Source organism: Bactrocera tryoni, chromosome 3 (assembly GCF_016617805.1).
Source record: "Bactrocera tryoni isolate S06 chromosome 3, CSIRO_BtryS06_freeze2, whole genome shotgun sequence".
NCBI classification, from domain to species: domain Eukaryota; kingdom Metazoa; phylum Arthropoda; class Insecta; order Diptera; family Tephritidae; genus Bactrocera; species Bactrocera tryoni.
The window spans coordinates 60,326,603-60,389,501 of NC_052501.1; the positions used below are offsets into that span (position 1 = coordinate 60,326,603).

Here is a 62,899-nt window from a genome sequence, read left to right on the forward strand (position 1 = left end):
GCAAACGTCATTTTCTTTTCAAGAAGCTGCTCATTTGTCGGAACTGCCGATATCGGAGCACTATAACATATGTATAGCTGCCATATAAACTGAATGATCGGAATCAAGTTCTTGTTTGGAAAACTTTCACATTTGGCAAGATATATTCACAAAATTTGGTATAGATTATTTTCTTAGGCAACAATGTAATATCCGAAGAAATTGTTCAGATCGGTTAACTATAGCGTATAGCTGACATACAAAATGAACGATCGGAATCATGTTCTTGTATGGAAAACTTTCACATTTGACAAGATGTATTCACGAAATTTGGTATAGATTATTTTCTAAAGCAACAATGTAATCTCCGAAGAAATTGTTCAGATCGTTAACTATAGCATATAGCTGCCATACAAAATGAACGATCGGAATCAAGTTCTTGTATGGGAAACGGCCTCATTTGACGATATATCTTCACAAAATTTGTTATGAGGTATTGTTTATAGAAATAATGTAATATCAGAAGAAATTGTGCAGATCGGCTCAATATAGCATATAGCTGCCATACAAACCGAACGATCGGAATCAAGGGATTGTATGGAAAACTTTCGCATTTGACGTGGTATCTTAACGAAATTTGGCATGGATTACCGCTAAAGGTAACAATATAATCTCAAAAAAATTGTTCAGAACGGATTACTATAGCATATAGCTTCCATACAAACTGAACACATATGTAGTTACTAACAGAAATGCACCTGTGAAGGGTATTTAGCTTCGGTGCAACCGAAGTTAACGCTTTCTCTTGTCTAGTCCTTATTTAATCACAATTTATTAATGTTGCGGTTTTTGGTACTAATTTTATATTACTGCCAAAGTTCCGCTTAAACGCTGAGCGCCAAACGGTTATACGGTTGGGTCAATATCTACATATGTTTACACTGAATAACAATGACGACATCGAAAGTGGCGCGATATGCGATGACAAAGCGCGCTGAGCTGAAATACACGTCATCACTTGAGCATCTGCCACCACTATAGTTTTCATTTCAAAATAACATAAGTAGGTATGTACTTATCTATGTACATATGTATGTAGTTACAAGTACCAAGGTATAAACATACATATTTATGCGACATTTTTCCAAGTGAATAGTTGAAAAGCATAGACACTTGCGTCAGTTTGACGTGTCAAAATACGAAAAATGCATGAAACGTGTTCAAAGTTAGAAGTGGATTTTGAACATATTACAAAAGACGTTGCGATTGAATCAATGACAATTGCATTTATATTACTTATATACATACATACATATGTATGTATAAGAATATAAGTTTAAATTTACGTATTGTACCATATATGACTCATACTGTGTAGATGAACAAAAACCAATCACAAGTGTTATTATTGCGAAAAACAAAAACTCCGATTACCTTGCTTCACTCAAGCACTTTCCTTCACTTTATTATTGTTGCTTTTATTACGTTGTTATTTTCTTACGTCGTATTAAAATACTTATGTATAATGTACGTTTACTTTTATAATTATTTAAAAACTCGCTACTTTGAAATTTGTCGAATGTGTATAGACAGACAACACAAGCACAGAGAGTGCAAAATCTTACCCCTTAACCCGCTAAACCCATTGGATGACACACACACAAACAAACATCCAACAGTCTCAATCGCTGTACCAGTTGCGTTTTTCAAAAATCGTATGATTATGTGTCAAAGTCCGTGAAATGGCACATGAACAAAAAAATAATAATAGCAACACAATAAAATAAGAACAAGTATGTACATATATACTGTACACATGAATGTATGCATATACTGTTTTGTGCGCGATCGTACACAATTGTGTTTATGTATTACTGCGCGCTTATACAAATGTAATTGGGGGCGGGCGGTTGACTCTTTGAAAATCATTCATAGCCATTTTCCGTTCGCAGATTTTAACGTGCACACAATACATACACACATATGTATGTATGTACACATGTAAGTAGAGGGTTGAGGTCGTTACTTGTGGCGGCTGCTCCGAATGTGACCATGAAAGTGTAAACACAATGACTGCGACAGACTGCAGCAGCACGTCGTGAAAACGTCGTTGTTCGTCTTACTACATGTACATTTTGAGAAGCAACAACAACACAATGGCCGGCATGTACGCAAAACAACGCAGTTGTCCATTTTGTATGTACACAATTTCGTTGTGGCCATACTAATTCCTTTCACTTCAATGAAATTTTAATATTTTGTTCAAAATGAAATTTTTTATGCAAAAAATAAGTAAATAGGTAAATATTTTTGCTTTAAATTATCAATTGTTATTACAAATGATATAATAGAGCTATAATATACCTATTTTATGCTTTTTATTTGTAAAATAACGTCAAGTTTGTTAGAGCTGTGAATATATTTACATTTTACATATTAGTGGCATCACCACTCTACCTCCTCTTTCTATCTTCCATTCTACTGTCAACTCTACTGTCGTCCTACTGTCGTTGGCAAAAATAGGAAGATATTGAAGTTAGCGAGAACGACAACTGTCGGCCTGCAGTCGTGTAGTCGTGCAGCTGTCAAAATAACACTGCCCTTAAGAACGTGTGTATTTTAATATTTGACAGATGTAGTTTGCAGTCTGTCGCCGCCTATGTGTTTACACTTTGAGCAAAACTCAAACGCCATTGCAAAGGTGTATGTACATACATATGTATGTGTCTAAATTGCATTTGTCTCAAAGTTCACTGCATAGATATGGTGATAATGAAAGAATTAAAGATTTTCTTTTGAGAGATTTATCAAATATCAAGTGATCATTATGGTTTAGAGTTGTAAATGCGACACCGGTGACATTAATATTAATAAAATTGTGAAAATATCTATAAATTACATAGAATTATCAATAAAATTTTTAATCAAAAAAATTTTAACTACGGTTGCATAGAATCAATAATACCCTTCACAAATAAAGAGGGTTACATAAGGAACTTGATTTTGATCGGTCTGTGTCTGGCAATGGTCCGATATATTGGTGATTCCAACAAATAAGAAGCTTCTAAAACCGAAAAACTAGTTATCAAAACCAAAACGTGGATAATAAATATAAATTTTTTAAAATTAAAATTAACCAGTAGTATTGTGATTAAAGTAGAAAAAATATTGCAAGTGCCCATATAATAATTGAAATAAGATTTCTTTGGTAACACTGTAAATAAATTGATGTGGGGTTCGTACACATACTATACAGACATCTGTATTTATTTAAATGAATTTTAATTGTCAGTGCTTATTGAAAACTATAGATGCAAATTATACTATGCTTTAAATAGCAGTGATATAGAAATATTTTGTAGAAATGCGAGCGCAGTCAGGGGCATATAATTAAAAACAAGCAAACTGGACTGCTTCGAGAACATATTGACTGCTATGTATAGTTAATTGTAATTTACTAGCATTCCTTGTTCATTTATTCCCATTTTATGTAGTAACACAAAACCGCTAGCAAAAAAATTCACACATGGAAGTGATAATGAAAGCGGCTTGATGTTGCGAGAACACTGTCAAGAAATAAAAATCAGCCAGAAAACAAAGCTTGGAAAACGAAAACACAAAAGGGCAAACACATGAAAAATAAAGAGTGGCTTCTATATACATACAAATGTATGTATGTGTGTATGTACGGGCATATATCAGGGCATTAAAAAAGTTTATAGAAAACTTATTGCGAGAGCACGAACATTATCAAAAAAAAAAAAATAAAAAAAATAAGAGAAAACCTTAACTTTGATAGCCAAAATACCCTTGAGGAATGAAAAAGTTTCCGTAATTGGTTATACTTCATGTAATTTCGAGGTATGGTGCCGAGTTGACAGTTTATATGGCAAGTACAAGTATGTACATACATATATGCTATAGCAGTCCGGTCTGAACAATTTGTAGAGTTGTCTAAGGCAATAATCTAGGTCAAAATTTATAAAAATATCTTGTCGAATAAAAAAAAATTCACATACAACAATTTGATTTTGTGCGTTCACTTTGTTCGGCAGCTATATGCTATAGTGCTCCGATCTGAACAATTTCTTCGTATATTGTAGCGCTGACTTATCCAAATTTTGTAAAGATACATACATACATATATTTTAGAGTATAATAACAAAAATAACCAAATATATACACTCAGGACGACTTACGTGTCATTCAAATGAAAATTATCTCAGAGCAAAATGAGAACAAAATCTAAAAATAAGTTAGTTTAAATTCAACGCTAGAAAATGATAGCGCCTTACCGAAGATTTGGAGGCCTGTTCACGCTGTTGCGATCTAGCAATGACGACAGCATTATAACACTTATAATAGAATAGAAATTAGTTATTCACTACGCCAACTAGTAGTGAAAACATCAAAAACCGGCGAACAGCGTCGTCTACCTGCCTGACCGCGCGCCTGTTCGCCTAAAATACGGCAAGTAATTATTTTTTGCTCACATACTTGCAATGAAACGAAAGAAAACCCAGACTGTGTGCGCTACAAGCAACAAAACAAATTGTGTCGAATACTAGGTTCGCGATTACATGAGGCAACTTTAGTTGCTAATTCTCGGGCGATTCTCTTTTGCTGTCGCCCATTACCTTCACACGAGCAACTTGTGTTGCGCAACTCTGCTCGAGTTTTTTTTCTCATTCTATTTCATTTTATTTTAACTTATTGTCTACTCTTTACTTTAACCCATTGTCGTTTCTTTTTCCTTATAGGTATTTGGGCCACTCTATCACATATATTAATCAGCTCTGTCAATTAAGAAATACATTTTATTTATTAAAACAAAGATATATCACCCTTTTTACTATCGTCTGAATCAATTTGTATGGCTTCCTCCATACATTTCACAATATCTTTAATTAATTCGATTTTTTCATCATACTCCATTTTCTAAAATATTTATATTATATTATGTATATTTATATACATATTTGCAAATTAATTACCAAAAGATGAAATTAAATTTTTAAATATATTCAAAATATTGATTTCAAAAAAAGATACGCAAATGCAACTATGTACTACGAAAGAAAGAACACGAATGCCGAAAAACGTCGCAGCGAACTGTTACGAATAAGAACACAAAGCGAGTTGCTGAACACTGGAAACTCGGAGCGATTCCCCTCTCCTCGTCGCCCCCTCGCCTATAAACCAAGAGTTGCCGCAACAAAAGTTTGCTCGTGTAATTGGGCTCTAGGCAAACGAACAAACCAACAATTCGACATACACAAAACTCATGTATCGTCGATGGCAATGGCAGGAAAACCACGCTATTATACACGCTGAAAATCGTATGAGATTGAGGAGAAATGTTGTACAACACTGCTACGCTGCAGAATTCCCCTGCACGGTTGCAATTGTTGATGCTTCGGAGCTACTTCGCCGCAGCACACACCCCTTTAAAGACACAATGACGAATATGAAACGAATAAAAGCAAAAACAGCATTAAAAAATGTGGTAAGAGCCGAGCAGAGAGAAATATAAAATGAGAGAGCCAAAACGAATTGGGGTATATATGTATATGTAAGTATGTACATACTTATGTATTTACAGATGTGGTACATGCGTGCAAATTGTGGTACAATGCAGCATGCAACAGCGTATAGTTATATACATATAAAATTTATGTAAATATATATATGTACATACTGTAGGTATATTTATGCAGCTTTTTTTATTATATGTACATATGTTCTAGAAAGGAAAGCCGACTAACGACCGGCATGAAAAATAGATTTCTCTATAAAAAACACGAATGCATGTGTGAATACATTTAATTTTCAAACAGTTGCACTGAAATGTATGCAGCTTATGCTAATGTAATCTGAATAAGATCCAAACTGGCTTCTATATACTTACATACACTCCGAATTTTTGTGGAGTTTTCAACTAATCACAAACTATCCATCCAATGGACGACCAATCATCTGCGGCTAAAAAACCATGAATTTTGGTAGCTGGGATAAATTTTTTTTAATCCTGTATTTGGAATTTAAAATTTATTTTTAATTTTTTTCAATCCAATATTTGGGATTAGAAAAAAAATGTTGAATTTTAATAAAATGATTTTTTAATGCATTATTGGCAACCCTGAATTTATCTAATACCAATTTTTAGTGAATAGAATACAAATGTATGCTCATATAGTACATATGTACATACATCCACATACATACATATGTATATACATATGTATATTGCAGATATGTATTAAGAATTAAAAACAAGATTTATGTAAGCACATAAAAATGTATACAGTTATTAGAGAATAGAAACGGGCTGTGTTGCATTGAGGGTCGATTGTACAAATCTACATACATATCTTTGGAGCAGAAAATGATAAATTGATAGGCCTTATGTACATTTATTTCAGTAATATATAGTAAAAATAACCAGTACGACTAAAAATATTTCCAAACTTTTTAGTGCAGGCTTGTAAATTGATTAACTAATTTATTAAGCCTAATAAACTGCCAATACATTCATTGTACATACGTACATATGTAAGTGTTAAATGAATGTACCCAAAGTAAAACTTTACAAAACAGAATTTATAATAATCATTGACATAAATAATCAACAGCCGTTAGAATGCAATCATTTGCAAAAAAAAACTACTGCTTGTCTGGAATGAAAATCAAAACGCTAACTTCAGATGCACCAAAGCTATAATACCATGACATTTGAATTTCTAACAGCAAAAAAAGGGATAAAAAGTTATTCATTCACATTTTGAAAGGTTAGGGTTTGTGCCTCTTTCTTGTATATCGGGTATCTGCTGCTCCCAGTGAAGTGATCAGTTTCACAAGAGCCTTCTTTAAAGCAAAACTAGCATTTTGGCTTATTGGTGCAGTTCATAGCCTGTATATATCTGTATTCTTTCAATTTCTTGGACTGAAGCTATTTTCTGGCATCCTCAACAGGGAATTTTATAAGTGCTGTTTGGGTGTCTTCATAGAACTTTCTTAGGCTCTTAATAGCTAAGTTCGTCAGATCGTTGTTACCAAATCCTCTCTGCTGGTTGTAATATCATTCACGTCTCTACTCTCTACAAACGAATGTACAGGTCGGTCAAAATTCATTGGACTAACTCGAGTCTCACACATGTTCCGTCATGGTTTGCTTTAATGAGAACGAGTGTGTTGTGAAATATATAAACATTTTCCGTATAAAACTACTAAAAATCGTGTTAGATAAAAATGGTTGACAAAACACATTCAACTGAACTCAAATTAATAATTCTAAGCGAATTCACAAAAGGTATGCGGCAAAGGAGCTTTGCAATAAATATTCTCTGGGGAACTATTTCTGTTATTTTACACAAGAACAAAGCTGATGGAACCCTTAAAAACTTAAGATTGGAGGGTGTCCTAGAATCACTTCGGTAAAGGGTGACTTGAGAATAAGCAGGAGTTTAAAAAGGATACAAAGATGTTAGAAAACTACGTTGTAGACAGCTTAAAACTACGGGTGAGTACGCGGGACAACACAGTACAACGACGCACCTTTGATAATGGCCTATTTAGACCCCGTGCTGCGCAAAAAACATATATTTAAAAAAAAAATCAATTAGCACATTGTGAAGTGAAGTGAGTATTGTTTTCAGATCACTCCAAATTTATTTTGCAGACCTCAGATGGAATGGATTGTGTACGAAGAGCAACAGGAGAGCGTTTATACCGCCAATATCGGAAGGGTACAGTAAAGCATGATGGAGGTAATATAATGGTGTGGGGGTGCTTTTCTTGTCACAGAGTAGAACCTAATTACAGAATAGAAGGGAAAAAGGATAGGTGCCAATATAAAACGATACTGCGAACCCAAATGTTACCCCACCCTATCCAAAAAATGCCGCCTGATTGGCAGTTTCAACACGATAATGACTCCAAACACACGTTAAAGTTGTGAAAGATTGGCTTTTAGAAAAACAAGTTTATGTTATGAGAAAACTTATGGCGACAGGTAGATTAACAGGTCCACGGTAATAAAAACAAGCTATTTGATACCTTGAAACGAGCCTGTAATGGAATAAATGGCACACATATTAGTCATTTAATTTCATTTATGGCTATAAAATGTGCTGTAATCATTAAAAATAATGGGTACCCAATAATATATGAATTTAAACCAAATTTATTTTCCAGTCCAAGAGTTGGTCCAATGAGTTTTGTCCGTACCGAAAATAATCTTACTCAACAAATCTGATCTTATAAATTCAATATACATATGTATGTATGTATTCCAAAGGTAACAGAAAAAATGTTCTAGCATGTGAAATTTCAATGCTAACAGAACTGCAATCATTTTTAATAACTGATGTAGAGCTGCCTACAAACATGCAATTATATACATACATACATATACATACATACATATGTATTTATATCGCTCGCCGATTTGTTATTGCGCCATTAAAAAGTAAATTATCGTCAGTAAAATAATCGTAATTTTCAGCGAATACAAATTTTTAATAACCACTGTGATCTTACAACATCAGCAAACTTACGAAAAAAAAGTAAACAATTAAGTGCAGAGAAAGTTGAACATGTATGTAATTTGACTATATAAACATGTTTGGATTGAAAACAGAGCAGACGAATTAAACCGACTTTGACAACACAGCTGTGCTGGCACACACACATATTTATCCAAACAAATATGCATTTATAAAATAAAACCCATATTTTTATACGTAAAAAAAACGGCGATGCGATGACCTTTGATATTACCGGTTGCATATGCACACAAAATGAAAGTCGAATTCTCGTACAAAGTGTCCATTAAAATGTAAACAAACACATACATATGTATGTATGTACATAATGTACATATGTATCTATCACTTGACAGCAATTGAAGCGCTATCGATAAATGTAAACAACCTAACGCTAACAAAGCTTTATATTTAAAATGGTCAAGGTTATTTCAACGTTCCTGCAATACATTAATTGTTCCTCCATACTTTTGCCATTTTTAGATTATTTTTCTTATACTATACTTCAGCACATAATATGGAAAAATTATGATAAACAAAAAAAAGTATATATAGTATATATGTATATACAAATGTTCTCTGCAAAAAATTCGCTTGTGATGTGTACATTTTTAATCGTTTTTGAAGCTTTCGCTTCCGCACCAAACTCAAACACAACGTAAATAAATACATAGAGTGTATGCAACATACACACATACATAGATGTTTAATATTTTGTATTTGTTGAAAGCGAGGATAATTGACTTTTGACTTACGTACATACACATATTGCACATAAAGCTAAATGGGCTGCTTGTCTGCACTCTCATGCATTCACATGTACATACTTACATATGTTTGTAATCCGCAAACAAACAAAAATTCGCATTTTAAATAACCAAAATAATGAGTGAAGGAACTAAAAAGCATATGAAGGCCTGTCGCCTCACCACGATTTATTGTTTCATAAAAGCGGCGAAATAACATAAAATAAGAAAAAAGGGGGGAAAAATAGGAGTACGTTGCTCACATGCGTACCTCTGTTTATTTACTGGCATACTAGGGTATAATTTTCTATTTGAGATGGTTATTAAAACTTCGATGCAAACGAAGTTCCCCTTTTTTTCTTGTTAAGAATTTGTTTAATTAACAGAAGTGCAAATATTCCATTGTAATTTATTAGAAAACCGTACAACCCACGAAAATATAAAACGCGCTAAAAACGACTATACTACTTTTACATTCTATTAGACAACTGCAAATACAAAATTTGTCATATACTGTAGTACAATGTAAAATTTTAAATAGTAATCTATTTTGCTATTATTTATCAAGACGATTCATAAAAAAATTTGGAAATACACAAATACTATTACAAACGTTAGTTTATTTGCAAATTTACCTGTCCTAACTGGCATTAACTGCTGTAAATGCGTTGTTTTGTTAGCGTGACATTGCAGAGCAGCGTAAATTCATGCATGCGTATCGTTGTTTTTGCCGTCCCGCATTCGTTGTGTTTGTTAATTTTTATAATCAATGTGTTGTTGCGGCGAAAAAGTAATTTGTGTTGGTTTTCAGTTATTGTAGATAGAACAATGCGGCAGAAAAAATAAAGCAAAGGGGAAATTTTTAATATAGACAACAATGCATTTTACCTGAATAAAAAAAACAACTAATATAAAAGTTAAAACATATACATATGTAAAATAAAATTATTAAACCAACAATCGACTTTTCGTAACCGATTTCGTTGCGTTGTTAAAGAGCCCATCATACATAGTTTTTTTTCACACGTTCGGCGTACACACACGCTCTAACCATATTAAAAGAAAAACTGCACCATTATGTAAAATCACACATATTTCATGTAAAAATTTTCAATATTCGCTGAAATATAGAAATTTTCAAATTTGACTTGCATTTATATTATTTTAATGCACTTTTGTACACACACCTACACACAACTTTGTTTCGCAGCAATGACATTTAAACACACTATTTATTTTATTTTTAAAAATGAACACGATAGCGGTCGTGTAGACAACATTTAATTAAATATTAACAGAAAACTCGTAAAAACTCGCATTTGTCAGTTGGTCACACCACATTTCATTTTTTAATCTAAATATTTCTATAGGGCATGCTCATTTCAATGCCATTGGGCTTTTTATTACTTACTCGACAATCACACACATACACACGTTCTAATTTATTGCGTTAGATTATACTTGAATTAAACGATAAATAAAATATTTAATTTACTATATTCACAAAAATAAAAAATAGAATATTTGGTGCACACCCGTTTTATTTATTGTTTTATTTTTTTTTTCTTTAAAATCTTATTTGCAGCGATGTAAACAGTGAACACTCTCGGCCACGTTAGTTTTACTTCTGAATCAGTTTATTTGCTGTTTTCGTATGAAGTGTCGAAGACAAAGTCGCCGTCTTCGCTATTATCGCCGCACTTTCCCCTTAAAGCGTTGATTTGATTATACACTCTCTCGCTCCATGAGGACAACAACAACAAACAATGTTGTTCTTGTTATAATTCTCCCTTCTGCACGCTCACTTTCTCCTTTGATTATGTTGGCTTTGCAGTTTTTTTTTGTTGTTTACATACATTTGTTACCGGTGCTCTCGCGGGTACGTCATCATTGCGAACCAGCGCCGCAAACAAAAAAAAAACCAAAAAACCAACGTACGAACAAATACACAAGTAAATAAAATAACGCAAACGTTGTTAAAGCCCACCTATTTTAATAATGACACCTAACTGAGGATTGATTATGCGTATAGTATTAACTATATACTAATATTTAGAAAATTTAAACACTTTTAATGTGTAAACCGCAATGAAAATGCACGTACGAAATGATGGACAGCTGAATTAAGCACTTTTTAAAAGATTTAACGACTCATATTTGTTGTGTGCTGCCAGGCGACGATTTCAGATGCCAATTAACTACGAAAGATTAACACAACAAGTGCTTATTTATGACATATAGACTTTATTTCAGCGTTTACAGCAAATATATGCCAAAAATTATATTAAACAAATACAATTTATGTCGTTTCATACACCTTTACGACTATACAGTGCATAATTTAAAGCTGCAAATTATTTTTATATAGCTGGTAACTCTTGTTGACATTGTACTCAACTGAGTATGAGCGCTTCAATAAAAAAATATTTCACGTGGTGTGTGTGCAAAAACAATACAACAAATAAACTTGTATAATTTTTTATATATGTATGTAGGTTTACTGTCATTTTGGAAAGTGGCGTGATTTTCGCGTAAACAGAGCGCATGCTCGTTGGTAGGGTGAACGAGATAGCAGATAATAATAGAAAACATTTAACCGTTGCCGTATGTTATTGAAAAAAATAACGACACCAGTTGTCAGATGCTGCACGGAAAGATTAACACAAGCAAAATGATATATCTTACTTTTGCTGCAATTGGCTACTTTGCCACAAATGTGCAGGCGTTATTTTTGAAATCGCTGTTGTTGACACAAGACTCTGTACAATAATTTATCACAAAAATTGCTTGTTGGATAAAATTTATATTTATATTTCTAAGCTATCGAATTTTTCAGACGTCCTAATTTCAGAATGAAGCTGAGGTAGCAATAATATTTTTTACATACTATGTCAGCATTTATTATAATAGAGTAGCTGTGACAAGAAAATAAAACTAGTAATTTCAATAAATTACTATACATATGTACATGTATAGAAAAATATATTTATTGGTATATAAAATTTTACGTCATACATTATAGTATAGTATAGTTGTAGGCGATTTCGATGAGCATGGGTACTTGATTTAGTCCTTATTGAGAGAAATTTAGCCGCCCTTGCTAAAATACTGTAATTGTTTGCGTATATTTTATAAAGGCAAATTAAATAAGAAGTAACGAGAAAAATGTTAAATACCATTTTGCAAAAAACTCCCAACATTTATGCTAATGGGAAAAATTTATAAAGGACTCAGGTCATTATAGTAAAACTTAATCAAGCAAAACAATTTTACGCTACTCACCGTACAACATTCCAACATTCTATTGGGTAAATAGTTGTCATACTGTATTGATCTTATAAATAGCTGCTGTTTTCCATTACTTTGCTTTTATTATTTTTATTCTTACTTTGTATATATTTATTATAAAAAATTATAAATATACATATATATTATATTTAATTACTACCAACAAAGTCATCATCGACATTCTCATGTTTAATTTCAGTATTTTGTATTATCACAACCACTTCGGCCACAGAGGTAGCGCGTGTCATGCGCTTCGGTGCGGTTGAAATGGTGACAGCCGAGCGCGTTGTAATCGTTTCGGTGATGCTTATTTTAGGTGAACTGCCTGCTGTCAGATGTAGATTACGTGTCAATGTTGGCAAACGTCCCGTTGGTAGAGTTCCTGTTGCTGTTGTGGACGACACCGGGATAGAATTAAGTTTTTCTGGAACCTGTATTTTTTGTAAATGCAAAATTATAAATAAAAGTTTAGTTTGAGGATTATTATAGTACATTCTAATACTCTCAAGTGAATTTTAAGATGTCTTTTAACAGCTTTTGAATTTTTACAAAATGTTGTAGTTTTCAGAATTATATTAACAGGCTTTAAAAAGTTTGAGTTCTATCACTAAGCCTAAACTAGGCGCAATAAATAAACCACCCAATTAGGTGCATGGGTCGCTTGAGAGCCTCCCAGAAACAATGGGAAAGGATTGTCAAAAAGAAATAAAACTGAATGTATGTTTTTGTAATTAATAAAGTTTTTTTAATACACTTAACTCTGAGAAACGAAAACATAACTGGAACGTTATATTTAATATAAAAATAAATGTAACCTGTCTCTAAACTATTTTTGTTTTTGCATGACTGAGAGCAACTTATACAATATAATTAATTAGCCCTATCGGCGGATGCTTCTGTACGTGGCGTTTTTGGTGATCTTCCCCAAGTGTGACAAGAGCGCGACACGCTGCAACCGACATCTGTCAAATATTAAAATACACACGTTCTTATGGACACAGTTATTTAGACAGGTTCACTCCTACACGACTGCAGGCCGTCAGTTGTCGCTGTCGCTAACTTCAAAATATTCTTATATTTACCAACGACAGTAGAGTTGACAGTAGAGAGATGAGGTAGAGAGGTGATGCCACTAATATGTAAAATGTAAAATTATTCAAAGCTCTAACAGATGACAGATGTCGTTTGCAGTCTGTCGCGCCCAATGTGTTCAGCACTTTAATTATGAACACTTCTTACAATCAGTAAAAAACATAAAAAAAGAAAAAGGATAAAAAACTCAAAGCAATTACGCAGAATTGAAATCCACACATACAAAGAACAAGTAAGGAAGGGCTAAGTTAGGGTGTAACCGAACATTTTACACTCTTACAACTTTCCAGAAAATACCTCAAGATGTAAAACGTCAACCGGAGGATCGCAATCTAAGAAATTCCTATATAACTCATACACTGACCGACAATTCGGCATAACATTTGTCAGGAAAACGAAAAGCATTATACCTAGTATATGAAAGTTGAGGTAGTATGGACCCGATCTTATCTATTAACTATTATCATTCCACATACTGGATTTCATCAAAGTACTTCACATACATTCACCAATCATATGGAATAAAGCCAGCCGGATCTTCGAAAATACTGATATTATACTACGTTCGGACCGACAACGAAAACATGTTTTCGTGGGAAAAACTGGCGTTTTGAATTAGGTTGGTCACTTGCATAAAATGAGTACTGCTTTATTTTTTTTTTTAATTAAGTACTGAAATCCTGCCAAATTATTATATACGGGTGGTATATAGATGGTATAAGGGGCTCTATCGGAGCCGGTGTGAAAATTGGACAATGGGCGTGACACCACCCACTTTCTGGTGAAATCCCATATCTCCTAACCGGACCAACCGATTTCGACAAAATTTGGAACGTAACATTCCTTTCATATTCCTATGTTACTCTGTGAAAATGAACGAAATCGGACTACAACCACGCCTACTTCCCATATAACATAATTTAAAATTCCATTTGATTCTTTCACTTTCCAGTACACAAATAAAGAATTAGTAAATGTAACGGAATAATATTTTGTAATTCCCTTAAAGTAAGCCACCTTTTGACCAATAATTGTCCACATCCAACCAAAACTGTTATATCAATAGTTGACTTTACCCCGAAAACATCGTTCAACGTGTGTGTTCAATAGGAATTGAAATTCGCACAGAATCCTTTTCTGGCAATAGTATTTTATTCTGTCAAAAATGGGTTGAATCGGGTTAATACTTTCCTGAGCCCCCATATATCTAATATAAAGATTTTAGAACTTATAGGTCACTTTATGCTGGATATATCCGCCAATATTTGAGTCATCTCAATGAAAACTTCAGAACATATTTTTACAACAATGTATCTTTGCGGCTAAAATAGATACAATTGGGCGAAAACTTGACCCTCCCTCCATGTAACTATTACAAAGATTTTCGAACATCCACTTGGCCTTGCTTCATATTATTGGTGATTGTATGTAAGGTACTTAAATGAAGCCGAGCTAACATTTTATTGATTATGTGGCATATTAGTAGTATGTGGGATGACCAAAAATAGATAAAATCTGGTCGGCACTACCTCCTACTCAAGTATATTCAACATAAAATGTTCGGTTGCACCCGAAATTAGCCCTTCCTTACTTGTTTTATTTTAATATATTGCATTATTATATTCAATCATGCATTTTTATTCGTTTTCATTCATAAAATCGCTTTAAATAATTTTATCCGATTTTTGAGACCAAATGCTCCTACGTGCGTCGTATGGAGTCAGCGCTCTAGACAGCAGCGATATGTGCGCACGCGTCGATGTTCTGGACAGGGTTTTCATTTACTACTCGGTTGCAGCAAAATTTCTAGAATTATTGCTATGCTTCCCGTCAAATTCAGAGTGGTAGCAATAGCAAAATAAAACGATACGGGGGTAGCGTAGCCTTTCAAACGCTGGAGTGAGGAAGCTAAACACAGTAAAACATTTTTTTCTTCAACTTCAAGTGGGATATTGGAGGATGGAGACATGTGTAGAAGTTCACGCAAATGAGGAAAGTTCTCTGATCGCCCTTCACTTGAGAGTGGCCAGAAACAATTCTTTTACATATGGCTCAAGCAGCTCTAAGTAATCTAAAAACATCCGTTTGAAGACGAGCTAAAGTGAGAAGGCGAAACATCCCCTGCACAGGGTTGTGCGCTGGGTTTGGGACCTGCCACGTAAAAAAACAGTACCATCCCTTTTGATGACGACCATGGCAAACGAAATAAGGACTACGATTTGAGGGCATGCACCTCGAATGTCCGGTCCCTTAATTGGGAAGGTGCCGCTGCCCAGCTGGTTGATGTCCTCGTTAGAGTGAAGGCTGACATCACCGCCGTCTAAGAAATGCGATGGGCGGGACAAGGACTGAGACGAGTAGGTCCTTGTGGCATTTACTACAGTGGCCATATAAAGGAGCGCAAATTGGGTGTGGGATTCGTGGTGGGGGAGAGACTCCGTCGTCGAGTACTGTCATTCACCCCGGTGGATGAACATCTAACCACAATCCGCATCAAAGCGAAGTTGTTCAACATATCGCTGATTTCCGCCCACGACCCGACGGCAGAGAAGGACGATATGACCAAAGATGCCTTCTATGAGCGCTTGGAGCGCACTTTTGAGAGCTGCTCCCGCCACGATATCAAAATCGTGCTTGGCGACTTTAATGCCAGGGTGGGCAAAGAAGGTATCTTTGGCACTGCGGTCGGTAAATTCAGCCTCCACGATGAAACATTCCCAAATGAGTTGAGGCTGATCGACTTCGCCGGGGCCCGAAATATGGTTATCTGTAGTACTAGATTCCATCATATTGTGATAGACGGAACACACGTCTCCAGTGGTCGTAACATCGACTCGGACCACTATCTTGTTGCAGCCAAGATTCGCACCCGCCTCTGTGCAGCAAAAAACACACGTCAACAATCACAAGCAATCACAACAGACAGCTGAACGATTTTCTACTCGACTTGCACTCCTGCCCTCTGAGACACTCGTCAACAACTCGATATAAGGGAACTGTGGGACGGCATTTCAAGCTCCTTACGTACAGCTGCAACCGAAACTAATGGTTTTCGAAAAATGCAAAAGAACAGCGCGAGAAAAAATGCGGCAGCCAACAGAAGGTTTCAAGACCGGGGCATACTCTTGTAGAACCCCCAAGGGTGATTTTGTGACCGATGCCCAGAGCATACTAAAAGTATGGAGGGAACACTTCTCCAGCTTGCTGAATGGCAGTGAAAGTACAACGCCAAGAGAAGGCGAACTCGGTTCCACAATCGATGACGATGAAGCAGACGTTCCATTGCCCGACCATGAGGAAGTTCGAATAGCAATTACCCGCCTGAAGAACGACATAGCGACGATGGATTGCCGGACGAGCTATTCAAAGACGGTGGCGAAGAACTCATAAGGAGCATGCATCAGCTTCTTTGTAAAATATGGTCGGACGAAAGTAGTGTAGCTTTAGACCTGGCAAATCAGCAACCGACCAGATATTCACCATGCGCCAAATCTTGGAAAAGACAATTGAAATTAGAATCGACACACACCACCTCTTCGTCGATTTCAAAGCTGCTTTCGTGAGCACGAAAAAGAGCTGCATTTATACCGCGATGTCTGAATTTGGTATCCCCGCAAAACTAATACGGCTGTGCAAACTGACGTTGAGCAACACTAAAAGCTCCGCCAGGATCGGGAAGAACCTCTCCGAACCGTTCGATACGAGCTTAATCAACTTAATCAAGCAGGTACATTCTTTTATAAGAGTGTACAGCTGCTGGCGTATGCCGGTCTAGCAGTGAACGAGGGCAAGACGAAATATCTCCTGTCATCAAACAAACAGTCGTCGCACTCGCGACTTGGCTCTCACGACTGTTGACAGTAATAACTTTGTTGTAGATAATTTCGTCTATTTAGGAACCAGTATAAACACCACCAACAATGTCAGCCAGGTCAGGCCTTTACTAGAAGTAAAGTCCTCTCTCGACGAACAAAAACCAAACTCTATAAGTCACACATAATTCTCGTCCTGCTATATGGTGCAGAGGCTTGGATGATGAGAACAACTGATGAGTCGACGTTGCGAGTTTTCGATATACGACGACATTGACATAGTTCAGCGAATTAAAAGACAGCGGCTACGCTGGCTACATCATGTTGTCCGAATGGACGAAAACACTCCAGCTCTGAAAGTATTTGACGCAGTACCCGCCGGGGGAAACAGAGGAAGAGGAAGATCTCCACTACGTTGGAAGGACCAGGTAGAGAAGGACCTGGTTTCGCTTGGAATATCCAATTTGCGCCACGTAGCGAAAAGAAGAAACGACTGGCGCGCTGTTGTTAACTCGGCTATAATCTCGTAAGCGGTGTCTGCGCCAGTAAAGAAGAAGAAGACATGTGGTTATGCGCCTAATTAAGGGTTAGAACAAACATTTCTATCATTTCGCTACATACATACATATGTACGTTTTCAACTTTGACTCGCTGATAGTTAGTTACGTATTTAAGTGGTTATACGAGTATCAAATTTATTTAAAAATTTGAAGTTTATCCGGCAAAAGTTTCAAATACATATATATTATGCAATCGGCTACCAAAACTTTTAACGCGGTTTTTCGAAACGCTGTGTGGTATACCGGCCACTGCAAGTTGAATAGGCATCTATACAACATGGGCCTAACCTCCTGCGTTAACTGCCGGTTCTGCGACTTGGAGCCTGAAACCCCGGAGCACCTGCTGATCTACTGCACAGCAGTCTGTAGACGCAGGACTAAGGCCCTCGGATCAATGTTTCCAGATAGGGATCGCATAGCCTCATTAACGCCCGGAAGACTATTGAACTTCATCAATGCGCTGGGGCTAGGTGAGTCTATGTGAGTTAGGAGAGGGCACAATAGACCAAAGGTCGCGGTGCATTCCTCATATTCAATCAATCAATCAATCTGAGGCATAAAGGAAAATTTCTCGGAAAACCCTGGACTTGATATGTATATTCTTAGATATATTTTATATTTATTTTTCAGGTATTGACCGACGTATAAAACTTTTGGTAATAATTTTGAATATTTAAGAACAATGGTAAACTGCCATTTTGAAAAAAGAATTACTAGTTCTTCGTTCATTAACTCTATTCATCTATAGTATTACTACATTTGTGGTTTTTGGATTAGAGATAATTTTAAGCAGAAAAATTTTTCTCAGCGCCATATACATTTGTTCAGAAGTCTTTCTAAACCTAGAGATCGTCTACCAGACCAAGGGGTTCCAAAACTTTTCAAAATGAACAAATAAAATACCTCTTAAAAATTCACAAGCAATCATGTTATTTTTGACTTCCAAGTAGATACCCAACTCAAACATTAGAATTAGAAACGAATTGGTCCAATATTTTAAATAGAAATAATGATAAAAAAACTTAATAAAAACACTATAAAGAAAAAGTTATAAAAAAAACAATAAAAAATTAACAAAAGAAAACCCAAAAACAAAATATTATTACAAACAAAAAATATAGAAAAAAAGAGGTTACAGTTAGCCGTGAATATCCAATAGCACCCAACTTTAATAAAAAAACACAATTATCGGGGTACGGAAAAAGTTTTAATAAATTTTACTTGCTCACCTGACGCATGGCCAACTCTCGCCCCCTACGTGGTGTTCTTTTCTGCGATGTGGTTTCACCATCGTTAAGCGGTGTGCTAGCGATTTGTGTAGGCGTCTGCATTGGAGGTTTAGTGTCTTGGTATAGCTTGTGTAGCCATCATTATGGTGAAAACAACGTTCGACATAGTCGTTACATTTAGCAACGATGTACCCTGTGACTGTTGCTGTATTGTTGTAGTGGGCATCACAGTGTTGGTGGTTTGTGCTGCTATAGCTTTTGATACTGATTGTATTCCTCGTGAAGTAAATTTAGCTGTTGTAGCTACATTGGTCGCAGTACCGATTTGTGCACCATACTCGTCAATCAAATGCACAGCACATTTTGGCGACGTTGTGCTTGACGCTGAGCGGCTGCGAGTCGTCGAACATTTTTCTCATCTACTGTCTCAGAAGCACGCTTATTAGCCATTAGCTGGGCATGCTTTCGACGTCGAGAAATTGCTTCATCAGGTGTTTGAGTGGACCGCTGGATGAGCATACGCAGTGCGTTTTTTTGGCGGCGAAAATCAGCTTTTTCAGGTGTTTCTGATGCACGCTGAGAAGCAATGCGGATAGCATTTTTCTGACGCCGAGCATCAGCTTGTGCAGAAGTTTCTCTAGCTCTGACTTCTGCCTGACGTGCTGCTTGCTTACGTCTGCGCTGTTCTGCATGATAAGTAGATTCTTGCTGTCTAACAATTTTCATGGCTCGAGCTCTTACTGAGCTCCGTGAAATATTTGATTTACGTTTGCGAGCCATTATTAGTTACCGGAAAATTTCAAAAATATCCTAGTCCTAGAAATATACTTACATATATGTATGAAATATTAATCTATCAAAATAGCTCCAGAACTTGTAGCTAAATCACTACTAAGAATTCTATTTAACCGTGCGCTTCTGTAACTTGAGACAGTCTCAAGTCTCTAAATTTGAGATTTTAAGTTAGAGACAATTTTTGAGACTTGAGATGATATTGCTATTCTGTAAGTGACAGTCACAAAATCTATTACATTTCATTATTCAGAGATGTTTTTACACTTGAATGAAAATAAATATGTCGATAACAAATATTAAATTTTCTATAACATAGTCAAAAAACATAATTATCAATGAAAATAAAAATATATGTTGACTTTGTTTCATAATATTTACGAAATTTATGTACAATTGATTTATTTTTAACCTTTTCGTGTTTGAGTTGCTTACAAAATATAAAGAAACGACAATCGATTAATATCTATGATGATCTCTATTCAGTATATTCAAAATGACAAGAGTTCTTTTTAGTTTTGTGACCTGCTAACTACCAGGTCTCAATATTTTGAGACTAACGCTAGAGACTGTTTAGTGAATAGTAACTAGTCTCAAATTGAGAATTTGCCTCAAAATGTCTCAAATAGAGACTAGAGACTGGTTACAGAATCCCGCTATAAATCTAGTTGAATGACAAAAAGAGTTGCAAGCAAATAAAAGCAGAACTTGGTATATAGTAAATGTCACTAAACAACGTGTGCATCAAATAATAAGAAAAGATGTATGCCTTAAATATAAAAATATGAATGCAGAAATCTACACTGATTTGGAACAAGAACTCCTTGATTTTTCTGGTAATTTACTTGGTGATGACTGAATTTACGAGCAAGACAATGCACCGATCCATGTAGCGAAGAAGACGTTATTTCAAGAAAAATATTTGAATACAATTTTGTTGTTTAATATTTAGTTAGTATAGTAGAATTATTATTTCATTGGTTATATATACATATGTACCTACTTAAACAAATAACAAAGTACATTTAACAATAATTAGAAAACATAGAATTTATGGCAAATATGGCACATATGGTAAATAATCAACGGACATTAAAGTGCAATCATCTGCAATAACCACTGCTTGTGTGGATAAAAATCAAAACAAGTAAAAACGTTATCTTCCGTTGCATTTAAGCTATAGCAATCTTCGCAGGTGCATTTTTTACAGCAAAAGGGGATAGAAAGATCTTCATTTTCATTTTGAACGGTCAGTTAGTAATATAATATAATAATAGACTATATTTTTATTTGTAACAAGACATGTAATTAATTCATGAATGTTTTATGACGAAAGAAAAAAACATGACGGAAAAAATTATGGCTATTTAATTCTTCCCGATATATTTGGAAACTCCTGCAATAAATTTGACCTTGATAATATTAATAGCGGATATTTGAATTATTGATGAATAACTCGACTCTAGTTTCTGGACTCGTGTCGATCTTGTGAACGCACTGAGCGGCACCAAAAGAGAAATTGCCGATAATTAGCGTAGATATCAGGGATAATGGGATGCCCAACTTATTCCAGTGTGAGAGCGCCTCAAAATAAGCGTTTTTTATAACATTTTCCATTATGGCCAGACCGAATAAAATAAGAATTTTTGGGCATTTTAAATTAAAACACCCAACATTTATTACGATTGCAAATTATTATATATTGGACTTTTAATATTTTCATTGTTTTAAATTTGTATTAGCGATCTTGAACGGGGGCAACAAATTCCTCCATTCACATATATTTTTGGTATAATTTCAATCTGGCCGTTCCAGTCATTCCAATTGCAAAACGTCAAAACCTACCCAATCCAGTCAACTGTCAAAGTTCGGTAGGTGAGCGGTTCTCACATTTCCAGTGACAGGAGAGTTGGGGATCTCTTTATCTCTAGTAGAAATGGTCCCGGTTTGAACGCAATTTGTTCAACTTGAGTACTAAACCGTTACCAGGAATAAAGGGATGTTAAACTTATTCCAGTGTGAGAGCGCCTTAAAATAAGAGTTTTTTATAACATTTTCCATTATGGCCAGATTGAACAAAATAACAATTCCGATTCCTTTGGCGCCGCGATTTGAAGGTACCGTTGGTAAGAGGAAGTCCTCCTGATTAAAAAATATATAGGTACCGCAAACGCTTAGTTTACGAGATATTCGACCTTAAAGTTCAAAAATTCCCAAAATTCGAACATTTCAACAAGCTATTTTACCACATTAAACACACTTTACTCACATTTTTCATTTCAAATTAATTAAATTAAACTATAAACTTTTAAATAAATCCATATTTTACACTTTTAACAGTCTTTTTACTGAAGAAATCTTTATTTTAAAAATCACATCTTACACTCGTAGTGAACATCATGTGTGTGCTAAAAATTACGACGAAATGGAGCGCTGCCATGTGATAATAAGGAAATTCGCTGAAATGCCTTTTTTCCAGAAAAATTCCTCGATTCATTCATGTGGATATGTTCTTTATTTAATTTAATAAACAAATAAGCAATATTATATAGTAATATTATATAATAATATTATATACATATACAATATACATCACCTAATATACAAAAAAACGTATTATCAAAAATAAATGGTAAGCGCTGACAGATATAATAACCAAAATTTAACCATTTTATAACGAAAACTCAAATATTGTTTCAATATCAGTGCAAGATAACCAAAAAATATAACCACTTTATAACGAAACTCAATATATATTTTTTTATTTTAACGCAGAAAGGAGTACTATGCGAAAGTACTTTAGTCACCCCGGGTATTCGCTCGACCAGGGTTATTTTTTAAAAGCGCGGCCGAAGGCCGCCAACGCAGAAAGGAGTACCTCGCGAAAGTACTTTAGTCACCCCGGGTATTCGCTCGACCAGGGTTATTTTTTTAAAGCGCGGCCGAAGGCCGCCAACGCAGAAAGGAGTACTATGCGAAAGTACTTCAGTCACCCAGGGTATTCGCTCGACCAGGGTTATTTTTTTTAAAGCGTGGCCGAAGGCCGCCAATGCAGAAAGTACTTCAGTCACATAAATCACATATTACACATACGTATATGTGCATATGTAGAAAGAATTTTTTTATAGTTAATATAGAAAAAAGAATTACGTGAAAAAGCAAACAAAGAAAAATTGTTAAAAATCCTACATATTTGCTATTTAAGATGTGGCAAGGCTTGTTTTCCTCATAATTGTAAACAATCTAACCTTTTCAACGATGAGTGCACTAAGTGATTTTTAAATTAATAAATTTAGGTAAAATATACCAAAATAAAAGTGAAATGTGAACTTATTTCAATGTTTAGAGTGCATATTTACATATACAGATTGAAAAACGTGAAAAAATTTAGTGAAGCATAGAGAAATACCATGTGTTATTAGTGCAAATTTTTGAACTTTTTATCGTGAATATTTTAAAATATAAAAGTTATTTTTATATTATTTTTGGATATTTCTTCTCTGGAGAAGCTCCCCTATCCGCATACATATCTAAATGGGGTATATTTATACGGAAATTCGGTTTTTTTACCCCTCCGCCAAAGTAATCGGAATCGTGCCAATATTAGTAATAAAGACTCGCATTCGTTAGTTGGTCACTCAAGTTTCCATTTTGAGTCTAAATATTTCTATAAGGTGTACATATTCTAATGCCTTTGGGCCTTTTTTTATTACTTACTCGACAATCACACAAATTGTGTGTGTATTGTGCGTGTAGTAATATTTATGTAAAATATAAAATGCTTATTTTAAGCAAACATCTAAAATATTAATATTAAATAAATATGTAGAAATATTGTAGTGAATTGTAAGTGTATAAAAAGTGCATAATACGGAAGAAAAACTAACCATAAGTCGAGAAATTGCAAAATTAAATTTGCAAAATTTTCAACTTTAAATGCAAATATCTCGAAAACTATAAGGCAATAATTATATATATTCTTAATCTGGAGCATCAGCACTATCCAACCATACCACTTTTAACCCTGAAATCGCGGGATGGTATACTAAAGCCGACCCTAATATTTTTTATAACATTTTTCATTGTAGCCAGATCAGACAAAATACTTGTTTTTGGGTATTTAAATTAAAACACCCAATACTTATAATGATTTTATGATTTTGTGGTATATTATAACAACTGACTTTTGAACTTTTAATAAAGGGATTTAAATCTGTTACCTTTCAATTTTATAAATGTTTTTAATTATTTTTCATTGGTAATTAGTGCTCAAATACAATTAACCGTGTACTATGATACAGTTTAAGCAATATTTTGAGACTAACGCTAGAGACTGTTTAGTGAATAGTAACTAGTCACAAATTGAGACTTTACCTCACAATGTCTCAAATAGAGACTAGAGACTGTTTATAGAATCCCGCTATAAATTTCGCATTATCTTTCATTTTCATTGCTTTACATTTTTTCCTGAAGAACGGCGACAGCAAATCCCTGCGTTCCCATATATTTTTGGTAGAATTTCAAACTAATGTTTGCAATTGTAAAATGTTAAAACCTAACCGGTCCAGTCGACTGTCAAAGTTGGGTAGGTGAGTTGCTCTATCATTTCTAATGACAAGAGAGTTGGGTGAATGTTATCCATGGTTGGGCATCTCTTTATCTCTGGTGAGTTTTACCTCTTACTATGTTCGGACCGACAACGAAAACATGTTTTCGTGGGAAAAACTGGTTTTCGCACGAAAACTTGTGTTTTCGTCCATGTAATATCTGTCAAACGAAAACACAGTTTTCGCTGAAAACTTCTTGAAAACTTACATTCCACTCATTATAATCGCTGCCTGCTCTAGTTTAATCGATGTTTTTGGAAAACATACTTTGCCGGCCCTAAATTATCACTTGATATTTGTTTACATTCCACAAAAACAGCTGTCGCTTGAAGCGCTGAACACATAGAGAGCGACAGACTGCAAACTACATCTGTCAAATATTAAAATACACACGTTCTTATGGGCAGTGTTATTTTGACAGCTGCACGACTACACGACTGCAGGCCGACAGTTGTCGTTCTCGCTAACTTCAATATCCTCCTATATTTGCCAACGACAGTACGACGACAGTAGAGTTGACAGTAGAATGGAAGATAGAAAGAGGAGGTAGAGGGTGATGCCACTAATATGTAAAATGTAAAATTATTCACAGCTCTAACAAACTTGAAGTTATTTTACAAATAAAAGCATAAAATCGCTATATTATAGCCCTATTATATCATTTGTAATAACAATTGATAATTTAAAGCAAAAATATTTACCTATTTACTTATTTTTTGCATAAAAAATTTCACTTTGAACAAAATATTAAAATTTCACTGAAGTGAAAGGAATTAGTATAGCCACAACGAAATTGTGTACATACAAAATGGACAACTGCGTTGTTTTGTGTACATGCCGGCCATTGTGTTGTTGTTGCTTCTCAAAATGTACATGTAGTAAGATGAACAACGACGTTTTCAGTTCACTGTCGTGCTGCTGCAGTCTGTCGCAGTCATTGTGTTTACCACTTGATATTCTCATATTAGGGGGATTCTATTGCTCTTGCAAAACCTTGCACGGTGCAGAAATTGCAGAATTTTCCTTGGTGCAACGGCACAACAACAAACACACGCATAAAATAATTTGCTGTGGCTATAAATATGTCAGACCAAAACCCATGTTTATTTTTGTGCCGTCATATATTACTAAATTCTGCAATGGGTGCTCTCTTGACCTTGCATATTTCGGTATGGAATTTTTGCATTTTGTGTTATCGTGCAATCTGATTTGATGGTTGTCAGTGAAAACTCATCGAAAACACACATTGTTGGTCCGAACGACTTAGATTCCACAACATACAAATGTGTTTTCAAAATGTTTTCAATGTCGGTCCGAACATACCCTACAAGACGGAGGTAACGGATTGCACAAACACATTGAAACATTTTCAGCTGTTCACTAACACTGTTACATTTTCTTAAATTTTTAATTGAATGGGAGAATACGAAAGTAAGATAGAGAAAAAATATCGACATTCCAAACATATTGTATTATTAACTTGCTGGAATAGGAGAGACGAATGCCCAATTTTTCAAGAAGAAGAAAACGAAAAGCTCAGTTTATTTTGGATTTTAAAGAGGTAAGTTCGTTATTTCATAATTTGATATTTTATAAATAATTTCTTATACATATATATTTATTTGTTATTAATTTCTTTTATATAGAGTAAACGAAAAAGCTAACAAGGAGAAAAAGGTAAGCATTGTGAATTGAATGTCGTGTGTGGAAATAAAATGTTTAATATTACAGAAATCATTTGGAGCATTTGGATGCGTATAACAAAGACGCACCATTCAATTAGCCGCATCACCGGTGGCTTGGAGGACGAGCATTACGTGGAGCTCGCTATTAGTTTAAGTAAATATTTGATTATTTTGATTTTATTATTAAATAAAGCGAAATAATAAAAAAAAACTGAATTTTATTTAAAAGAATTGAATTTGCTAGAAGTAACAAATGGGTAACAAATAATCTTGTTACTGTTTATTCCTACTAGCATGTTTATATGTTAAACTGATAACCAAAATAATAACACTAACAGATATTCCCTCTGCGAATGGAGGGCCGAATTGGGAAGTAACGGTGGCCTTACCGCGCCAAGGGGCTCTGGCGTGGCGGACCTTCCAGTTCCCCAGCTAGATCATAGACCCGACAGCTCACACTGTTGAGCCAAGGGTCGTGAGAAAAAGATGGACAACAACAATACAACACAAAAACAAACGCAAACATTGGATTCGATGACGATGAACGTCTCCTCCACACCAGAAGCTGCCAAGCTGCACAAAGCTCTGGCTAAAGAGAAGACGGACACAGTGCTAGCCATCAAAAGGAATGACGGGACATTCACAGAGCTACAGAGCTCTTGCGTGCTCACTCCGTGACGGACAAAGGGCAACGATAAAGAACAACGGAAGCGGAAAAGGAGATCGGGCAGCGGAAGGTAAGGGGGGTCGAGGGGCTAGGCGGAAGTTTAGCTTCCTCGACGCTCTTACGCCAGAGGAGTGTTCGCTGCTTGAGGAGCACGCCAGGAAGGATGCTGACGACGTGCTCTCTTGCAGCGGAGCTCACCTGGTGGTAACGCCTGGTGCCGCTGTAGCAGCAACGAGCGTCGCCAAGACCCCCGCCGGTAGGTGCAGTGGGTCGGCCTCGGGCGAGTCGCATCAGGCAGGTCCTGACGGCGTAAGAAGGAGAAGGCGCAGAAGAGGTGGGCAACGCCCCCTCCCAGAAATTGGCCAACCCGGCGGGTGCGATGATCCTCATAGGAAAGGGATGAGTGGTTCTACCATGAAGTGGTACCTACGGCACCTCCGTGATGGGAAAACCCCGGAGGCAGCGGAGGCTCTAGCCAGGAGAAAGAGCCAAGGGAGCAACGCATCCCCGGCAAATGGGCGCGACAAAAGCGTGCCAGCTCGCGCGCAAGGCAGCGGTAACAGCAACCGTGGCCCGGTCAGCACAACTCTGACCGTAAGGCGGGGCGACAGCAGGGCACTGCCCGCGGGCACGTACGCCAAAGCCGAGAAACGGAAGAGCGGCCAAATCACGCCGCAGAAGCCCCCCCCATCCAAAAGGGTGTGGGGCACAGACGCAAAGGCCTCCGGGGGCCAACCATCTGGACCGGCTCCTCACCAGGTGGAGGAGGGGTGGCGCGGATATGCGGATGCTGTCAGAGGCATCCGCATGGCTGTTCTGTCTTTTAAATACCCGGCGGAGGCGCTGAAACCGGAGGAGCTCACCGTGCTTCAGGACATTCTTATGGACGAGGTGTCTAAAGGAGAGGTCTACACGCCGTCCTTCCTGGGCATCGACTTCAGGGGAGGTATGATGCAGGTAGACTGCCTGGACGAGTCGTCCGCCGACTGGCTGAGGGAACACGCTCCAAAGCTGGGAAGCTGGACGGGCCCTGTCCTCTGCGCGAAGAGGGTGGAAGATGTGCCAATCATGCATAGCATGACAATGTTCCTCCCTCGGAGCGGGGAGCGGCCTGGTGTGTTGCCGGCAGCAGAAAGGAGAAGCTAGGTGACATGGAAGGATGGGGGTTACACTTCTTCATAGACGACGAGTCGAATAAGTATGTCCGGGCCGCGAGCTTGCGCCTGTTCTACAGGTACAGCACGGTCGTCATGCGGCCCTACAAGCCTGCTGACACCGGGAGCAAGGAAGCCGAAACGCCTGCGACTCCACGGGACAAGGGCGTCGATAACCAGGCAGTGCCGGAGTCCGCCCCGGAGGAAACAAGGATGGAGGTGGACGAGTTGTCGGAGCAGCCCTGCGGGAGCAGGTCCGGACAGGCAGTGCCAGCAATGTAGGGTGTGAACCCACATTCATAACTATAAGCAGGAGGGAAGTGTTGGACGTCACTCTCAGTAATGAACCTGCAAGCGGGCTGGTCTCGCAGTGAAGAGTCTCAACGGAGCCCTCCCTGTCGGACCATAGAATTGTAAGGTTTGCGCTGAGGGCAGGGGTCAAGCTATTCGCTCCTAGACGCAACCCTCGAAGGACCAATTGGAGTGCCTTCAGGGAGAGGCTAGATGAAGGATTGAAGAGGGTGGGGCAGACTGACAGCAGCGCCACGGGCCCGGGAATGGAGAGCAGATTGACCGCGCTTAACGGGTTCATCATTAACGCGTACAATGACAGCTGCCCCTTAAGAGTACCCACAGACAGGCGCAATTGCTCCTGGTGGACAAGGAAACTCGCAGACCTAAGGAAGAAGGTACGCGGCCGATTTAACAAGGCTAAACGTACTGGGGTCTGGGAAGAGTATAGGAGCAACCTGACACTGTACAATCAAGAGATCAGGTCTGCTAAACAGGCTAGCTTTAGGAGATTCTGTGAAAACGTGTCCTCTACACCAGAAGCTGCCAAGCTGCACAAAGCTCTGGCTAAAGAGAAGACGGACACAGTGCTAGCCATCAAAAGGAATGACGGGACATTCACAGAGCTACAGAGCTCTTGCGTACTCACTTCCCGGAGACTATTCCGGTTTACCGGTGTCTGCCCGTAACTGAACACAGGCCATCCCGCACTGATTGGGCTATCGCTAAACAATTGTTTACGGCGGACTCGATCAGGTGGGCAATGGGCTCGTTCGAAAGGTTCAAGTCTCCGGGAGTGGACGACATCTTCCCAGCGCTTCTACAACAGGGTGAGCAGATCCTGATGCCACATCTGATTAGGCTGCTGAGGGAGAGCCTAGCCTTGGCCTACATCCCAGAATCATGGAGGACAGCTGAGGTAATCTTCATACCGAAAGTAGGAAGGAGGGACTACTCTTTGGCTAAATCTTACAGGCCAATTAGCCTGACCTCCTTCCTACTGAAAACTATAGAGAAGATAATAGATCATCATTTAAGGTCGAAGAAGCTGAAGACTGCACCCCTGCATGCGGCTCAGCATGCATACAGAGCTGGCAGATTAACAAACACGGCTCTGTACCAGTTGACCTCCGAGATAGAGAGTTCACTGGAGAAAGGGGAAGTTATGCTATACGCCTTTTTGGATATCGAGGGAGCTTATGACAACACATCTCATAGAAGTGTAGCCATGGCACTGGAGGGTAGGAATGTGGCAGTCCGGTGCTTAGATGGATAGAGGCAGTACTGCGCACCAGGGTTGCTGAGGCCACAGCAGGGGGCACAAAGATTCGTCTCGGCACAACAAGAGGCTGTCCGCAGGGTGGTGTACTATCGCCCCTGCTATGGAGCCTTGTTGTGGACGACCTGTTAGCACTGCTAACCGACAACGGTATCCGCTGCCAAGGATATGCGGATGATATAGTGATTATAGCGAGAGGCAAGTTCGAGGACACTCTCTGTGACCTAGTGCAACGAGGTCTAAACCTGGCAAAGGAGTGTTGCAGAGGAGTTGATCTGAGGATCAACCCCTCGAAGACTAGGGTAAATCTTTCAGGCAAGGTAAAATATCTTGGTCTGACGTTGGATTCCACTTTGCGGTGGAAGCAGCATGTGAACCAAACCCTGGTCAAGGCGACAAAGGCACTAATGGTGTGCAATCGGCTGGCAGGAAAATCCTGGGGTTGCAAGCCAAGGATTGTCAGGTGGTTGTACACCATGATTGTGCGACCGATAGTCACATATGGAGCGGTGTCCTGGGCCTCTGTGGCGGCACAGGCCTCGATGGTGATGAAACTATCGAAGCTTCAGCGGCTAGCATGCGTCTGCATGACGGGCGCTTTGCGAACCTGCCCAACGGCGGCGCTGGAGGTCCTGCTGGAACTCACACCGCTCCACATAGTGATCGGTCAAGTAGCCAAGCATTCACTCCTGCAAATAACGGTAGAGGGATGCGGCAAAGGGTAAATAATCTCGTCCCAGAGGATGGAGATAATAAGTGGCAACAATCCAATTCCCCTCCTCCCGAAGGACGGGATTACAAAAACAATAAATTTCACGAGGAAGTTCAAGGTTACCCTCGGCAGCAAGAGCGAGTGGAATGACTCCACTCTTGAGCTGGTGCTGAGGGATAGTACACTGAAGTGGTACACTGACGGCTCGAAGACGTCGGAAGGTATTGGTGCAGGGATCGCAGGTCCACGCACAAGGCTATCCATACCGATGGGCAGATTCCCCAGTATCTTCCAGGCCGAAGTCTTGGCCATAAGTCGGTGTATAGAGATAAACCTCCATCGCGGCTATCAAAATGAGCGAATAACCATACTCAGCGATAGCTAAGCGGCACTAAAAGCGATCTCCGCTTACGAGATCAAATCGCTGCTAGTGCAGGAGTGTAGAGAACGGCTAAACAGCCTATCTGAATTGAACCAAGTACACCTAATTTGGGTACCTGGTCATAGAGGCATAGCCGCCAATGAACTGGCTGACGAGCTCGCCCGCTCGGCAGCCTCCACTAATATGGTAGAGCCCGAACCGTTCACTGGGGTGGGCCCCCACACTATAAAGAAGCTGCTCCGTGGGTAGAGAAGGTCATTGGCAACGGGCGCATGGTATGCGGCAAGCCAAGCTGCTAATAGGAGGGTACAACCTTAATTGGTTTAGATCGATAATCAACCTCCCAAGGATTAAACTCAGGCTCTTGGTTGTTTTCTATACCGGCCACTGCAAGTTGAAAAGGCACCTATTCAATCTAGGACTTTCCTCTTGCGCTAACTGCCGGTTCTGCGACAGGGAACGTGAAACCCCGGAGCACCTGCTAATCGACTGCATCGCAGTCTGCAGACGAAGGTCTAAGGCCCTTGGAACCATATTTCCGGATAGGGATCACATCGACTCACTTGCTCCCAGCAAAATACTAGAATTTATCGATTTGCTGGGGCTCGGTGAGTCCCTGTGAGTTAGGAGAGGGCATAATAGACCCAAGGTCGCAGTGCATACCTCAATTAAATTCTATTCTATTCTAACAGATATTCGGGTAACAAATACTTTTTGTTATCCATAACACATAGGAAAGCTATGCGCTAACAAAAGAATTTGTTACCCGTAACATACTGTGAAGACATTTGCTAACAAATGTATGTATTCTGTTAGAATAAGGCAGCATGCGATATTTGCCATTGGTTAAAGCGAGATAACCATTGAACATTAAATAGCTATGTGTTACCTTTTTCTCACTCTCTGAACGAAAGTAACAAATACTTATTTTAAGGAATGCAAAAGTGAACAATAACAAGTCGTTTACACGTTTGCTAACATATACTGTGATACTGGATTTCTCGCAGGAAGCTCCAGAAGTAGAGGTGATTTAAGTGATTAATTTCAACAATTTATTTAAATAATTTTAATTTTAATAGGCACCAACAGCTCAAATTTTTTATAAAAAGCTCATTGAGAGCACAAAATTAGACGCCACGTGGGATCTAATACGGTGGACAGTGCGGCATCTGAGGGCTTCATACAAAAAAGCAATCGATTGGCGAATGTCAACTGGAGCAGGCCTTCTTGAGTCTGATGCCGGGACGTCGAGTGTTGATGGTAAGCGTAATGAATGAGACAAAATTTTGTGTAATGTTTATATTTCAGGCAAAGTGTTGCAGATGTGCCCACACTTTAATCAGCATAAATATATTTTTGGGAAAAAAGCCACAAGTGAATTACCTTTTGAAGTGGTCGATAGTGGCAATATGTCCATAATGAATGAAAGCGCGGCCAGCCAAATACTGGAAATCACTTTTTCTGATGTCGGCGAAGAAATTGCGTCTCCAATTGACATTGCCAATATTGAAAATCTACCACCAGGCAATGTAAGTGAAGTAATTGTTCCTGAAAAAGCAAAAGATTTCGGAGAAAAAATTAAAAAACATGTCCCAAAATCATTTGCTGCAAATCTTGTTGCTTTTCAAGTCGAGCGTAGGCAACTGTTTAAAATGAAAATGGAATGGGAAAAAGAGAAACATGAAAAAAATCACGATTTGAATGAAAGAAGATTGCAAGCATAAATTGAAAGGGGTAAAGCTGAAATAATATTCAAGAATCGTGAATTGGACTTAAAAATCTTAGAATTGGAAAAGGATGAAAGATTGAAAAACTTCAACGCTTACAAAAGTTCGAAATTGAAATGAAATATAAGTATTCCTCTCAACAGTAATTTTTCTGTACTTTATTTATTTATCCCTGTATTTTAAAATATGTAGTTCCAATTACTGTTGAGATGAATACTTATTTGATACGGTTATTGATGTTTTACAATCTTCTATCATTCAAAGCGTTATCTTTTTCATGTTTGTCTTGTACTAAATGTATAAATATATGTAATTATTATTGTTATATATGTAATTAAAAACTGACAAATGAATTAAAATACATTTAAGAAAACATTAATGCGTATATGACTTGTCTTTTAGTTTCTCCAACATTGTTGGGTATATGCTCATCAGGCTCAATAGAATCTTCCGTAGTAGTTGATGGATCTGATCCATCGTCGAACGAAGTGGAACCATTATTAATTAAAATGTTGTGGAGAATACAGCAGACAAAAAACCAATGGCAGCATAATTTATGGTTTTTTTGTTAGACAGACGCATCCTTAGCTGCTTAAGGCTTCCAAATCTTTCTTTTAAAAGCCCAAAACAATGCTCTACTCTAACCTTGTATTTACTGTGCCGTAAATTAAATGCAATTCGGCCATTTCTATCCAACTGTCTTGCGTTGCTTCTGTAAGGGGTTATTAACGTTCCAGATAAAGGGTATGCCGAGTCCCCAGCAATCCATTGCAGTGAAGAAAAATACTGCTCATTTTGTTGAAAGAGTGAGCTATTTCGATATATACGGGCATCATCGTTTTTTATTAAATGAACCAGCATATTATATTGGTCTCTATCTACTCTTAACATTTGGCGGAATCGGTCTTCGTCCAGTGTTGTCAAAATATTATTGCGCCAAATGTCTGACTTAGGTATTGTGCTACAAACTCCTCGCCGACATTCCATAACAACAGATATATTGTCAGCCAATTCATCTATCACTGCATCCACTGCGTCATCATCACTTTCGATTTCTAGAAGAAAATTGTTATTAACTGAAATTCTGCATAAAAATGTTTCTTACCTTCAATGTCCATAATTTCCTCAGCAGCTTCATCAATTAAAGCGTCAGTTAATTTTTCTCTAAAACTTTTTTTCGGCATATTTTCCAATTTGTTCGAAAATTTTGTTTACAAACAATGTTTTTCTTCACCGATCAGCTGTGAATTAATGGTATTTGCAAGGGTTGCACAGCAATCACAAAAAATACGTTCACTGCTGATGGTAAATATTTGCATTTGCATAATTTTGCAAGCTCAGATGCACAAGATTCTGAATTGCCCTATGGGTTTTAGTCTGACATCTGTATTTTACAGCCATTGCAAATAATTTTCTGCGTGTGTTTGTTGTTGTGCCGGTGCACCAAGAGGAAATATCTGCAATTCTTGCAACGTGCAAATTTGCAAGGCATAGTATTATTGCAATCTGCAATCTTGCAAGAGCAAGAGAATACCCCTATTGTACCAGAGAACGTTTATTATATTATACGCTCTCTGCCAGCTCTCGATCTGGTTAAAATTTTGACAAATTTATAAATATAAATACTGATATGCATTCAGAAATAAGTTAATTTAAAAGAATCGCGCATATCGCAATCAGCGTATAGGTATTCTCAGTGATAGTCAAGCGACACTAAAGGCGATCTCATCATATGAGACCAAATCACTTTTAGTCGAGAAATGCATAGAAAGGCTAAACTGTCCTTGTGCAACCGCGTGCACCTAATTTGGGTGCCAGGGCAGAAGGGAATAGAAGGAAACGAGAAGGCCGACGAATTGCCCGCGCCGCAGCAGCGTCCAAAGTGATGGGACCAGAACCATACATAGCGGTAGGATCCCACACTTTTAAGGAGCTACTCCGCACGGAGGAGTGGAGAGAGAACGGCATTGGCAACAGGCATCAAGTATGCGCCACGCCAAGATGCTCCTAGGAGGGTACAATCTCTCCAGGTTCAAGGAACTTATTCACCTCCCACAAATTCCGTCTCCTCGTCGCGATCTACACAGGGCACTGCAGGCTCAGGAAACGCTTGTCCAACATGTCCCCTGTGGTAACTGCCGGTTCTGCGACCTGGAACAGGAAACACTAGCACACCTAATCCTGGATTGCACAGCAATCTGTGGAAAAAGGCTTAAGGCCATGGATTCCATTTATATCAGCAGGGATCACATCACCTCAGTAGCGCCCAGCAAACTCCTGGAACTAACTATTCAAGCTGCTGGGACTCTGGGAAGACATGTGATATAGGAGAGGGCATAGACCCTAGGTCGCGGTGCATTACCTCATAATACTATCTATCTATATATTTAGGTTAAGCTAATGGAAGAAGAAATAGGAGTGGTAAAATGTACTGTTACTTTGATATTGTTGCTACTAACGCATATCTTTGTACGAGCAATTTGCATTGACGGAAATTACAGTACAAAACGACTCGAGCTCTTTAACAGGGGATGGAGCTGGCGGAACAGATTGACGATTCGATATTCTGCACAATGAATGACGAAGCCCCCACCAGAGTAATGGGCACCTGTAATAGCTCGCCCGATATTACCATTGCTAGCGGTGGTCTGATAAATAGCATAACCTGGCGACCTATGCTAACTCTCGCATCAGACCACCTACCCTTGATTATCTCGATCGAGAAACCTCCCGATTTCGATTCTGTGGACAACCGTACCTTCATTAACTTTAATAAAGCTAACTGGGCCGGCTTCACAGAGTTTACTGAGAGCACCTTTAACGCTCTACCCATTCCTACGGACGTATGCGTTGGCGAACGTCGATTCCGCAAGGTGCTCGCAGCAGCTACCGCTCGCTTCATCCCGGCTGGGAGAATAGCGGAAATCCGCCCCGACTTCCCAGTCGAAGCAGCCGTTTTAGCTAATGAGCCCGACACCTTACGCCATGCCGATCCCGGGGATCCCCGAATAAGGGATCTCAATTTGGAGATTCGGCGTATGGTAAATCAACATAAGCGGACAAAATGGATAGAGCACCTGAAGTCCTGCAACCTCTCCACGGTGTGAGTAAGCTTTGGGCTAGTGTCAAAGCTTTGTCTAACCCGAAGAGACACGACGACCGAGTTGAGGTTCAATTCAATGGCCATGCCTCTTCGGACCCGAAGAAGTGCACGAGCTACTTTAGCCGGCAGTTTACACTGCACCCTTCGGTAGACAAAGCCAAGAGATGTGTTAACCGACGGCTGCGCAAAATGCCAAACGACTGCGCGCCACTTACTTTCAGCGATGAGGAGGTTCAGAGTGTCATCAACAAAGCAAAATCTTCCAAATCCATTGGTCCTGATGGAATCAACATGCTAATGCTAAAGCATCTAGGCTCGACGGGAGTAGGCTACCTCACCAAGGTCCTCAATCTGTCGCTGACCACTCTTCAAATACCCGATGTGTGGAAAGTCGGAAGAGTGGTCCCATTACTGAAACCTTGGAAACCCGCCAACGAAGGGTAATCTTATCGACCGATAACTCTCCTCTCCCCAGTAGTGAAGACACTTGAGGCCTTGCTACTCCCGACCTTCACTCACCACCTGAGCCTAGCCAGCCACCAGCATGGATTCCGAAAAGTGCACAGCACCACCACAGCACTTAGCGTCAGGTCGCAGTGCATTACCTCATAACACTATCTATCTATTTATTAAGATATACATAATTAAGTGTGCACATATGGGTACCAAATGCAAGGAGCGTCATACATGTTGCCTAAAATTCTTAATTTATAACAAAGCTTCAATTTAATGAGTTTTTCTAGTTTCATTAATAGTGTTATTAGCAAGTCAATAGTTAGTTTTCATTTAATTAATCTTACGAAAACATTTGATAATTTAAATAGCAAGGCAAACATTCAAACAACGCAATTGCGTTTGTTTTGAACTTCAACTGTCATTATTCTTCATTTGGTACAGCAAAATAAAAAATTTTTTTACACCATAGGATTTTTTTAACCCCCAACTCAACATAGGGAAAAATATTACCGTCTGGCATACAGTCTTCGGCAGCAACTGTGCAGGCGTCAGTTTTAAAAATGCTGTTGTTGCGCATAAGAGTCTTAAAGTTGCTTGTTGTATAAAATTCATATTTAAGTTTCTAAGATATCCGAACTGAAAATTTTCACTCGTCCTTTCTCCCAATGAAGTTGCTCATACTGTAAGTATGAGTTGCAGTATGAAAGCATCATACTTGCTCATAGTCGTACATATTGGCAAATGCGGTGGCAGTAAAAAAATACATTTTTTTTTTATTAAATTTGGTTACACATAAAATAATATTTTATATGTACGTATGCGTTTATTATAATAGAATAGCTGTGTTTCATACTTTTCAAATTTAATAACTCTTATAGCATATTTTTACACTTCTTGACTTACATAGCTGTGACAAGAATAGAAAAATAGTAATTTCAGTAAATTACTATGCATACAAATATATTTATTGGTAAATAAAATGTTACGTCATACATTGCAGTATAGTATAGTTGTAGGAGAATTCGATGAACATGGGTGCTTGATTTAGTCCTTATTGGGAGAAATTTAGCCGCTATTACTAAAATGCTGCATACATTAAAATATGAAATAATGTTTACATATTTAGTACATATGTATTTCTTTGCAAATTAAATGAAGAATAATGAGAAAAAATGTTAAACACCATTTTGAAAAAAATCGTAAACATTTATGCAATTGAGAGAAACTTATAAAGGACTGAAGTCATTATAGTAAAACTTAATCTAGCAAAACAATTTTACGCTACTCCCCGTACAACATTCCAACATTCTATTGGATAAGTAGTTGTCATAGTGTATTGATCTTATAAATAGTTGTTGTTTTTCCATTGTTATTACTACTTTTATATCATATTTTTTATATTTTTATTATAAAAAATGATAAATATATGTATATATTGTATTATATTTAATTACCACCAACAAAATCATCATCGACCTTCTCACGTTTAATTTCAGTATTTTCATGCCCGTCCGGCAGAATACATTCATCTTGCGGCGCACTATTGCCATCAGTATTCTGTGTTATCACAACCACTTTGGCAGCTGCGGTGGCGCGTGTCATGCGCTTTGGTGCAGTTGAAATGGTGACAGCCGAACGCGTTGTAATCGTTTCGGATATGCTCTTTTCAGCCGAGCTGCCTGCTGACAGATGTGGATTACGTGTCAATGTTGGCAAACGGCGCGTTGGTAGAGTTCCTGTTGCTGTTGAGGCTGACACCGGGACTGAATTGAGTTTTTGTGGAATCTGTATTTTTTATAAATGGAAAATTTTTAAGTAAAAGTTTTGTTTGATGGTTTTATAATACATTCTACTACTCTTGGGTGAATAAACTATGATTTTAAAATTGGTATTGTTTGATCAGTCCTCTTATATCATTTTAGAATTTAATTTTGACGTGAAACTGATTTTAAAACGTGTAGCGATTTTTAAGTTGTTATTTAACGGCTCTTGAATTTTGACAAAAGGTTGTATTTTTCAGAAGTATATTAACGGTAAGTATATTAATTCGCTCATAGTTAGTTATGCAGTTAAGGGGTTATATTCACTTCTGATTTTTGTTTTTGCACATGTGTCGAATGCAAATGAATTCGAAAATATTCTCCGAAAATTTGAAGTCGATCTTCAAATGAAATATGTACTGAAATTTATAAATGCATTAAAAATATACTTTATAATGAGAATGAGAAAAAAAGTTTGCCTAGTTATTTTGCAACTTTTGATCCAAGTTTATCGAACCATTTTATCTACAAACCCAAAAAAAATTGGTATAATATTTCATTTAATATATATGTATATGATAATAAAAAAAGCTTATTAACATATATATATGTATATATATATAAAGACAAGTAAGGAAGGGCTAAGTTCGGGTGCAACCAACAGAAAATACTATTAATATATTTAAAAAAAACGAAAAGGAGCCTACATTTAGGTGGAAATATCAATTTTTATTAAAAAAAAATATATACGGGGTGGGAAAAAAGTTTAGATAAATTTCACTTTCTCACCTGACGTATTGTCAACTCTCGCCCCATTCGTGGTGTACTTCTCAGCGATGTGGTTTTACCATCGTTAAGCGGTGTGTTAACGTTACTAGTAGTTGTTGCAATTGGTGTAGACGTCTGCATTGGAGGTTTGGTGTAAAAAATTCTTGGTGAGGCCTGTGTAGCCTTCAGTGTGGGTAACACAATGCTCGACGTAGTCGAAACAGTTGGCAACGATGTGTTCATGCTGCCTGTTATCGACGTCGACATTATACTGGACCTTGTAGATATTGATGATTTGTTCATCGGCATTGGTGAAGCTGCTAGCTGATAACCCAATAAACTATTGTCCTTATCTAGGACGGCAACTTGAGTTTTAGAACTTTGCAAATTCGATTTCTGTGACTGTTGCTGTATTGTTGTGGTGCGCACCACAGTGTTGGTAGTTTGTGTTGTTATAGCTTTTGATACTGATTGTATTGCTGGCGAAGTTACATTGGTCGTACTGGTAGTTGTCGCTATACCGATTTGTGCAGCATACTCGTCAATCAAACGCACAGCACAGTCGACATCTTTGGGTGTCAGCGTTGTTGAGTTGATCATGCTGTCAATAATCGTCTGTCGTTCGGAAAACGAAAGCATTGCAATGCGATAATAGTATTTTTTGAGACGTGCATCGAACTGACGTATGCTGGTGCGCAACAAAGAACGCTGATAATCCGATACAGTCGGTAATTGAGATGTTGCATTTGCTGGTGTGGCCATCGTGGGTGTAGATGTCGATGGCATCAATTTCGGTGTAATAACCGTGGTTGAGGGCAAATGTTTTTGCAATGCCGTTATGGTAGGCGTTAGTGCAGTTGTTGATGTTGTGGGATTGCTGACGGGCACAGGTGGTGCCACCGGTGTTACGTTTGCTACAGCTGTATTCGGTGCACAACTTGCAATCGTCGGCACAGACGTGTTCGTAGCATCAGCAGTGATTTTTTCCACCTTTTGCCGGATGGAGGCCGGTATAACATTCTTGTTGGCCTCCAAATCGGCGCGTGTTATAAGTTTCGTTGACATCACTATGTAAGCGGGCAGTTCGCGTACGCCGGCCTGCACTTGCGCGTGTATACGTGTCGGATCAATAGCAGGCATTGGGCCGTCTAGATTTGGACAGCAGTAGTCGAGCAATACGCAGCCGTGATTACGATTATACTTAGCTGGATGCAAGAAGGAATACAGACGCGTACCATTTGAATCCAACTGTGTCGGCGTCAGTCCATAATAACCACTTGGATCATTTGTAGGCGTTTGATTGAGTGCCGAATTGGTGGCGGCTGCTATAGCCAGTGTACGCGAAGCCAAGGAATTCGTGGTGGCCGCGTTGTCTGAGCTTGTGCCCGACGTAATACCAGCAGCTGCTTGTTGTGCGGGCGTTGTGTGGCCATCCACTACCTCTTCTTTAGGCACTACCGGTGTGAATGGTAACTGTGTATCGTTAGCTATACTTGCAGTACTAGCGGCGGTGATTGTGGAGCTGCTGCTGCTGTTGGTTTGCTTGCCAGTCGATTGCGATCGTTGTATGACGCTGGCGTCAGAACTGCTTGTCGTGCTTGAGCGTTTCTCACGCATAACTTCTGCGGCTGTTGAAGTAATTTGTTGCTGTTGTTGTTGTTGCTGCTGTGAACGTGAACTGTTGTGCGTCGAATGTGGTACTGTGACACATTTCATTGGAGTTAACAGAGATAGCTCTTCTGTGCTGCCAAATTGCTGATCTGCTGCTTCAGTTTGGGAAGCATCTGTGTTTTCTTGAGCTAGATTAGGGAATATACAAAAACATAGTTGAGTTTTATAGGTATTTCAGTTTATTTAATTTAGTAATCGAATTGCCAAACTTGATTTGTTTATCATATATTCGTATTGGCAACACAAGGGGCTGCCCACAGGGTGCAGTACTATCCCCTCTGCTATGGAATTTGGTAGTGGATGAACTCCTCGAGTTGCTCACCAGCAATGGAATCCGCTGTCAAGGGTACACGGACGACATTGTCATAATGGCGACAGGCAGATTTGAGAGCAATCTCTGTGACATTGTCCAAAGGGGCTTAAACCTGGCGAAAGGATGGTGCAACACGGTAGGGCTAAATATTAACCCAGCAAAAACTACCGTGATCCCATTCACTAAGCGGAGATCTCTTCCGGGCCTGAGGTCCCTAACAATAAGAGGCACACAGGTGGAAATGTCGAAGGAGGTCAAATTCCTTGGCCTCACTTTAGACTCATCATTACGGTGGAGTAGGCATTTGGACTTAACACTGTCCAAAGCAACTAGAGCACTTATGGTATGCAGACGCCTGGTCGGCAGATCATGGGGATGCAAGCCAAGTATCATCAGATGGCTATATACCATGATAGTAAGGCCTATTGTCATCTATGGGGTGTTGCTTGGGCCACAAAAGCAGCTCAGTCTTCGGTGATCCGGAGACTGTCGAAGCTGCAACGACTTGCCTGTGTCTGTGCTTCGGGGGCAATGCGCACATGCCCCACGGTGGCACTGGAAGTCATACTGGAGCTCACACCGCTGCATCAGGTGATAAAACAAGCAGCAAACCACACCATGCTGCTAATGTCAGCAGAAGGCTGCGGAAGAGGGAAGATAATGTCCTCCAGACAGATGGACGTACTAGCGGAAAGCACACCGCTAGTCCTCCTCCCAAAGGACGGCACCACGAAGAAAATAAACCTCAAAAAGAATTTCAAAGTTACTCTAGGCAGCAAGACGGAGTGGAGCGATTCCACGCTGGAAAGACTGCTGGAAGACAGTACCATTCAGTGGTACACCGATGGCTCAAAAACACCGGAGGGTATTGGGGCACTAAACTACTACTAAACTGTCCATACCAATGGGATGCTTTCCAAGTATCTTCCAGGCTGAAGTTTTTGCCATATGTCAGTGCGCTGAAGTCAACCTCAGCCGCAACTATCGCAACCAGCGTATAGGTATTCTTAATGATAGTCGAGGAATGCATAGAAAGGCTAAACCGCCTATCCTTGTGCAACCGGGTGCAGCTAATTTGGGTGCCAGGGCACAAGGGAATAGAAGGAAACGAGAAGGCCGACGAACTGGCCCGCGCCGCGGCAGCGTCCAAGGTGATGGGACCAGAACCATACATAGCGGTAGGATCCCACACTTTTAAGGAGCTACTCCGCACGGAGGAGAGAGTGGAGAGAGAACGGCATTTGCAACAGGCATCAAGTATGCGCCACGCCAAGATGCTCCTAGGAGGGTACAATCTCTCCAGGTTCAAGGAACTTATTCACCTCCCACAAATTCCGTCTCCTCGTCGCGATCTACACAGGGCACTGCAGGCTCAAGAAACGCTTGTCCAACATGGGCATAGTCTCCTGTGCTAACTGCCGGTTCTGCGACCTGGAACAGGAAACACTAGCACACCTAATCCTGGATTGCACAGCAATCTGTGGAAAAAAGGCTTAAGGCCATGGATTCCATTTATATCAGCAGGGATCACATCACCTCAGTAGCGCCCAGCAAACTCCTGGAACTAACTATTCAGGCTGCTGGGACTCTGGGAAGACATGTGATATAGGAGAGGGCATAGACCCTAGGTCGCGGTGCATTACCTCATAATACTATCTATCTATATATTTAGGTTAAGCTAATGAAAGAAGAAATAGGAGTGGTAAAATGTACTGTTACTTTGATATTGTTGCTACTAACGCATATCTTTGTACGAGCAATTTGCATTGACGGAAATTACAGTACAAAACGACTCGAGCTCTTTAACAGGGGATGGAGCTGGCGGAACAGATTGACGATTCGATATTCTGCACAATGAATGACGAAGCCCCCACCAGAGTAATGGGCACCTGTAATAGCTCGCCCGATATTACCATTGCTAGCGGTGGTCTGATAAATAGCATAACCTGGCGACCTATGCTAACTCTCGCATCAGACCACCTACCCTTGATTATCTCGATCGAGAAACCTCCCGATTTCGATTCTGTGGACAACCGTACCTTCATTAACTTTAATAAAGCTAACTGGGCCGGCTTCACAGAGTTTACTGAGAGCACCTTTAACGCTCTACCCATTCCTACGGACGTATGCGTTGGCGAACGTCGATTCCGCAAGGTGCTCGCAGCAGCTACCGCTCGCTTCATCCCGGCTGGAAGAATAGCAGAAATCCGCCCCGACTTCCCAGTCGAAGCAGCCGTTTTAGCTAATGAGCCCGACACCTTACGCCATGCCGATCCCGGGGATCCCCGAATAAGGGATCTCAATTTGGAGATTCGGCGTATGGTAAATCAACATAAGCGGACGAAATGGATAGAGCACCTGAAGTCCTGCAACTTCTCTACCGGTGTGAGTAAGCTTTGGGCTAGTGTCAAAGCTTTGTCTAACCCGAAGAGACACGACGACCGAGTTGAGGTTCAATTCAATGGCCATGCCTCTTCGGATCCGAAGAAGTGCACGAGCTACTTTAGCCGGCAGTTTACACTGCACCCTTCGGTAGACAAAGCCAAGAGATGTATTAACCGACGGCTGCGCAAAATGCCAAACGACTGCGCGCCACTTACTTTCAGCGATGAGGAGGTTCAGAGTGTCATCAACAAAGCAAAATCTTCCAAATCCATTGGCCCTGATGGAATCAACATGCTAATGCTAAAGCATCTAGGCTCGACGGGAGTAGGCTACCTCACCAAGGTCCTCAATCTGTCGCTGACCATTCTCCAAATACCCGATGTGTGAAAAGTCGGAAGAGTGGTCCCACTACTGAAACCTGGGAAACCCGCCAACGAATGGGAATCTTATCGACCGATAACTCTCCTCTCCCCAGTAGTGAAGACACTTGAGGCCTTGCTACTCCCGACCTTCACTCACCACCTGAGCCTAGCCAGCCACCAGCATGGATTCCGAAAAGTGCACAGCACCACCACAGCACTTAGCGTCATAAACGCTCAGATAGTTCATGGCCTCAACCAGAAGCCACCCTGCGAGAGAATGATCCTCGTAGCGTTGGACTTGTCAAAAGCTTTTGACATAGTCAACCACACAACGCTATTGCAGGACATTGAAAAAACCACGCTTCCTCCAGGGTTAAAGAGGTGGACCATGAACTACCTGAACGGTCGTCAATCATGCGTTCTATTTCGAGGTGAAACATCCAAACTGAGAAGAAGTAAACAGGGGGTTCCGCAGGGTGGTGTCCTCTCCCCGCTACTGTTTAATTTTTACATCTCGAAACTCCAGCAGCCACCAGAGGGGGTTTCCATAACTTCGTACGCAGATGATTGTACGATATTGACGTCGGGCAATGGAATTGATGGCATGTGTTCGAAGGTAAACAACTACCTCTCCGACCTTTCTCATTTCCTCACTGCACGGAACCTCACACTTTCCCCCGGCAAATCCACAGCGACCATTTTTACGAACTGGACGAAGGAGTATAGACTTGAGCTTAATATTGAAGTCGATGACGTGAAAATTCCGACTGTAAATAATCCTAAGATTTTAGGTGTAACTTTCGATAGTCTATGCTCCTTCACTCCCCATACGATCACGATTATTGCCAAAGTACAGAGCCGCAACAAAATCCTCAAGTCGCTAGCCGGCAGCACATGGGAAAAAGACAAAGAAACGTTGTTGGCAACATACAAGGCAATCGGCCGGCCAGTCTTCAACTACGCAACACCTATATGGTCGCCTGGATGCAGTGGTACGCAGATGAGGAAACTCCAGACCTGCCAGAATACTACACTCCGGACCACGACGGGATGCCTTTTGATGTCTCCTATCGAACACCTACACAGAGAGACGCTTATGCTCCCGGTTAAGGAGCATAATGAACTCCTCTCCAAGCAGTTCCTGCTGGGATGTTTTCGTAGAAATCATCCTTGCAGCCATCTGCTTTGAGCGGAACCGCCTCCTAGGAGCATCAAAAGGTCCTTCCTTGACTACGTCGACGACGTCGTACAGTACGCCGACCGGACTTCGGACGCAACTGACTTTCGGGAGGTACTGACCGCCATTCACAGTGGATCCATTAACACCTTCACCGACTCCGTTCCCGTGAATGGGGTTCTTGGAGTCAAACCACCACCCATCGCAGACGAAGAGCTCGAGTTGCCGCGAGAAACGCGAGTGATCTTAGCGCAGCTTCGTTCTGGATATTGTAGCAGGTTAAACTCCTACCTATCCAGAATTGACCCAGACATACCCAATGTATGTCCTGCATGCAACGAGTCTCCGCATGACACTGACCACCTCTTTGCATGCCCTACCAAACCCACTCATCTAACACCCTTTTCCCTTTGGTCCAACCCCGTCGTTTCCTGGGCCTCCCGTTAGATGACGTCGATAACAACACAGATAACCCTTACCATCCTAACGAGGACTGATAATCCGTTAAAACAACAACAACTCGAGCTCTTTAAGTTACCCAATTATCAGCTTGAGTCTCAAACCTCTACTCGGTGATTCAGAAACTGAAAACATTAATATTATGATAAGCGTGATGAGCTGATTCGATTTAACTACATATGTATGTCTCGCTGTATATACCCAAAACTGAGGGACTAGCAGTTTTTGAGGTATCGAAATTTGGAACGTGTTCTTTTCTCACCTAGAAACTGCTCATTTATCAAAACTGTGGTTATCGGAACACTATAGCATATAGCCATACAACTGCTACACATCGGAATCAACTCATTGTATGGAAAACATTATTATTTCACAAGATATTGTCATGAAATTTAGCACAGATTATTATCCAAGATAATGAAATATTATCCGAAGAATGTGTTCAGCTCGGACCATACTGGCATACAAACCGACCGAACCAACTCGATTTCTTGTATAGAAACTTTTTTATCTGCGAAGAATGTTCTAGATTTGTTGCAACCGAATTTAACGCTTTTTTCTTGTTGTTTCTTAATTCACTTACATTTTGTTGGAGATGTTTGGTCCACGCCGGGCGGCACTTTCGTTAATGCTGGCATAGCTGCCGGTGAAGATTTCAACGCATCGTTACCCTCTGCCGCAGAAATAACGTTTGGGCGCGCCGTTAGTGTAGGCAACTGTAACGGGGTTGTTGCTGTTGTAGGCTGGCTGACTATGCGTTTCTTAGCTGGAGCAAGTGGATCCTTTTGGGGGCTACGTTTTTGCGAAGGCTCTGTAGGTTTGGCTTCGCTTTCTGATACTCTAATGTCAGTCACTGAATGCGAAGATAAGATAGCCGGATTCTCAACAACTAGATAAAATTATAGAAAAAATAAATATGAAATTATTTAATTTTGCACAAATAATGGTAAAGTAATGAGAAAGCCTTACCTTGCTCTTTAACCTTTAAATTAAAATTTTTGAAATATGCTGCAACGGTGGAACGATTAATGCGAACACGCAATTTACGCAATTTCACTTTAGTGTCGAGCTGCTGTACCGTTAATTTCTGTAAAATATGTTTTTTTTTAATAAAATCATAAATTTGAGTATACTACACGCATAGCTTACTCTTGGATGTTGTTGTGTGCCGTGTACGCCTGCGCGACCATCGACCTGTGTTGATGGACGGTTGTTGAAACGCGATGGTGTCAGACGTGACACTCTTTGCGGCAATGATGGCCGTTTAAACTGTGCAGCTGCTGGTGTGAACACTTTTTCAATGCGGCCATGCTTTGCAGCGGGTGGCGTATGTTTGGGCAATTCATTTGCAACAGCTTCCTTCGTTGCGTTTGACTCCGCCTCTGTCTGCCTCTTTCTTTTATTGGCATCACGTACATTCATTTTCTTCGATGAACTTTTATTCGCGTTCACCTCAGCGACTGCGGTTTGCACCACTGCTGTCTCATTTGGTTTCTGCTCGGCAACAGTGCTTACTTCGCTGGCGCTTAGATTGCCGCGGTTCGGCTCCGTCGTTGTGGCGGTCGCAATATTATCCATACGTATGGCACTTTCATCGGGCTCAAAGAGCATTTCTTCACCACCGTCTTCAGAGGTACTTTTCTTCTGTTGCTCTAACCACTCTTTGAAAGTGATTACCTTAGAACCAGGTGATTTTGTGGGTGATTTGCTTGAACTGACTTTATCGGTACTCATTGCATCTTCGCCGGTCCGGTTGGGTACAACAATCTTCCTGTCCTTAAGCAACACAGTAGTTGTGGCTTCTACTTGCTTCGCTGGCACAGCTCTTTGTTGCTGCTGTTGTTGTTTATTTTGTTGCTGAGGCGGATGCTGCTTCTGTTGTTGCAGCAGCTGTTGATTTTTTTGTTGCTGTTGTTGTTGAATTTGTTGTTTTGGTGTTGACTTATGTGCTGTTTCAGCCGTTTTGGTGCTATCAGTTGGCCCTGCAGCCCGCAATGATTTACGTTTTGATGTTACATTTTTGTTGTCCAACTCTTCTGCTTTAATTTCTTTGCGCTCCTCGCTTATATTTAATGTATCATAACCATCGATGGCTTGCAATCGTTTAAAGCGTTTCACCGGCAATTGCAATGGATCAGTGTCTTCTGTTGCCATTGATCCGTGCGCATGATCAGCTTTTGTATCGATACGTGTTACAGCCGTTGGCGTGCCAGTCGAGGTGGAGGCTGCTTGTTTAACTGTGCTTTTAGACGTTGTGTTCTTTTGTTGTTGTGTGGACTCATCATTTGCACGTGCTAACTTCTTGGTTGACTGTTGTGCATTTTCCAGCTCAGCTCTACGTTTCTTACCCGGCTCGGTCGATGTTGTTGTGGTTGGTAACTTTTCATGTTCCTGCTTACGTTTCACCTCTGGTGTGTGAGTTTTATTAGCGCTATGACTGGTGTTGATTGATTTTTCGCGCGTTTTAGAAGTTTTTAAATTATCGCCAGTTAACGATTGCTTAACTTCGGAGGCAGTGCTATACTTTGTTGCCACATTGGTTGCACTCTCGTGTGTACTCTTGCTAATTTTCGTTGATTTGCCTTGCTTCTCTTGTGCGCTCATGTTTGCTGGACTTTCCTTTGCGCTAAAGGATTTAATGCCTCGTTGGGCAAGCGCAGCGGCATCAGGTTCACCTTCGCTGGTGTCGACGTCATCGTGGTGTATGCGTGCTGTTGTGTGTATTAAGAATTAATATAGAGTCATAAAACAAAAAATAATTTATAAAAAATAAACAAAAAATTAATAAAAAATTAAAAAAAAACAAAAAAAATTTATAAAAATTTTAATAAATAATAAAATAAAAACATAAAATTTAATATTAATAATAAATAAAATACTTTTAAATAAAATTAAATAAAAAACAAAATAATTAAATAAATAAAATACAAAAAAAAATAACAAATAACAATTTATAGATTAAATTGAGTACTTACACGATTTTCGTACCGACTCCCATTTTAATTTTTTGCTCAGCGACTTTTCTTGTTCTAATGAAAAATCGAAGACAAAAAATAGTGAAAAAGTTATACAACATCAAATAGCTTTTATATTACTTACCGTTATTTTCGTCTAATGTGTTTGGCGTGAGATCACGCATGCGCTTGCGTGTCAAATTCGTTGTTGGCGTCGCTGTAACATTTCGACTGCTATTCGGTTGCTCTTTTTGCAGTTTTTGTGTAGCGTTTGCCGAAATTGGCGTTTGATTTGCAGCTTTAGCGCCTTTTTTGTGAGTTTCTATAAGGAAAAAAATAGACAGAAAAATTCGTTAAAAAATTATTTTCTACATTAGTATGATTATTATTATTAACCGTTTTTAATGCTAGGCGAATGATCGGCAGCGCGCGTGCGCATTGAACGACGTGTCGCGCCCTCATGTTCGTCCTCGTCAGCCGACTGCAGTTGTGGCGATTGAGAAATTATTTTTATATCTGCATTATTGCGTATACGATTATGTTTCGTGGTTCTGCTGCCGCCACTTCCAGTTGCTGGTTCCTTCTCACTTTCCACAGCACCTTTCTCCTTCGTTGTTGGTGTTTGTTGCGTAGAAAACTCTTGCTTACTTGATTGATCTGTATTTTCTGTGTCGCCCTCGTCTCCATGAGTTTGACTTGAATCATTTTTTACAGTCGTGTTAACAGATTCAGCATCGACATTCTTTTTTGCATTTTCATCTGCTGTTTGAGTTTTTGCATTCACATCTAACGTGGTGTTTACGGTTTCTTTTAATGTTCCAGCTTTAGCTTGGTCGTGTTCAATTTCGTCGGCATTCACCGGTGCATCTTCTACTACGACTTCTTTATTTAAATTCTCGTTTGCAATTTCGTCGACCGTTTGCGTATCATTTGGATTTCCTAATTTATCGGTACTACCCACAACTTTTGTTGCTGCTTTCCCATCTGTGGATTCAGCTACATTTTTATTCTCTATTGTAGTGTCAGTTTTCTTTCGTTCATTTTGTGTTATTTCTTCCTCTACTTCAACTTCCACATTCGTAATCTCTTGTTTCTGCGTGTTTTCAGCAACTCTTCGGGATTTAGCTCGTTTTTTCGTGGCATTTTCGTCAACTTTTGTTGCTTGCAAGACCTTTTGGACGCTTTCGGCAACAGTTGTAGTTTCCACTTTACCTACATCATTGCTTTCTACAATTTCCGTTTTGTTCTCTTCTTGCTTTTGTGAACATTTATGTTCCTTTTCTTTTTCAACTTTCTTTTCAAGTGTACCTTCTGAATTTTCTGCAACTGTTTTAGCTTCCGGTCCCTTTTCGGCAGACTCTTCTTCCTTTTTGGTCTCAGCTATAGCTTCCGGTCCCTCTTTTTCAGCAGACTCTTCTTCGTTTTTAATCTCCGCTTTTTTCTCTCGTGTTTTATAGAATTTTCCTCTTCTCGAAACATATTTTTCGCTAGCGCTATTTGGAACAACTCCATATTTCTTAGATTTATCAGTGTTTTCAATAGCAGCCATTATTTCTTCAGCTTTCTCAGTGCTTCCGCTAATAGCTGTTTCCTTTTCAGCTTTCTTTGTACTAAGAGTAGGTTCCGTTGTTTCTTTATTAACTTGATATTCATGCTTGCTTTCGTTGGTTTTTTGAGATTCGCAGCGCTCGTTTTGGGTTTTATCGACGTTTGCACTCATTGTGTGACCTTTATTATCGTTCTGCTCTACTTGACTAGTATTTTCATTATCGTTCGCACCTCCCTTTTCTTCTATCACTTCTATATCTTCTCTTCGACTCTCAATAGTGGATGCTATTAACTTGCTTTCGCTTTCTTCTTCGCAATTTTGAGTAGTTTCAGTTTCGGTAGAGTCTGCATTTGATTCCATGTTCAACTCTTCAGAGAGTGCCGAATTCTGCCCTACAGTTTTCTTATCGCCTGTTTCGGTTTCCATTACAGTTGGTGCGTTAGATTCCTTTGCTTCCCAAGTCCCAATTTTAGATTCCTTTTCAACGTTCAGTTCACTCTCTGACACTTTCTTAGTATCTTTAGTAGATTTCGTTTTCCGTGTATATTTCTCAGTTTTCCATTTTAACTGCCGATAATCGGTAATTTTGTCATCTTCTGACTTTGCTTTTACCTCTTGGGTTTCTTCTAAATCTTCAATTGTTTTATCTGTAAGTTTATCTTCCTTCGAAATAATTGTTGCCTTTGTTTCAGATTCCTTACTTTTTGAGTCTTTCTCTTCTTTGTCTGTAGATTTTTTTGAATCACTCTTTGATTGCTCCGAATTTTTTGTCTCTTTATAATCAACTCTTGTTGACGTTGAAGTTTTTTCCTCTTTCGAAACACCCCTTGCTTTTTCCTCCTTTGAAACTCTCCTGGATCTATCGGCGAACATTTCATGATTTGATTCATTCTTAGCTTCTTCTGATGTTTTTTTCTCATTTGAAACTTTAGTTGCATATATCTCAGATTTTTCGTCCTTCTTTGAGCGCTCTATAGAATAACCTCTTACTTTTTCCTCCTTTGAATCTTTCCTGGATCTATCAGCGGTCTTTTCATGTTTTGATTCAATCTTAGCTTCTGCAGATGGTCTTTTCTGATTTGATACTTTATTTACATTTATCTCAGATTTTTCGTCCTTTGAATCCTTCTTTGAGCGTTCTATAGATTTATCATATCTTGAAAGGCGCGTCGATTTTGCCTCATTTGAACCTTTGTTTGTCCTATGTGTAGAGTCTTTTGATTCACCCTTAATTTTTTCGACACTTTTTTCGTCTGTCGAGTCTCTTTTACATTTGTCATCAAACGTTTCTGTTGAGTCTCTTTTAGATTTTTCATAAAATTTCTCTTCTTTTGGAGCCTTCTTTGGTATCTCCATAGACTCTCTTGAATCAGTCTTTGTTTTTTCAGCAGATTTTCCTTCGTTTAAACCCTCCTTAGCTCTCTCTGTAGACCTTTTGGAAGAACTCTTTGATCTTTCTTCTTTTAAGTCTCCCCTCATTTTATACTCAGGTTTCTCTTTTGATTCCTTCATTTCTGTTTCATATTTGCGATCACTCATCGACTTTCCCTCTTTCGAAGTTTTCTTTGTTCTATCTGTAGAATCTTTAGAATCAGTCTTTAATTTTTCTGCAGGATTTTCTTCCTTTGATTCCTTCTTTGCTCTCTCCGTAAACCTCTCATATTTCGATTCTCTCTTTGACCTTTCTGGAATTTTTTCACCCTTTGAATATCTTTTTGTATCATCTGCAAATTTTTCTAATCTTGAATCCTTATTTGCTTTATTACAGATTTCTTTCGATGAATGTTCTGCTTTATCCTCAACTTTCATGGATTTCGAATGCTCACTTACTTTTTCTACAGATTTATCAGTACTTCGATCTCGCCTGCTTTTACTTCTAGGTGTTTCATATTTAGAATACCTCTTTGAGTTATCGCCCGATTTTTCATCTCTCCTAGATATATCAGCTTTATCTTTAAGATTATCGTATTTAATATCTTCTTTCGCTTTCTCTGTAGTATTTTCTACTTTTAAATCTTTGTTTCTTTCTTCTGCTGATTTTTCAACGGAAGAATCTTTTTTCTTTACATCTGAAGGCATAGGCTCCTTCGATCTACTTTTTGTTGTAACCGTCGGCATTTCTTGCTCTTTCGAGTCTATTTTGGCTTTTTCTATGTTTACGTCGGCTGCTGTCTCACTCTCCTTTAAATCAGTTGGCCTTTCACCTTTTGCTTGGGTGTTTATTTTCCGTAAAAGTTTTTCATTAAGAACTTTTGATAAATCGGTCTTCTTCAAGGAGACCACTAGTCCACGCACTCTTTTATCGTGTCTTGGTGTCAATTCAGGCGTTTTGCACTTTTCTAAGCACATCATATCTTCGGGTTTAGGTTGTGTCTCTGCTGTAGCTTCTTTTATGAGTTTCTTTTCATCTACATCTTTTACTGTGCTGCTATGTTCACTCTCACCTACTTCTTGCTTTCCACCTACAGATTGTGGTTCCGCTACTTCGCTTGGAGTTTTTTCAATTTTTCTACCACGAGGCGTTTGAGATCGTTCGCTGCGTTCACTATTCGAAACTGCTCGTAAAACCTCTTCCTTTTTTTCGTATCTAGGCTTCCTGTATTGAATTTCAGAACTTGTCTTATCCGTCTCTATATTGGATTTACTCATACTCTTGCTGTTATCATCAATTTTGTTATCCGTTTTTTGTGTATTACTTTTGTTCCTGCTGGATTGTGACGTTTTTCCCACTTCTTTCATATTGACACTGTCGATATCTTCATTCGATTTCCCATCTTTAGATACAAGCGTTGCATTTTTTTTTGCGTCCGTTATATACACATCATCCACAACTTTTTCTACATTTGCTTCATCACTAGCTTTTGATGCAGTTCCCTTCGTGTCATTGGTAGACTTTGATTCTTTCTCGGTTGATTTCTTGGTAAGAATCTGTGATTTACTTTCCGTAAATTTGGCACTCACAGGTGTCTGTGAACGCCTTAGGCTCACGCGTTGTTTATCCGTTCCACGCATTTTCTTAACAGTTTCTTGCGCTGCTTTGGCATTTTTCAACCTGGTCGGACAATCTTCCTCATTCTCCTTTTGTGGTTTTGAATTTTCTGACGAGCTTTCATTTTTAATTTCACCCTGTTTGCTTTTTTCAGTCTCCTCAGTTTGTTTCGTAGCATATGCAGCTATTATTTCATTTTGTTCTTCGTGCTTCTCCAATTGCAACTCTGCATTTGTTTCCTCTCCCGTGTTCAACTCGAAATTTTCTTCATCGATGTCTTTTTCGGCAAGCGCTTTGGTATCATCCTTTTCTATTTCGTTTTCGTCACCTTGGCTTTTAACATTTTTGCCATCTGTTTTTATCGCACTCTCGCTCTTGCTTTCATCTGCCAGCTTTTTAGGAGCTACATTTGCCACTACATTTCTCACTTCACCTTCATTACAAATATTTGGAGTTTTATTAGTTGCACTTTCTACTGCAACTGCCGCTTCTTGCAGTTTATTAGCATTTCTTTCGCTCACTTCTCTTTCGTTGCACACATTTGCAGTGCACTCTGTGTCACTTTGTTTTGTATTTAAGTTTTCGTTTGTCTCAACGTTCTCCATTGTTTCGACAACCTGCTCACTTATGACTTCTAGTTGGTGCACAGATTCATCAATATTTTCAGAAGTTGGCAAGTTCTGCATTACAACATCATCAGCTTTTTCATTTGCTGTAACACTTATTGCGTCATTAGTACTTCTATCATAATCTGGCATTTCTTTACATTCTTCAATAGTATTTTCCTTAATTTTATTCTCCAAATTACTTTTTTCTTTTTCAACGTCTTCCTCCACAATTTCTCCCATATCGATTTCCATTGTTTCAGTTGTGGATGGCTCTGCGGAAGATAATGCATTGGTTAGTAATTCTAATTTCAGTGTTTTAAGATGATCACCTTGAATTACTCCTGGCTTCACAATTGGCATGCCATCCACGTGACTATCACAAGCAATTGCACTTTCTGGCATATTATCCGTTTTATCTTTGGCCTCATCTTTACTATCAATTACAACTTCATCTTCAGGTTCGACTTTATCAATATGTTTCGTATTAAATTTAAGCCCCTCTGCTTTATCATTTGCTACGGATAGCACAGTATCTATACGCTCCAATAGCGTATCCTTTGATGTTGAATTTATTTCCGCATTCGACAATTTATCATTCGAAATATTAGGCGTTTCTTGTTTTCGTTGACGACTTGTTGTTACCTCGGCGTCAACATACTGTCGTACTCGAAATTTCGACGTAACATTTGCATTTTTTTCCAATACAGAGCCCTCCTTAGAATTTTCCTCAAATTTCGACGTCATTTTTGTCGGTGTATCCTCCTTATCACTTTTATAATCATCAGAAACTGTGGGGGAAGGCGTTGACCCACGTATTTTGTCTGTAGGTTTTTTTTCATTTTTACTTCCACCTTATCTTACTCAATAAGTTATGAATTATATACTTACCTAGATTAGCACGTTCATAGTTGGAGTCGTTGGACAATTCAATAATATGCCGTTCATCATAGTCCACATCACTCAACGTAACGAATGTATCAGCAGATACATCGGAGTATATAAACGAATCAGTATCGCTTTCCGATTCATTTTCAATATTTTCCAAACCTAACAAATTGACGTAATATAATTGCATATTAAAAATACATGTTTAAAAATTTGTTTAAAAAATATACAACTATTTTTTATATATACAAACATTTAGTAACAAATATATGTATACTACTATGCTTACTTAAAGGATCTTCTGCGGGATCTTTAATCTGTGGTTTCTCAGGTTTTATAATGGTTGTCTGCGAACGTTCAACAATTCGCTTAGACCCTGTCATTGGCGTGTTATGCTTGCTACTGTTAAGCGAATTACTGTTACTGCCGGTTGTTGAAGTAGCAGCTGAAATTTGTTTACGCGATGTTGACGGAGTGGGCGAGGCTACCTTACCTGAATCACTAGTTATTTTCGCATTTTGTATACCACCACTTCTATTGCTTTGTAATATGCGTGTTGTTGGCAACACGTTCTGCAAAATAAATAAATCAAATAAATTTGATTTGTCAAATGAAACACCCATACTATAACTTACATCATTTGAATTTATTAACTTTGTTGATGCTGATGCTTGGCCCAGATTCTGTTGCACCGTTGGTCTTACCGTAGCCACGGATTTAGTTTTGTTATTGCGTTCCACAGTTGTTTTAGCTGCTTCTGTTTTGTTTGTTTTCATGCTAACACTAGATACAGGCGTTGGTGAGTTGGTACCTTTTGCCATTGTAGTTGTGGTTGTAGCTATAAAATATATAATCCAAATTAAATTCCCAACAAAATAATATGATTTAAATCTGAACCTCACATTTTTGTACTGTTTTGTTGGGTTGAGTAACCTTAACATTGCTTTGTTTAGGTTGGGGTTTATTAGTTGATTTCGAACCATCTGCATTTGGATTGAATGGCTCACCTAAATTATATATAAGCTTATATGTATTTAAACTTGCAAAACTATTTTACATTTTTATACCTAATTCTTTTACAAGCATATCGAGCGAGTCCATGGAAACGCGAGAATATCGTGAACTGTGTTCACTACGCTGGCTCAGTTTTGCAGGCCCTTATGAAAAATATTTTGAATAAAACACACAGCACAAGTTGACGCACCACAAACTTACCTTTTTTATGCATTACGGACTCGTCGTCCGAGTTATCATCGAATAAACTGTCGAAAATATCTTGATCTATAGAAGAAGAGTCCTCATCATCTGGCATAGTAACAAGATTAGTCCTGTTACGACCTTTAGTAGTTGCAGTTTGAGTACTCATTGCTTAAGACATGAATATCGAATTATTAGTAGAAAAGTATAAATTATAGGCATTGTAAAAAACAATTATCATGAGTTTAGAGCAATTTATACTTACTTGGTAGAATTAAATCTTCGTACTCTTCCAGGTATTCAATTTCGTCCATTTTTAAATATATATTTGTCAGCAAAATGTTTATTCTTTTTTTGCATTCACCCTTACGCCATTGCTGCCTGCATTTATATTACGCTAAAGGAAATCTTATAAAAACTCGCCGTTAACGTGTTCTTATGTATATATAATATTTAGTTCTTCTTCACTGTACTCTTTTTGTTCAATATTCAGTAAAAATTTGCAATACTTTAAACACTTTAAATTGTCACATTAATGTAGATATTTGCACTGAAAATAATCTTTTTATAAATCTGCGAAACTCACAAAAAGAACAAGCGGTACCGCGCGCGTACATCCACAAACTTGGTTGTATATTGTTTTTGTGGATGTCATTCATGCCCGCAATGGTTGACAGGCAATTCAATGTGGGCATTAATAGGTGTAGAAATGACAAATTTTGGAAATGCAAATATATTTGCGAATTAAAATCTTTATGTATTTGCTTTAAGTTTATATGGACTTATTATGTTTTTTGGGTAAAGCTAATATATTTATATAATGCAGCTTTTAATTAAACAAAGTAACAGTTCGAAAATGTTTTAGACATTGTTAAGTAATTGCAATAATGTCCATTTATTTGTCACTACAAATGCTATAGCTATAAATATTTGGAGAGTTGGCAACTTTAGCCATATTGGCATTGTGACTATTGCGAGTACAAAAAGTTTATTGTGATTTGTCAGCTCATATTCAGAGCAAGCGGGCATTTTTATTTTATTCACAAGCTAATTGTAAAAAATCGTGATAGAATAATAGTTATACTATACTGCAAGCAGTTATTTAGAAAATAAAAATAAACCCCGTAGAGTAGTTATAATGGTGAGTTTAGAGATATAGAATATTACTTATTTAAAGCGACGATACGACGCTTGAGGAAGATTGCTCAAGCATACTTTACATTTTTAACCGGCATATACATATGTATGTAATAAAATTAAAGTGGCTGATTAAGAAACTCGTGGAAACATTGAAAATAATCAGATATTTTAATATAGTGAAAGATTGTATCAAGTTGAGTAATTTAATATCAAATGTAATCAAACATTAACATAACCTCATTTTATGGGGTTTATGTTTAAGGCATTTGTAAAATGCTAATAAACAGTATTGAATTAATTTTTTTAATTCTAGAGCCCTCGTTCACGTAGCCGTAGTATTTCCCCACGTCGCAGTTACACCAAGTCGCCAGTTCGACGCGGCAATGGGCGTCGGTATGTATCAATTGCTAAATTCAAACTTACTAAAATAGTAATTTTAAGTTTCTTAAATAGACGACATTCAAAAGAAAAGGTGTACAGTTCTCGCAGTAGATCAGCCTCACGACAACCGCCTTCTCCACCACCACTGCCATCAGGACGAGGTGGACGTTACTCAGAAGCCAGTCAAAGCTCTTCAACGTAAGTATCTACATACATGCATAATTTACATTAGTGGCTAATTTATGCATCTATATATTTAAATTTATTTTTCATGTCTTATCAGTCGTCATGACAACCAGAATTTTTTTTTATTTCTGCAAAGTTTTAGTTTTACAAAGTGGATACATTTTCTTGCAAGGCGTTCATAATCGTTTAAAAATCATGAAACGTGTGCTTTTTGCTTTAAATATTTGTGACATTTGAGTTGCTCGAGTAACTATATTTATATATATATTTTCTAAAAATAGATACATAACAGCTTTCACGGCTGTAAATAACTAAAGCCTTTCGACATGGTGTGAGTTTTGTAACTTGAGTTTAAAATGATTTGTCGAAATCACGAAATATTTTTAAGCACTGTATTTACAACGATAGTTTTCAATAACGTAGTGGTTGTTTTTCCCGTTTCAGAATAGTGAAATTGTAGCAAAAACTTATATGAACTCAAATAATGAAAGGCATAATTTCAATGTAAGATTCAATTTCAAACATTTACACAGAATATACTTGAACGGCAACAATTCTTAAACAAAACCCCAAATGTTTCTTCTGTGAATTAAATGATCGAGACAAATGGCGGAACGCAAAAAATAAAAAGTACACAATAGTATCAAGTCTAACGCAACAGCGCAAGTTTTGCAAATTTCATCACAATACAATCCTCTCAATGAAACTCAAGTGTGAAATGCATTAATAAAATGAATTTTAACGGGCACACATAACAACCTAACGATCAATTTTGAAAATATATATTTACACTTGGTGTGGTATATCCAATATTCAATATTTGAATTTTTTCCTTTTTCGCATGTTAAAAGGTCACTCTCTCCCCGTCATGGTCGTCGTATTTCCCGTTCACGTTCCCGTAGCACATACGAAAAGCGTCGTGGTAATAGGGTGAGTCCTATTGTCTGGCCTTAAAAGTTGTGCATTTGTAATATTTCTGGTTTAAATTTGACAGGAAAAGCCAGTGCAAAATCGGTGTATAGGTGTATTTGGTTTAAGTGTGTATACAACGCAACAAAAAATACGTGATATATTTTCCAGATTTGGACCCATTGAACGAATACAAGTTGTAATTGATGCACAGGTGAGCATATTGATTATACAAGTAATGAGACATGGAGTTGCCACTTATAAATTATGGATACATTTTCAAATAAAACTTTTTGTTAAATGACATAAAAAATGGCTAAACCAATTACTTTCTAAATTGGAGATAATGAGTAGCACGCCAAAGACACTTGCGTGTACTTACTAAAGGCTCTCCCATACATTTACGATAATAACATTAAAATTATCTTGTAAATGTTGTTTTCTAATATAATATTTTTTTTTATTTTCCGCAGACTGGTAGATCGCGTGGATTTTGTTTTATTTATTATGAGGACATAGCGGATGCAAAGGCGGCCAAGGACGCTTGCTCTGGCATGGAAATTGATGATCGGCGCATAAGAGTTGATTACTCAACAACGCAAAGACCGCACACCCCCACACCTGGTGTCTATATGGGCCGACAAACTCGGTATGTAAACAAATAATAGTTTAATGTATATAAGTAAAGATTATTAATTTTTCCTTACCTTCGTTTGCCAAGGCGTGAACGTGAGCATAATGATCGCTATCGAGATGACTATCGTCCCCGTCGTCGCTCGGGCTCACCTTATCACAGTCGCAACAATAACTACCGCAGTGATCGAAGGCGTCGTTATGAACGCAGCCGGAGTCGTTCCTACTCGCCGCGTATGTATTAACTCGAAATGTTATGTAATCTAGAATGAAGTTGTTTGTTTTTCGTTTACAGGGCGTGCACGCTATTAAAACTGTTATCAGTAATATATACACAAAAAACATAAACTGTAGTAGAGGTGTCGCAAAACGCTCTGCTACCTATGTTTTCAAATGGACATAGTGTGCAAAATTTGGACAAAAAATACAGATTTTAAACAGCTGCTGAATTATAAGGAAATATCATGAGTTATTGGTTGCTTACGTCCGTCTTTTGTTAACGTTCTCATTATATTCAGCATTTGGCAGCAAATTATTTATTATAAATAATGAATGGAATGTGTTTTTTAATTGTAACAATCGAATTAACGTCCTATTCAGCCAGCAGCACAATATTGAATTATTTCGCCCAAGTTTGGCATTTACTCTTAGTTCTTATTATTTATGCTAGTTTCAATGCAATTACAATTGCTATTTATTTAATAACACCATTTATTATTTGCTCACTTATAACACATTTTATTTGTTGACTACCAAACATTTTTATAACTCTATGTTTAGCAGTAGATAGTAGTGTATTGCAATTTCATAACTAAAACAAAAAAAAAAAAAAACAAGCACCATTTAAATGTGATGTAGCCACCTCTGCATTAAAGAATTTGCATATTTAACAATTTAAATGTATGTATGTCCACTAGACATCAAATAACTGAAGTGGAGACGTTTCGCTGTTATTTTTTATATATTATAAAAAAGCGAGACTTTGGTTTACTTGTAATTTTAATTAGTTTTAATATTTACTAATACAAATGGAATAAACGAAAAAAATCAATGGCAAATGAATTTTGATTTCTGTATGTATAATCTACAGGGAAAAATTTGAAATCGTAATTGGAAATATTTTAGAATGTATAACTGTAAATAATAGTCACAGTTATTTGCTAGCATTATGTTGTTGTGCTTGTCTGGAGGTCTTATACGCTATCTCCAGTGTATTTTGTATGACTTGCATATCACTTTCTATGCTACGTGCCCAATTCTCAACATCACCCAGCTCCTGGAATAACAAAAATAAAAAAATCATTGCCATTAAACCTTCAAGAAACGGATGTACCTTCAATGCACTACTGAAATTATCAATCAATTGCAGCCACTGCTGCGTCTGTTTGGCAAAGTTGGTAGCGCCGACGTGCAACTGTTTTGCCTCGGCATCCAAACGTTTTTGATTCAAATATGCTTGTGCCACACTACCAAAAGTAACATTAAAATTAATTTTGCGTTCTTATAATATGTAAGCACATACTCACCCAACATTTAAGTGGTCTACAATGGCCTGTGTTAACTCATTTGATGATTCAATAACGTCTTTGCGTCGTATTTCTGAACATAAATTAGTTTATTATTACAACGGATCTTTAGTTTTGTTTCTTATTGCATACCTTGCTCTTGTTTTCGCTTGGCTTGTTTAACTTGATATTCTTTAACCATAGAAGTTAACATTTTGGAAATTTTCACAACAGTTTGTTTACTACAACAGATGATTTGTTATTACTGTTTGTCTGCTTGCAAAGTGGAAATGTGCATTCACAATAGTATTTGAAATGAAAAAACTGTGATGCCATTCTATTTTTTTAAGTAGGAAATGCTGTGTGAAGTTCTCACTTATTAGGATTTCTAGATATTTTTTTAGCAATTGTTACTTAATAGTAAGTAAGTTGCTTTCACTCATTTCAATTTGGTTTTTTTCCCCTTTTTGTGAGATTTCTTTAATAAAAAACTTGGAAGTCATTTTCATGAATATGTATATATTTTTCATTTCATGTTTTTTAGATTAATAAGATCGTTTTAATAAGATGTTCTAACAAATACAACATATGACTAAAAAATTTTAGTGAATAAAATACTTTATAATTAAAAAATCCACTAACAAGTAATTATTGTTTATCTTAAATTCATAAAAATGTAATATGCATACACTCATACAAACATACACAATTAATACTTTTTATATTAATTATATTTACATATATAATAATTCTGGTATGTTTTTAAACATTGCAATAAATACTTATCATCAATGGTAGAAGTTGTTGAATAACAACAACAATTAAAAAATAGTAAGATTAAGAATATAATACTACTGAAATAAAAACTAAATTGAGTGAAATGCAATCGATTAAATTAAATAATATAATACAATAATAAACGATTAAAAATAAGCAAGTAAATAAAATATGTACATATATGTATATTATAATAAAGAATATATTATTTAAATTATTAATATAAATTATATAAATATATTTTAAAAATTAAAAGTAAGTAGAAATAATAGACAAACAATAAAAAACAAAAAGAAAATGTTTATAATTAAATAAACTAAATTGAATATTAATTATAAAATAACACTTAATATAAATAAAAATCATTGAAGTAGAATACCAATATTCTAAATGAAAAATAGTCAAAAAATAAGTATAACTACGATAAATTAAAATTATTGAAGGAAACTTTACTTTAAGCAAACTTTAAACAAAAATAGTTCAAAAAGACGTATAATAACAGTTTTTCTTTGAAAGTTTATGTAAATTTATAGATTAATACAGAGATGAGTTGAAATGAACAAAAGTAACGTAATTTCCATGTTTTTTTATTTTTTGTTATAATTTAAATTTTTCTTATGCTCATGATATAGAAATTTGTTAACAATAAAACACAACAGTATGAAGTTACCCAAGTCAAAGAGCGCACTCGCTATATTAAAATTAAACATTTACTTACATATACACATATGCATGTAGATATTTACTATTATTTGGGATATTTTGAAGTCCGAACAGTCAAATGCTTTCGATAACATTTCTAAATGTTTAATAATAATTTGAAATATATCATATATGTATTTATAATATTTATATACATACACATATGTATATGATTTGCCTCAACTTATTATGTAATAATTGTATGTAACTATTAATACTTAGATATTTCAACACCAACAAGTGCCTTGCAGTCTATTTTCAAAAATACCGGTAATATCAGTTAGTGCGTTCGTTATTTCTTGTGATTAATTTTCTACAATATTTGATAGCAATATGCTGAATTAATGCTTTATTTGTTATTGTTTATTTATTTTTTTGTTTAACATTGCTAATGACTGTTTTTAATTTACAAATATCTTTAGTTAGTTTCCTGGTAAATGCTGAGGATAATTCTAAATTTTAATTTTAATGTTTTGTAACAGTCGTCTTCCAATTTTAATTTAATATTTAATTACAATAGAAATATAATTCTCTAGTTGTTAGTTGTAATTTTGTTTAATGTTTACAATATTAATTTCAATACAAATATGAAGGCATTATGTGTAAAAGAAAGTCTTTATGTGTATTGGAATATGATAGTTAATTTATTTAGTATAAATATTATGTATGTTATATGAGGCGGTAATAACCAGATTTGATGTTAATAAAAGTCAAAATCGACTTGCCGCGATTAGCTTCAGCCTGTCGCTAAATTACACAAGTACAAAGAATTTTGGTATTTTCTAAACTTGTATGCAGGGTTGCATTAAGTGCTTTAAAGAAATTAAAAGAATAAACACTTAAATTAATATTTTTTATATCGAAAATTGTAATAAAACACAATTTTCTAATTTCAAATCCTTAAAGCTTATTGAAAAAAAAAATTAAAATTTAATTTAAAATAAAGGAATGTGTACCAAGTTTATAATTAAAAATTAAAAAAAAAATTAATATCACATTTTTTCGACCTCGCATTTTCAATACTATAGACCGATGATGAAACTATGTATACTTTATCAATTTTTAATTCCGATTTTGCAATTATAAATTAAATTTTCTTTTTTCACATCCAAATTTGTAATTAAAAATGTAATGTTTTTTTTTATATTAAAATTTAAATTTTTATTCCAGATTAAATTTAATTACAAATTTAAAATTATTAATTTCTATTCAAATTTTTGATTCTTATCCAAATATAAGTTAAATTAAAACATTAAATTTCTTCAAAATTTAGTTTAACTAGTAGAAAATTTAATTATAAATTTTTAATTCCGATTTTGCAATTGAAAATTAAATTTTCTATTTTTAACTTCCAATTTTGCAATTCAATAATTCATTTTCAATTCCATTAAATTATTTAAAACTTTTAATTTTGAATTCCAAAGTTAAATTTAATTAAAGTTTAAAAATTATTCTTTTTTTAATTCTATAATTATAATTTTTAAT

At 37.6% G+C, this 62,899-nt stretch overlaps 6 protein-coding genes and 1 long non-coding RNA gene across 10 annotated transcripts; 2 read left to right on the top strand and 5 right to left on the bottom strand.

Moving 5' to 3' along the window:
- Window positions 1–5,143: 5,143 nt before the first annotated feature.
- Window positions 5,144–11,237, bottom strand: LOC120772872. Of its 3 annotated transcripts, none has more exons than XR_005705104.1 (4): window positions 10,680–11,237; window positions 9,904–9,925; window positions 5,888–6,007; window positions 5,144–5,424 (listed from the first exon to the last, which is right to left on the bottom strand). It is a non-coding gene; the product is annotated as an uncharacterized LOC120772872 (long non-coding RNA). The 3 variants fall into 3 exon arrangements; XR_005705106.1 differs by lacking the exon at window positions 5,888–6,007 and adding an exon at window positions 10,234–10,388; XR_005705105.1 differs by lacking the exon at window positions 5,888–6,007 and having other exon boundaries at window positions 10,680–11,232.
- A 1,468-nt stretch (window positions 11,238–12,705) lies between these two features.
- On the bottom strand, window positions 12,706–19,392 carry LOC120770718. The gene is made up of 2 exons (XM_040098298.1): window positions 19,250–19,392; window positions 12,706–12,987 (listed from the first exon to the last, which is right to left on the bottom strand). Exons 1-2 carry the CDS (start codon window positions 19,349–19,351, stop codon window positions 12,706–12,708), a joined length of 384 nt encoding a protein of 127 aa, XP_039954232.1. The 5' UTR covers window positions 19,352–19,392.
- Window positions 19,393–31,828: 12,436 nt separating this feature from the next.
- On the top strand, window positions 31,829–32,803 carry LOC120772155. The gene is made up of 3 exons (XM_040100590.1): window positions 31,829–31,843; window positions 31,898–32,078; window positions 32,127–32,803. The coding sequence occupies exons 2-3, from the start codon at window positions 32,024–32,026 to the stop codon at window positions 32,540–32,542; spliced, it is 471 nt and encodes a 156-aa protein (XP_039956524.1). The 5' UTR covers window positions 31,829–31,843; window positions 31,898–32,023; the 3' UTR covers window positions 32,543–32,803.
- LOC120770719 lies at window positions 32,787–33,731 on the bottom strand. Its single transcript, XM_040098299.1, has 3 exons — window positions 33,651–33,731; window positions 33,202–33,600; window positions 32,787–32,836 (listed from the first exon to the last, which is right to left on the bottom strand). Exons 1-3 carry the CDS (start codon window positions 33,727–33,729, stop codon window positions 32,787–32,789), a joined length of 528 nt encoding a protein of 175 aa, XP_039954233.1. The 5' UTR covers window positions 33,730–33,731.
- A 3,306-nt stretch (window positions 33,732–37,037) lies between these two features.
- On the bottom strand, window positions 37,038–55,780 carry LOC120772904 (mucin-17). Its single transcript, XM_040101792.1, has 16 exons — window positions 55,447–55,780; window positions 55,200–55,352; window positions 55,052–55,141; window positions 54,887–54,991; window positions 54,620–54,822; window positions 54,274–54,556; window positions 53,988–54,146; window positions 53,429–53,920; window positions 48,350–53,371; window positions 48,099–48,275; window positions 47,975–48,028; window positions 46,149–47,710; window positions 45,969–46,086; window positions 45,583–45,888; window positions 38,654–40,431; window positions 37,038–37,889 (listed from the first exon to the last, which is right to left on the bottom strand). The coding sequence occupies exons 1-16, from the start codon at window positions 55,493–55,495 to the stop codon at window positions 37,551–37,553; spliced, it is 10,890 nt and encodes a 3,629-aa protein (XP_039957726.1). The 5' UTR covers window positions 55,496–55,780; the 3' UTR covers window positions 37,038–37,550.
- A 395-nt stretch (window positions 55,781–56,175) lies between these two features.
- Window positions 56,176–59,299, top strand: LOC120771621 (transformer-2 sex-determining protein). Of its 2 annotated transcripts, none has more exons than XM_040099711.1 (8): window positions 56,176–56,322; window positions 56,635–56,714; window positions 56,763–56,900; window positions 57,740–57,818; window positions 57,883–58,011; window positions 58,271–58,446; window positions 58,519–58,664; window positions 58,726–59,299. In XM_040099711.1, exons 1-8 carry the CDS (start codon window positions 56,320–56,322, stop codon window positions 58,740–58,742), a joined length of 768 nt encoding a protein of 255 aa, XP_039955645.1. In that variant the 5' UTR covers window positions 56,176–56,319; the 3' UTR covers window positions 58,743–59,299. The 2 variants fall into 2 exon arrangements, with proteins under 2 accessions (XP_039955645.1, XP_039955646.1); XM_040099712.1 differs by having other exon boundaries at window positions 56,177–56,322; window positions 56,775–56,900.
- Window positions 59,300–59,524: 225 nt separating this feature from the next.
- On the bottom strand, window positions 59,525–60,216 carry LOC120771622 (biogenesis of lysosome-related organelles complex 1 subunit 1). Its single transcript, XM_040099713.1, has 4 exons — window positions 60,089–60,216; window positions 59,957–60,029; window positions 59,764–59,896; window positions 59,525–59,706 (listed from the first exon to the last, which is right to left on the bottom strand). The coding sequence occupies exons 1-4, from the start codon at window positions 60,147–60,149 to the stop codon at window positions 59,584–59,586; spliced, it is 390 nt and encodes a 129-aa protein (XP_039955647.1). The 5' UTR covers window positions 60,150–60,216; the 3' UTR covers window positions 59,525–59,583.
- Between the last annotated feature and the right edge of the window lie 2,683 nt (window positions 60,217–62,899).

Bases quoted from the DNA above. Each gene is read 5' to 3' on its own strand.
- LOC120770719 (XM_040098299.1), bottom strand. From the start codon at position 33,729: ATGCCGAAAAAAAGTTTTAGAGAAAAATTAACTGACGCTTTAATTGAT. The intron at 33,601-33,650 runs GTAAGAAACATT...ATTTTCTTCTAG, and splicing joins GGAAATTATGGACATTGAAG to AAATCGAAAGTGATGATGAC. The intron at 32,837-33,201 runs GTAAATACAAGG...TTATACATTTAG, and splicing joins TGCATTTAATTTACGGCACA to TACAAGACAAACATGAAAAA.
- LOC120770718 (XM_040098298.1), bottom strand. From the start codon at position 19,351: ATGCAGACGCCTACACAAATCGCTAGCACACCGCTTAACGATGGTGAA. The intron at 12,988-19,249 runs GTGAGCAAGTAA...CAAAAAATACAG, and splicing joins GAGAGTTGGCCATGCGTCAG to GTTCCAGAAAAACTTAATTC.
- LOC120772155 (XM_040100590.1), top strand. From the start codon at position 32,024: ATGTCAACTGGAGCAGGCCTTCTTGAGTCTGATGCCGGGACGTCGAGT. The intron at 32,079-32,126 runs GTAAGCGTAATG...TTTATATTTCAG, and splicing joins CGGGACGTCGAGTGTTGATG to GCAAAGTGTTGCAGATGTGC.
- LOC120771622 (XM_040099713.1), bottom strand. From the start codon at position 60,149: ATGTTAACTTCTATGGTTAAAGAATATCAAGTTAAACAAGCCAAGCGA. The intron at 60,030-60,088 runs GTATGCAATAAG...ATTTATGTTCAG, and splicing joins CAAGCGAAAACAAGAGCAAG to AAATACGACGCAAAGACGTT. The intron at 59,897-59,956 runs GTGAGTATGTGC...TACTTTTGGTAG, and splicing joins GTAGACCACTTAAATGTTGG to TGTGGCACAAGCATATTTGA.
- LOC120771621 (XM_040099711.1), top strand. The intron at 56,901-57,739 runs GTAAGTATCTAC...GCATGTTAAAAG, and splicing joins GCCAGTCAAAGCTCTTCAAC to GTCACTCTCTCCCCGTCATG. The intron at 57,819-57,882 runs GTGAGTCCTATT...TAAATTTGACAG, and splicing joins AAAAGCGTCGTGGTAATAGG to GAAAAGCCAGTGCAAAATCG.
- LOC120772904 (XM_040101792.1), bottom strand. From the start codon at position 55,495: ATGGACGAAATTGAATACCTGGAAGAGTACGAAGATTTAATTCTACCA. The intron at 47,711-47,974 runs GTAAGTACTCAA...TACACACAACAG, and splicing joins GGAGTCGGTACGAAAATCGT to CACGCATACACCACGATGAC. The intron at 37,890-38,653 runs GTGAGAAAGTGA...TAAAAAATACAG, and splicing joins GAGAGTTGACAATACGTCAG to ATTCCACAAAAACTCAATTC.